Source organism: Bubalus bubalis, chromosome 5 (assembly GCF_019923935.1).
Source record: "Bubalus bubalis isolate 160015118507 breed Murrah chromosome 5, NDDB_SH_1, whole genome shotgun sequence".
Taxonomy (NCBI): Eukaryota; Metazoa; Chordata; class Mammalia; order Artiodactyla; family Bovidae; genus Bubalus; species Bubalus bubalis.
Genome location: NC_059161.1, coordinates 104,805,496 through 104,876,458, shown reverse-complemented (window position 1 = coordinate 104,876,458; position 70,963 = coordinate 104,805,496). Strand labels below are relative to the sequence as shown.

The 70,963-nt window shown below is 48.2% G+C and overlaps 1 protein-coding gene across 2 annotated transcripts; it reads left to right on the top strand.

The window, feature by feature from the left end:
* The first annotated feature begins 11,519 nt into the window (after nt 1–11,519).
* On the top strand, nt 11,520–69,876 carry SLC6A5 (solute carrier family 6 member 5). 2 transcript variants are annotated; one of them, XM_045165814.1, is made up of 15 exons: nt 11,520–14,530; nt 17,100–17,238; nt 19,823–19,954; nt 20,305–20,478; nt 28,424–28,565; nt 31,007–31,139; nt 38,495–38,629; nt 40,918–41,021; nt 43,970–44,094; nt 50,050–50,162; nt 50,910–51,041; nt 52,017–52,116; nt 58,354–58,454; nt 62,596–62,763; nt 65,246–69,876. In XM_045165814.1, the coding sequence occupies exons 1-15, from the start codon at nt 14,012–14,014 to the stop codon at nt 65,399–65,401; spliced, it is 2,373 nt and encodes a 790-aa protein (XP_045021749.1). In that variant the 5' UTR covers nt 11,520–14,011; the 3' UTR covers nt 65,402–69,876. The 2 variants fall into 2 exon arrangements, with proteins under 2 accessions (XP_045021749.1, XP_045021750.1); XM_045165815.1 differs by lacking the exon at nt 17,100–17,238 and having other exon boundaries at nt 14,411–14,530.
* The last annotated feature ends 1,087 nt before the right edge of the window (nt 69,877–70,963 follow it).

Sequence of the window (70,963 nt, the reverse complement as noted above, 5' to 3'; positions counted from 1 at the left end):
CCCTGTCTGTCCACTCCTATCTTTGTTAACAAGGGTTTTTGTTTATGGATACTGCAGGTGTCAACTAGCTCTAAGGAGGAAAGCCATATAATAAAGTTTACACCAGGATGTAAATGTGTAATTAGTTGTTCATGGAGTATGTTAAAGTTTAAAAAAAAAAAAGCTTGGTTATGCTCCTAAATGAACTTTGAATTGGTAGAATTTCAGGGGAGTCAGTAGCCAAGTAAAAAATCTTTGAGTTTGGAAGGTTCTTTAGGCATAACACACTCCTTTTACCGATAAGGGTCTGTATAGTCAAAGCTATGGTTTTTTCCAGTGGTCATGTACGGATGTGAGAGTTGGACCATAGAGAAAGCTGAGCACCAAAGAATGATGCTCTCAAACTATGGTGCTGGATAAGACTTGAGAGGCTCTTGGACTGCAAGGAGGTCAAACCAGTCTATCCTAAAAGAAATCAAACCTGAATATTTATTGGAAAGACCGATGCTGAAGCTGAAGCTCTAATACTTTGGCCACCTGATGTGAAGAGTTGACTCATTGGAAAAGACCCTGATGCTGAGAAAGACTGACGGCATGAGGAGAAGAGGGTGACAGGATGAGATGGTTGGATGGCATTATCAACTCAATGGACGTGAGTCTGATCAAACGCCAGGAGATAGTGAAGGACAGGGAACCCTGGTGTACTGCAGTCCATGGGGTTGCAAAGAGTCGGACACAACTTAGCAACTGAACAACAACTCCTTTGATTGCTATGGTGCCCCAAATTTTTCCCTGGCAGGAAAGTCTGCCTTAAAGTAAGATCAAGGGATCACAGCAACGTATTATCATTAATTAAGACCCACTATGTCTCTAGCTGTCTCCTGGGCATATTATTTGAATGACCTAAGTCAAGTCTTAGAACAATGCTATCAGTAAGAAGTGATGGACCTTATATTACAGATGATAATAGTAAGAGCTGCCGTTTTGTTTAGCCTTTGAGAAGTGAAGTTGCTCAGTTGTATGTGGCTCTGTGATCCGATGGACTGTAGCCTACCAGGTTCCTCCATCCATGGAATTTTCCAGGCAAGGGTATTAGAGTGGGTTTCCACTTCCTTCTCCGGGGGATCTTCCTGACCTGGGGATCGAACCCAGATCTTCTGCACTGCAGGCAGATGCTTTACTCTCTGAGCCACCAGGGAAGCCCCAAGTTAGTAAAGTTAGGGAAGTTAATAAATGCTAAATACTTAGCCTTTACTATGTGTAAATTAAGATATGAGGTTTTGTAAGGTTAAATACATTGACCAAGGCCATATTAAAAATTAGACTTCAAACCCCAAGCCCTATAATTCCAAAATTGGTGCTTTTTTAGCAGTGCTTCCTCTGATACCCTCAGTTCACTAACACTTCTTCATCTGGGCAGAGAGGTTACTGGGGATGGGATTTCATATATTCATCCTTCAACTCCACTTTTAATCAAATAATTTAGTACAAAAATTTTTTAATATATTGACTGATATGTTTTTTATATTTCTACAATATCTTCATATAGAGAAAAATGTTCACTATATATTGAAAGGATTACATCCTATTAAGAAAAAGAGAAAGTGTACATAGATGACATGTTTCCAGTTTAGAAAGAAAAATGCATAAATAGATACAATCTAGAAGGATATTTACTAAGATATTCAATGGCTATAATCCTATAATAGAATTAAAATTTGGAAGTGAATATCTTTTATAATTATAATGATGTCCATCATCTCTCCTGCACTTATATTGATAACTGTAATTGACTGTCCTCCTTTTTTGGGTGGGAAATTTCTTCCCCCTTCATGAGGTCAGGATGGAGCTTCTGTTCGCAGCATGCTGCCTTACTGTACCCAAGAAATGGACATGTGACCAAGCCTGGGCCAATCAGTGTCTGGCGTGACTGGTCTCAGTGGGCAGCAAATTGAAGTGCTCTTGATATCCCACCCTCACTGCTCTGTCCCTTCTCGGAGCTCACCTGCAGCAGTGCTGGGCATTCCCAGGATACTGACGGCTTCCCACCTCCGACACCCATGTCTCTCTTGTTTCTCTATCTCAGACATTTTTCCAGTGCTATAGAAACCTGGCTCAACCCAAATGCAGAGTGTTCACAAGTGCTGGGGATTGACACCCTCAGAGACCATCCTCAGCCAATTAGGGGTGAGAGTCTGTGGACAAATCGCCTCCTGGCTTCCCTGTCCCTTGGTGGGAGAATTCTGACCTACATTCCAAATGGTGCCCCTGAGGGACCCACCAGGCCTGCCCAGTTGCCCACAGTGTAACTCACTCATTAACACCCTGTTGACTCTTCTCCCATCTGGTGAGCTTTCTTTGCCCCCTCATCTGTGCTCCCTTGTACCCTTTCCCAAATACTCTACCTGCACCAAAAGCCTTGTCTCAGGGTCTAATCTATTAGGGTCTGTTCCCAAAACTTCCCAAACTGAGGTACAGCTATAGCTATCTCTTTCCCCTTGGATGATAATCCATGAGCGTGAAATCTAGAATTCTGGTGGCATGACTTCTGCAATCTGAGAGTCTGAAAACATGTGACAGATGGGCCAACAGAGTCCAAGACTTAGAGAGAATCCTCATGCTGTGAGCATCCCGGGATTCAGCCCACCTTGAGGTCAGTTCCACTCTGACCTTGACCTAGACATTACATTACTTAATTATCTTGAGTTTCAACTAGTTTTGAATTGAGTTTCTGTCTCTTGCAAGCAAAAGAGTCCTGGTGGGGTGATGTTGTTTATTTTCTCCTTTTTGCTTATGTTTTTCTTTAATGCAATACACAAAAGCTTTTTATTAAAAAAAAAGAAAGTGGGCAGAATAGGGGAGCTCCTTGGTGGTCTAGTGGTTAGGAGTCGGCGCTTTCACTACCATGGTTCAGGTTCAGTCCCTGGTTGGGGAACTGATATCCTTCAAGTTGTGTGGTATGCCAAAAAAAGGCAGAATAAGGTTCTAGGGGAAAAAAAAATGGAAATGTCTTTGACAGTGTCACCTAAATAGCCCATGTGTGGGCAGAGTTCACCCTCTTCTCTTAGTATCAGCGAAACCAGGCCTTTGTGAAACAATGGACTCAGTGAACCATGAGTCTTCACAGGCAAGCACACTCCCCACATGCTCCCACAGTGCTGAATGACAGAGGGTGTTTCCTTTGTCAGCTCCACCAATTGCCCTGACTCTTAGAATGATTTGGATGTTGCTTCTCATTTGGCCCCAAAGCTGTGCCCTAGTTAATGACTTGGAAAACCATGTCATCATCTATGTAATCTGCAGAATCCAGGGAGAGCCCTGAACCAGGCATTTCCACTGCAGAGCAAGCATTCCCTGATCCTGCACGTTTTAACAATGTTTGTGTTATTTCTCACAACTATTTAGTCATTATAAATCCTGTGTAAACAGATGGGCTTATTTGTTTGGTCCTAATAGTTATATTAATAAAATCTGGATAGTGTGCATACTGATAATTACAAATATTTATATTTACCAAGTAATATTCTTTCTATTTAAAAATTCCTTGATGCTAAATAGAAAGCTGGTTTAGTCTTTACAGAAACATACTAAGGCTTTATGTTCTTATGGCTTTTTTATAGCCAGAAGCGTTCACAGATTGCTGGGTGTTGCTGGGAAGAGGGATGGAGAAAAACACAGAGCACTGTTGCCCTCTGCTCAGAGCATGGTCACAGCAGATCCATGTCTGTATCTTGAGGCAAGCATCAGTGAAACAAAACTGGCCCAAATAAGATGGTTCTGGTTCTCAAAAATGTGTAATTCCTTTAAACTGTAATTCCATATTTAGAAATCTGCGCTAAGAATCCAGATTAGAGCTGTGAGCAAAGATATATAGATAGATACATGATGCAGTAGTATTTATAATAAATACTGGAAAAAATTCAAATGTACAACAATTACTTTTTAGTTAAATTGTAGTGTATTCATATCATGAAAATCTGTGCAGTGATTAAAAATAATGTAGGTTTCATGGCAATGGGGCAGAGCTAAATCTACAATATAAGTGAAAGAAAAGGCAGTTGCTAAGTTGTGTCCTACTCTTTGCAACCCCATGGAGTACAGCACACCAGGCTTCCCTGTCCTTCATCATCTGCCAGAGTTTGTGCAAACTCATGTCTGTTGACTCAGTGATGCCACCCAGCCATCTCATCCTCTGTCTCCCCCTTCTCCTCCTGCCCTCAATCTTTCCCAGCATCTGGGTCTTTTCCAGTGAGTCAGTTCTTTGGATCAGGTGGCCAAAGTATTGCAATTTCAGCATCTGTCCTTCCAATCAGTATTCAGGGTTGATTTCCTTTGTGACTGACTGGTTTGATCTCCTTGCAGTCCAAGGCACACTCAAGAGAGTCTTCTCCAACACCACAGTTGGAAAGTACTAGTTCCTCGGCACTCAGCCTTCCTTATGGTCCAACTCTCATATCCATACATGACTACTGGAAAAAACATAGTTTTGACTATATGGACCAGCCTTAGTTGCAAAATGCTGTCTCTGCTTTTTTAATACACTCTCTGGGTTTGTCATAGCTTTTCTCCCAAGGAGTAAGCATCTTTTAATTTCATGGCTGCAGTCACCATCCACAGTGATTTTGGAGCCCCCAAAATAAAGTCTGTCACTGTTTCCATTTTTTCTCCACCTATTTGCCACGAGCAGCATGATCTCAATTTTCTGAAAACAAAAACTTTATAATATGAAAGTCTAGAAGGCCTTATACCAAAATATTAATAGGCTATATTTTGGGGTGTTGGGAATATATACTTTCATGTTCTTCTTTGGGTTTTTTCAGATTCTCTGTAATGAGCCTGTGTTATCTTTTTAATCTGAAAAACAAAATGAAAAAGCAGTAAGGTAGAATAATATGATTTAGAGACTGCAGTAAGGTGACAAAAGAAATCAAGAGCTATCCTGTGATTTTTAAGTCACTCATTCGAAAATACTAAGGGCCTACTCTGTGTCATACAAGTAGAAGTATAGAGGCTTTGAAAAAATCAAGCTCTTCTGCCTTGGAAGGCTTTACAATTTGGAACAGCACTGTCCAATAGAATGTTCCGAAATGATGGAAATGTCCAATGCAATTGGACATTAGCTATTGGGCACTAAGAATATAGATAGTGTGAATGAGGTATAGAATCTTATATTTAATTTTAATTTAAATGCATGTAGCCACATGTGGCTAGTGGCATCTATAGAAGAAAAGGCATACGTGGAAATAATTATAACACACTAGTGCTAGAGAAGCACAGAGCATGGAGATACTAATTCTGTTCATAAACAGCCTCTGAGGGGAGATACATTTTGGGCAATGAGTCTAAAGGTGTAGTTAGGATTTCACTCTGAAGGGAAGAGAATTTCAGACAAAAGATATTGCAGATGCAAAGGCATAGAGTCATGACTGTGCCTGGCATTTTTGAGAAAGACAGAAAACAAAAAGCAAATAAAAAAGGATACCAGAAAAAGCTCAGAAAACAAACAACAAAGCAAAACAGAAAAGGACACCAGAAAAAGCTCATGTCCCCTTAAGAAGGATGGGGAAAATACAATTTAGCCAAAAAATCCAGTAACATTAAGCTCTAGAGGAAGGAGTCTTTTTGTTACATCTCTTGGGGAATAGTGTCAATCAAAACCCACAATCTCAAGGTAGGAAGAGCTCAAGCTTTCATATGTTTAATCTCATTTAATTACTACATTTTACTAAAAAGGAAAGCAAGACTTGAAGGATAAGTAACTGCCCAAGAACACACAGCTAGTAAGTAGCTTAGCTTGGACTCAAACTTCTGACTCAGCTAATTCTAAAGCCCTATTTTCACTGTTGGGGAAGGAAATGGCAACCCATTCCAGTACTCTTGCCTGGAAAATCCCATGGACAGACGGAGGAGCCAGCTAGGCTACAGTCCATGGGGTCAGACACCACTGAGCATATCATGTTAACCCCACCCAGAAATAGGCTTAAATAGAACATAGAAACATTCTGTAGTGGAATGCAGACTCCATGAGTTTAGTTTTAAACTGTCATGGGTCATTTCTAAGCCCTAATGGTGACATCCCAGGGGACAACTACCGTCATGATTAATGAACTCTGAGTTGTCTATCAAAGCTGAACTCTTTGAGCTGAGCTCTTCCAGGCCATTGTTCGATATGATCTCATACCATATCAACTGCTGTAGATTACTAGAACCAATAGAACCAAATTTAGTGCCAATGTCCATGTCCCCTAGGCCTGATTTACAAGGGCACTACCAAATGAAAAAATCTAAGGTTCAGAAACCTATCTATGCTGCCTGGCAGCTCCCACTGGTGTAAAAGATCTTGAATTTTCAATGTCCCACTTTCTGGGCCACTGTCCTCACCACTGTGTCTTTCTGAACCTTGCTCAGATTTGACTCAATAGCCTTGCGTTAACTCCATCAACTGCCTGTACAGTAAAGCTTCCCAACATCTGTTCTGCTCTACTTGTGGGAATTCCTGCTAGGTTTGCATGACATTGAACTCAAATCTCACCACTCCCCCCCCATCCCCACTAATTAGGACAGCAACAGAAGGCCAGGGGAAATAGGGACATTCAGGAGAGAAAGAAAAAAGACTCTTCTTTACTAGCATTTCATAAAATGTCAGTTCTCTTGCCCCATGCATTGAAGTGAAGTGTTAGTTGCTCAGTCGTGTTTGACTCTTTGTGACCCATGGACTGTAGCCCTCCCGACTCCTCTGTCCATGGAATTCTCCAGGCAAGAATACTAGAGTGGGTTTCCATTTCCTTCTGTAGGAGATCTTCCTGACCCAGGAATTGAACCTGAGTCTCCCACATTGCAGGCAGATTCTTTACTGTCTGAGCCACCAGAGAAGCTCACTGCATGTATTAGAAAATTTCTTTTTTTAATAGTGAATATATTTGAGACCTGATCTCTTTCAAAACATGTTTCCCCAACTTTGGTTGGGAACTTAAAGCAGAATAAACACAGAAGACTTAAACTTGGATATTGATTACTAAGTAGTTATCCCAAACATGTGCAACCATTAAAGTAGGTCTTAGGGCTTCCCTGGTGGCTCAGAAGGTAAAGTATCTGCCTGCAATGTACGAGACCCAGGTTTGATCCCTGGGTCAGGAAGATCCCCTGGAGAAGGGAATGGCTACCCACTCTAGTATTCTTTCCTGGGAAATCCCATGGACAGTGGAGCCTGGTGGGCTACAGTCCATGGGATTGAACAGAGTTGGACATGACTGAACGACTAACACTTTCATGCTTTTCACAAAGCAGGTCTACCAAAAGAATGATTTAAAAAAGGAGGCGGGGTGTAGGGAGGCAGGGGAAAGAAGTGAATATGTTGTTGTTCAGAAAAATATCAATGTCACTATGGAATAAGAAATCAGAAAATTTCAGTTTAGTGTTGTTGGAGTTTAAATTATCTTATAGCTTAATGGACATTGCAAGAATGGGGGTAGGTGAGCAGAAAATCATCATATTTTCCAAAACTATGTCCCCTAAAGTTTTTGATTAGACCCTGGTTCCAGCCCAGCAGAGCTAGGAGACAAACAGCAGGACTTTAGGAAGGAGGATTAGCCAAATATCGGTAGCTGAGATCCTTAATTAACTGAATTCATTTTTCTGAGTTCTACTCCTCAGAGAAAGACAGTCAAATAGATGTAGGCTTAATACTTCCTAATGAAAGTAGCCTGGTGAATAGTCTCATTAATTAAAGCAGTAGGTTTTAGTACTGAATTTTTTCTTTTAAAACTTGTTTATGTACATTTTAACATAAATTTATACATATGATCATTACAACCATTTTTTTTCAAAGTATAGTCTTTTCCTTTTCTTCCTTTTTTTTCCCACCTCTTGCCCTCTCCTCTCTGTTCACGTCAATGCCCACACTGCCCATCAGTAATCCTAGGTACCACAGAGTGTGTGTGCTTCCACATTTTACTGGAAGACAGACAGACAGACAGACAGACACACACACACACAGGAATGATATACACATTTTAGTGTATCTGCCATTCTTATTTAATACCTCATGAGAATCTGTCCAAACCAACTGTGTGGCTCTAAACCATTCTTTTCAAGGCTACAAAATCATTTCATGCTTTAGACATACTTTTGATCTAATGTGGATTTTTTTTATCCTTTAAAAAAAAAGAGATGATGCTAGACTTTGTTTCTTAATGTGCAAGTGACCTTGAACGCTCACTTCTCCCTGGGCCTCCGTTTCCTCACTGTAAAGCAGACATCTGGGACTACAGATGACCTTGAACGTCCTCTGCATCTCGTTTTAAACTCCTCTGCCTCTGCGCCTGCGCCCACTGTCCTGCGTTTTGCTGCAGTGAACTGAGAACGACCACTCTTGCTGACTCAGGAACAAGCGTGCTGCCTGTCTGAGTCTCATTATTTTGGACCTACATTTTACACACAGACTAGTTACTTACAGACTCCTCCGAAATGCTATGGTGAGGGAGGCATGCCCTGATTAGTTGGTGTCCCCCTGATACCCAAGGTTCAAGGGAGAACTGGATGGTAAAGCTGATTACAGAGATCTGAGGCTCTGCTGAGTACCTTGAGATGTGCCTTCACCTAAGCAGGACACGCTCCTGGCAGAGCAGGCACTGTGTTTGAGAACTTTCTCAGGATGCTCTCAATTGTCTTTTAATGAGGCAAATACTTGATTGTCACGTGACCACAGCACTGACTGAGGCGGCCAAGTGTTGCACAGTGATTATCTCCCTTGTTAGGCTTTCTATTCTGTGCGTGTCTACCAACAGTGAATCTTCTGGACCAGGGAAAAGAACTGGATTTATTTGCTCAATCTAAGGGGCTTCAAACAAAGAAAGATTTATTTGTTAAATCTAAGGGGCTTCAAACGGATAATTCTTGAAGCCTGGAAAATAACCATTGCTTATGGAAAGAATACCAGGCATCCAGCCTCAGTGTAGGTACTTCACAGGCATACTTCCATTTAATCCACAAACAACCCTTTAGGGAGGTTAATACATATTCTTATTATCCTCATTTTACAGATTGAGAATTTCTTCCCAAGGTCACAGAGCCAGGAGGTGGTGTAGTGTGTCTGGCAGAGCCCTCATTCTTAACAGAGAACAACACTCCAGTAGAACCAGGCGGTAGCAGACAAGAGGGACAAAAATACTGCATGGCTTTCCTACTGTTTTGTCACTGTCACCTGAAACCCACATTGAGTCCATGCACCTGTCATCTATAGAAGTTTTAGGTCTTTGTGGCTCATAGCAAAATCATCTGAACATAGATAAAGACAATGGACCAGAGTCAGCACTGACGTGGGCTCAAATTCTGGCTCTGCGCTCTGACCTTAGGCAAGTTTCTTCGCCATTCTGTCAAACTGGCCGGGCAGCTGTTTGTCACCTGCTGCCCTGCGGACGCGAGGAAGCTGGCACCGCAAGCGCCAGGCTACCACCAGAGCCAGGGCTTGTTAAATGCCGCTTCCTCTCCCTTTTCTTTCCTCCTCTAGCGCGGTTGAAGGCAGCATCTTGAATGAGAAAGGCTGAGCCCCTAGTCCTCCCCTGCCTGGGTCCCAGTTTGCCCCCTGCGACTGCTACAAGCGCTGGCGTCAGGCCTGCCACTGAATGGCCTCTTTTTCACTAAATTCTGCCCCCTCCCCACCTCCACATCCCGCCGGGTAGACACGAGTTTTCAAAAATTGCTATTTATTTGCTTAACTGCAAGAGGAGGAGGGGGAGCAGAGCGATCTAGGGCAAAATCAATTACTATTTTTCATCTTTGACAAAGTAATTAAGGCCATAGTGACTGGCTAATTCCGACCGAATGGCTGCGCGTTGATGGATGCGGATTTACGGCCTGCTCGGCGGCGGTGCTCAGAGCCAGATTATCACTCCAAACAGGCGGCGGCAGAGGGCGGGGGATGGAGGCCCGCAATGGCAGGACCGGAGCCTTCTCTATTTTAATACTGCGGCTCCCTCCTCGGCGCTGTCCGCCTCCCACCTTCCTCCCCCGCACCGCCCCGCGCTCTCCCCAGCCCTTGCACCCCTGCCCTGCTGCTAGGCTGATGCCCGCCACTCCACACCCGAGTCGACTTCAGATCGACCCATCTAGGTCTCCCGGCTCCGCACTCCCCCTCCCCTCTCTACGCGGCCCCTCCTCTGCAGGATCTAGCCACTGGAAGGGGAGGAGGTGGGAAGCCAAAGCAGCGCCTCCGCTAACGCCCTGCAGCCTCCGCTTCAACCACCTCCAAAGGGCCTGACGCACGTCGGGCCCCACGCGGGGGAACCGAGTGCGCACTTGGCCCGGGAGGGCCTGCGGAGGAAACGTCAGACCCGGGGGTGGGGGGCTGAGCCAGGGCTCGGGGCGGCAGGACAGCAGCACGCCGCCGCCTCTGCGCACTTTGCTCTCTCCCGCCCTGGCCGGAACGTCTGTGCGCCCCGGAGCGTCGATGCGGTGGCACCTGGCACTTGGCGGGGGCGGCTCGAATGCAAATTGCGAAAACTGACTTAGAAGTCGTGACTGTCTTTTGGAAGTCAGCCCAGGGCCGGGAGGGCCAGGCCTACCCGGATCTAAGGGTGCGCATCCTGGCGCAGAAATTCGGGGCTGCCTTGCCTGCCCTTTACCTAAGTTCTCGAATCCTGCTTTGACTCTTTGCGGACTGTTTGGAAAGAAGCGCCTGGCAGAGCCCATTGGATTTCCCCGTGGCTCCGGGAGTCCAGGGTGTTTCCACGATCCCGCCAGGGTCGAAGCAAGCGCCCCATGTGGGATTCCTGGCCTCACCTGCTCTTCTCACCCTCCTGCAACGAGAGCCCACCACAGTCCCACTCCACTTGCCTTCTTCCCCTCTCTGCCACCTAGCTGGATTTCCCTCCTGGAAAGCGCTATCGGGCCCCCAGACGGCCTTGTGGGAGGGTTGGGAAGACTCTCCAGGATTCGAAGGTGACTTTCTGAGCCTCTGTCTCCCGCTTTCTAACTGGGAGTTTCCCAAAAACTGTTTTTGAAGCTAAATGGAAAAGCCCATTCATGGAAAGCCCTTGAACGGTTGTTCAATGTTGAGAGCTTAATAAATGTTCAATCAAAACTACAATGGAAAGAGGCCTGAAGCTCCCCCCACTCCCAGGAAACTTGGGGAGGAATGGCACTTCAGGGAACCTCTCCCCCTTCCATCATCCTGCAGACCGTGGGTCCCTAGCCGGCTGCTCTTGGAGGGGCAGAGCCAGTGAGCTGAGGCATCCGCGGGCACTGGCGCGGCTCGGAAGGAGGCGGGAGGGACCCGGCAGGAAGGCCCTGGGCGCCCACCGCAATCTGCCGCCGCAGCCTCGCCTGCGGGCGCCGCGGCATTGTCCTCACGCCGCGTGGGGACAGCCCAGTCGACTGCGACGCCGCCGACCCCGAGGCAGTGGGCACGGCTGCGGGCAGCAGGGTAGGGACAGAATGCTTTGCGGAGCTCCCCGTTTCCAAGGCCTGGAGCTCCCTGAACCGGCTCGGCCAGAGGGGGAGCGTTTGCTACGATCCCCCTGCCAGTCTCCAAACTATCCCTTTTGTAAAGATGTCTTTCCTGTCTTATGATTGCAGTCATTGCTTTACACTAGCAGGAAAACCCGTCTTTTTTTCTCACCGCGGCCACCCTAGCCTCAGTATGGTAGAACGTCCTCTGCTGGCACCTGGAGGGCCAGCCCTGCTGCCCAGCTGCCGCGGATGGTGATTTGGAGGGTCTATTACACCTTGTGCGTCATTCCCTGCCTGTGGTGGATTTTTATCAACAGGGACAGGAAGAAAGAATGAAGTTCCTTTGACTTTGAAAGTGACCTAAGAACCAGATCAGTGCTGGGAATAATTTTTATTTCTCTATAATATTGTCAGAGGAGCTTAAAACATGCAATGAGAATAATCCTAATTTTATTTAGGAATGACTCTTCATTGTGTTCATGGAGATAATGTAGAAATGCAAACACTAGACCTCAATTTTTTAAGCGAAGACCTATTTTTTAAGGACCCCCCCCCCAACACTAGTTGACAGGGAGGTTGGGAATCTGAAGTTAGGTACGGGCAAGGTTGGTACAGCCTTTTAAATGCAGGGGCCCTGTGCACAGCCATTGCATGTTTGTGGTGCTTTGTGCAGACCTTCGATCTCTGTAGCATAATACTGCGGAATCTTCTTCCTGCAGGTTTGGAGAGGTGGCAAGGGGATCTAGCCGAGGAGAAAGAAGGAAACACGACAGTGATTTAACTCCTTCCCCTACGCCCACCTCAGCAGCCCAATCCGATCCATTGGTGGCTGCACCTCGGCTTGGGTGCAGTGGGACGTGTCCCTTCCATGTTTCCCTTAATTAGGAGGAGGAAAACTGTCATCCCCTCCCGCCGGCTTCGGTTTAGTAATCAGACCCACATGAGTCACGCCAAACACGCAGCCCCCTCCCGCCTGAGTGACAACTGGCCAGCGTACTCTCAGCTGATGTCCCTTTAAAACTCGAATCCAAGGGGGTAATGATTTATCAAACTTGTATTATCAAGAAAATGTCAAACGAAGGGCACCTTGCTTTGCACTGACGCAAACCCGGCCTTTCCCAAGGAGATATAGAAAGCGCCTCTCTTGCTGGAGCCAAACCCAGTCTTGTCAATAGCTGGTCTCACTCGCTACTCATTGACTCTGTTGCCCGTTTCAGACATGGTGAGTGTTTGCTTTTGTTCTTTTAAGAGGAGAGGGGGCTGTGAGGGTAGGAAGGGCAGATTCGTTTTGGATATTTCTTTGTGAAATGTTCTATATATTCTGAAAGTCAAAGGGAAGACAACCATAGGTACATTATAGTTGTGAGCATCACCTGGGGGTGGGAAAGAGGTTTCTGAGGCGCTGGAGCTAAGAGGTTGGAAGTGTCTCCCAATCCCGCTATTCTGGGAACTGTCCTTGGTGCTGAAAAGCCAAGTGCCAATACTGAAGAGAGCCACGGAGTACTAGAGGCTACTGAGATAAGAATGCTGGCTGGAGCTGAGATACTTAATTTGGTGCAAATTAAAGAGTTCTGACCTGTACATTTGTGCAAGAAGGTATGGCTGAGGTGAAGGTAATATGATTATTCTTACAGTATAATAGTAATTGGTGGTACTAATATTTATGAAGCCCTGAAAGATAACATGAAGAGAGCAAGTGAATGAAAAAAATATATATTGCTGGCAGTTATTTTCATTCTCAATTGGGAGAAAGCAAGTGAAAATTAGTAGTCCTGAGTTTCAGTTCCTAAGCCAGTATAGGGGGATGGGTATTAAATTCTTGTGAATAGCTATTCTTGGGGAGTGGGGAGGACCAAAAATCTTCTCAGGTTCTTTTGCGTATCTAGGAATCTGGAAGTGAATGTAGGCTGTGTTGTGTTTTAAATCTGGCTTATTGTTGTTCTTGCGGGGTTGTTGTTACTGTTTGGTCGTTTTCCTTATCCTTGCCTTTACTACCTGGCAGGTGTGGGTAGTTTTTGGATCGCTGGGATTCACATAACAGATTTGGGCTCAGACACTTGCAGGTGCCAGGGCATCAGCTTTTGTGGCCACAGCTTGTCTATCGCTTATTAAAAAAAAAAAAAAAAAGGCAGCAAATGTGCATTGTTGAATGACAAAGGAAATGGGGCGGAAAATTAAAGAATCTTTCTACAATGGTGATGGGGACCGTGGGCACCCAAAGCCATGATGTGAAATCCAAAGAAGGCGAGGAGCTCATGGCTGTAGGGCTATTTCCACCCTCCTCTTCTCCCCCTTCCAAAAAACACTTCTGCATCTTTTTTTAGTTCACCTTCTATCAGGGAGGAGAATATTAGCTTCCTTATGTCATCTAGTTATTGGGGAGACAGATGGAGAAATACTGATTACAGTTTTTCTTGGAGAAGGAAAAAAAAAAATCCAGATTCCAATTTGTTCCCTGGATCTTCTGTCTGGATCTGAGTAGTGAACGTCTCTGTATGTGGATACAGGTATTTTTTAAGGCTGCCGTGACTTGTTTTGCACGAACTTCACGTTGTGTTCGCAGGATTGCAGTGCTCCCAAGGAAATGAATAAACAACCAGCCAACAGCCTGGAGGCGGCGGTGCCCCCGGGCCACCACGATGGCCCGTGCGCACCCAGGACGAGCCCGGAGCAGGAGCTTCCCGCGGCCATCGCCGCGGCACCGCCGCGTGTGCCCAGGTCCGCTTCCACCGGCGCACAAACTTTCCATGCCCCCGACGCGCGAGCCTGCGAGGCCGAGCGGCCTGGAGGAGCGGGGGCTTGCAAACTGAGTAGCCCGCGGGCGCCGGCGGCCTCGGCGGCTCTGCGGGACTGGAGCGAGGCGCACGGTGCGCAGACCGCCCCTCCTTCAGGGGGAGCTGGGCCCGGCAACGCTCTGCCTTGTAAGATTCCGGCCCTGCGGGGCCTGGAGGGGGATGCGAATGTGAGTGTGGGGAAGGGCACCCTGGAGCGGAACAATACCCCGGCCGTAGGCTGGGTGAATATGAGCCAGAGCACCGTGGTGCTGGGCACGGATGGAATCACGTCCGTGCTCCCGGGCAGCGTGGCCACCGCTGCCACCCAGGTAAGCAGGTCGGGCTGGAGCCGCGCCGCCTCCTGCTCCCCAGCCGCGGGAGAGGCGAGCCAGGCCCAAGCGGGTGCACGTGTGCTGATGGGGAGACCGGTTGGCAGTGCCAGGTGATGGATGCGGGAGGCAGCTTTGGGGCTTCGGAAACTCGCACTGCGCTGAGGGGTCGCTAGTTCGGGGCAGGAGGGCTGCCGCAACCCTGCCAGAGGGCTTGAGACCTCGGGAGCTGCCACTATCTGCTCCTTCCCAGCCTCAGTGGTAGCGGCCATCCAGGTGCAGACTCATCACGCAGTTGAGGCGTTTAGATTCTTACCCCTTTCTGCATACAGGACTCCCCCTCTTGCTAACCACTGGATCTTTTTTTTTTTTTTTTAAACTTAATTTAAAAAGGAGAGGAAAATGAAGAGAAAAACCTGGGCGGAGGGGAAGGGAGGAATGATGGTTTAGTCCTGTGGGCTTTGTACTGCAAGTTACAATAATCGTGATAACTCCTTTGATAAGTGGTTTATATGAGGCCGCTACTGAAGTTTAAGCCTCAGAGCCTATCTTTTCCAAAACCTGTACCAAATTTCGTGTATATATTTTTCTTAGAGTACTCCTCTCAATTGTATAAGCTCCAGGGCCTACAAACCTGGATTCACCTGTGCATTTGATCCTTTAGGTTCAACCAGAGGCATGAAAAACCCACAAAGCAAATCCCAGTCCTGAGTAGGGGAGAAGGCAGCTGTTGCTGGTGGCCCTCCTCCCATACTGGCTTTTGTCTTCTCCCACTCCCTCCAGTCTCTCCCCTCCTTCTCTGACTTCTTCCCTCCATCCTGTTTCATAGACTTCAGCTCGTCCTTTCCCACTGTGTGCCTCTCCACAGCCTCCTCTCCTCTTAGCTCAAGGGCTAAGCCTGTGTATCCAGTGGGGGAGGGGGTGGTTCTTGAACCTGCACACCTCCCTGTGTGAGATCTAGGGTTTACGTAGCCGTTCTTCGTTACTCTAGTATTTGTAGACTCACACACACACACACTTATCCACGCAGCAAGAGCTCAGCTGTTGAAATAACTAGAAATGGATGTAAGCTTAGGCTTTCCCACTTGCCCTTACTCTTGGGGTGAACCTCTGGAGGGTTTGCATTAACTGCCTGTGACAGCATGTGCCCAAGAGTGTGACCCCAGGTGGAGGCAGAAAATTTGTCTCACATGTCTTGCTTAACCTCTGCACTGCGGCAAAAGGAGCCGGAACTCCCACCCTTTCTAGCCCTGGAAGAATTGAAGGGGGAGGGAGCTGGAGATGGTATGTGTGTGGGAGGTGTGTAGCGGGGATATTAAAGATGGGCAGTGTAGATCAAACCCTGCCCTTACCTATTTTCAGCTCTGCCCATCTTTCTGATTCTTGTCTTTCTGCCACCCACCTTGCCCCTCCTCTCTCTCCCCTAGATCTTCTTCCCATCTTGCCAGCTGCTTCTTTATCCTCCATGGCCTGTGGAACAGTGTGGACAGGCCAGAATGCTAGAATAGGAGGTGGAGTGTAACGGAGGAGGGAGAAGGTGACTGCGAAGGACCAGGGCTCAGGTCCCTGGAAGCTCTGTGTCGTGTCCGGGTGTCCTGAACACTTTCTGAGTTTATTTGCAGTTTTTCCTTCTGCTTTGCAGTAAGGCATTCCAGAACTAGGGAGTGCCCAAATAGAGCATCTTAGTGTGTGCTTGGAGAGGTGAGACCCTCAAACCCATAGACTGCAGGAGCGGGAGGGTGCCTCGGAAGACTGTGATTCTGAACCCCTCAGTTTACAGATGGGGACACAGAAGCTCCAAGAGAGCCAGTGGCTTCCCTGGGGTTATCCAGCTGGGTAGGATAAAGTGTAGACCAGAACTCAAGGTTTTCGATGTCCTGTCTCTTTCCATGTCTGTTTATCCGTCCCCCTCTTGTTTCACCCCTAAAGCTCCCTCCTTCCCATCTCCCTTTCCCTAGAGCTGAAAGGTGCCCCTTTAATGAGCTGAGAGGCAGCTTCTGCCCGTAGGCTTTGGAGAGAGTGATGCAGGGGCTCTGGCTGGCTTCAGGAATTGCAGCTCTCTTTCTGGCCTTAGCATGGAGTCCAAAAAAAGAGAGAGAGAGAGAGAAAGAGAGAGAGAGAAAGGGGTGTGTTGAAGAATTTGGGGAGGTAGGGGTTATTTAGGAACCTGCTTGCTGGGGACCCTAGGCATGATATTGGGGCCTGCTTGCCAAAGGAACTCTTGGTCAGGGGTTAGGGATGGAGGGATCTGCTTGCAATCAACCTACAGGTTCAAGGTTTGGGGAAAGCTGCTTGCTGGTGTGACTTGACTGCGGGATTTGGGGAAAGAGGGGATTCAAGAGTCTCTTGAAATGGATCTTCACATCAGAATTGGGAGCCTGCCTGCTGAAAGCGTGCAGGGTTGAGGGGTCAGGGTCCTGCCTGCCGATGCATCCTCGTGTGAAAAGTGGGGGCCTGCTTGCTGGGAAGGACCCTCAGCTTTGAGCGGGGAGGGGTGGAGGGGTGGAATGGGACCTGCCTGCCGACCTACCTAGGGCTGTGATCCGACAATGTGCTTTTCCGCCCCCAGGAGGACGAGCAAGGGGATGAGAATAAGGCCCGAGGGAACTGGTCCAGCAAACTGGACTTCATCCTGTCCATGGTGGGGTACGCAGTGGGGCTGGGCAATGTCTGGAGGTTTCCCTACCTGGCCTTCCAGAACGGGGGAGGTATGGCTTTTCCGCTCTTTCCCCCAGGCGGGGCGGGCACTTGTGGGCTGGCGGGGGACACAGAGCAGGAGGTACAAAATCTGGGGACTCGGGCTGAGAGAGGAGGCTCTGGGCAGGCCCTTCACACTCCAGCTCCATCCCCTATAGGCATCTGTGGGAAGCTGGAGAGCAGGAGCTACCATACCTGGTTGGTACTAGATCCAGAAGGCTTTTATCTGGAGATGGAGCTCAGGGGAGAGATGGGTTTCCACGAGGCCCCATTGACCACTTGGGAGGCTGGGTCCTGATTCAGGTGAACACTGATGCAGGCGAGTTCATAAATCCTAATTTAGCCCACAAGTATTTCGGTACCGATGCCCTCCTCGCACGTAAATAGTTTTAGAGCCAGGAGCTGTGCCGTCCCGGACATCGAATTAAGTATGTGGTAAGATAGTAACCTGGAAATCTGAGCCTGCTGGGCACTTGGGTTGTGCAGAGGACAGGATGCAGGCCAGGAGGTGGGTGCGCAGAGCGGCGGGGGGCTGTGCTCTTGAGAATCCAGTAGACATGCTCACACAGATACGTCCTCTTGGGAGCAAGCAGGGCTTATTTTGAATTTAGCAAAAACGGTTTCCGTTGCATTTGTCCTTACTGGGTGGAAGGAAAACAGTTTCTAAAATGGGGTGGGCGCCAGTCACGCACGCATCAGCTGCCAGGCCTCTAGGATCCATTGTGCCTCTCCTGTACCCACTTAGGTGGGACCTAGCACATCCAGGGTCCCCTTTGCTTGCCCTGGCCACACTGAGGCACCACAGGGCAGGGCTAAGCCAAGCCCCCTTTACAAATAGGAATTTGCACCTCGGTTTCTCTTTCACAGCTTCTCAACTGGACCAATGAGATAAGAAATGTGCCCCTTGCCCCATCGGGTTAGGCAGCTTAAGGGTTTGGGTTTTGTTTGTTTCTTTCTTTGTTTTTTGGTCTCTGGGTGAGCTCTCCAGGTACAGGGAGGAGGGACAGATGCAGCCACGTGATGATGAAAACGGAAAAATATGTTAACACCCCTCCCCCTGATTCCAAATTAGGACACTGTTGACAAGTATTTATGAGGAGGGCAGGGTGGTTAAGATCAAGGAGGGGTGCCCTGGAAACAGAAGAACTCATGCTGGTCACACGAAGACTGCCGCCCCAGCTGTGTTTCGCTTGTTCTCTGCAGGGAGTCTCCAGACCAGGGTGCTGTGATAAAGCTTCCAGTGACAGAAAAGGGGGCGGACAGCCAGGGTGGGTGAGGGAGGGGGTTCCAGTCCAGGGAGCACGGCAGCTTTGCAGCCAGAGGCTCTGCTGGATGAGCTTTACTTGCCCTTTACCCACGATCTGAGAAAAACAAAGTGCCCGGCTACATGGGGAGTTGAGTCTGGCCACCAGGAGGGAAGGCAACCTCTTCCACAAGCACTGCGGCTCCAGCCCCTTCAAGGGGATGGAGGGGAGGGGATGGAGGGCTCGCTTGCTTCCTCCCTCCCAGGAACAAAAGAGAAGGGTTGCACAATCCACATCTTTCTCAAAAACCCATTCAGGAGAGGATAAAGCCAGAGCCCCGGTTTTACTCCCCAGCAGTCCCTGGCCTTCCTCCTCTGGAGAGACCCTGGCAGGAAAGGCCCTTCCAGCAGGAGGAACTGACAAGATAAAGATCAGCTTTCCTTCTGTGGAGCCCAGTGTTCTGGGCTCTGGTGTTATGAGTCCCCAAATTGGTTCTGACTGTGCAACAGCCCTCCCTGGTCTAGACCTTTTCAAAGATCATGGCTATTCCCCAAGCTCCTACCAAACAACCCCAAAGAATCCTTGAGGATGAAGAACCCCCAGGAACCCTCAGCCAGTCTCTGGAGACCTGCCAGCCCCCAGAGCCCTGGCCTGGGCGTTCTAGAGAACAGAGAGGAAGGATCAACATCATCAGAAGCCCACAGTCTAGATAAGACACCCACATAAATATTGTCAAGTACCTGGTGTTGGGAGGGGAGGTGCTGTGGGAGGGTAGAGAAGGGAGACTTCCTGGAGGAGGAGGCATTTGCACTGACTGACCTTGCAGGATGGAAGGGACTTCTCACATGGAGAAGGAAGTGGAGATCTGTGTGAAGGCTGAGGTGGGGGAAGGGTGTCCCTACCACCCATCTGGTTGGTAGAAGGTGTGCAGGTGACTCAAGTCGAGGGCCCCTGCAGTCTAGCTTAGCAGATGTGGAGAGCTGGGATGCCAATGAGATTTCACCAAATCGGAGTCCAGCAGTGAATCAGAAGTGTGGATTTGTTGAACATTGGAAGGAAGGGCTTAATTTGGGAATGTTGAAGTATTAGACTAAGAAAAAGAAAAGAATAAAGCACACTCAGCATGCAACCCTCAATGACCCATCCAATGGGGAATTGAAAAAAGTAGTCTGGTTGCAGGGTACCCTGGCATTGTTTAGAGGATGGTTCCTATATGTCCCTGGGTGCTTGCGGTTGAGCTGGAGTATCAAAAGCTTCCTGGAGAAGGCAGGGAGCTCGCTCCCGAGAGGGAGGATGGAGCCTGCCCCCCTGGGCCTCTCTGAGCTCTCACCTCCCACTCTCTCTTTCCAAGGTGCTTTCCTCATCCCTTACCTGATGATGCTGGCTCTGGCAGGGTTGCCCATCTTCTTCCTAGAGGTGTCCCTGGGCCAGTTTGCCAGCCAGGGGCCGGTGTCTGTGTGGAAGGCCATCCCAGCCCTGCAAGGTGAGTGCTCCCTGCTTCCCAGCTGCCTCAGCCCTTCCCTGCCCTCTCTGGCACCAAAGGGCCCCAGGGAGTGAGACCTGATTCTGTGATTGGGAGAACCCACTCCTTCCTTCTCTATTTGATCAGTTTCACCACTGGGGCCCTCGAAGAATGGCCTAAGATCATCTCTGGCATCACCCTGTTCCTGGCAGAATGTCTTGATGTCCCTGGTAGACACAGAGTCTATTCCACTATTAATGTGTCCATCTGTAAAAGGGAGCCAGCACCCACATTCCCCTCCCCTGCGCCCAACCGTTAAGGATTCCACAGGATCTGGAGGAAACGAATCCCTGAACCTTTTGCTTCCACAGGCTGTGGCATCGCAATGCTGATCATCTCCGTCCTAATAGCCATATACTACAATGTGATTATTTGCTACACTCTTTTCTACCTGTTTGCCTCCTTTGTGTCTGTGCTGCCCTGGGGCTCCTGCAACAACCCTTGGAACACGCCAGAATGCAAAGACAAAACCAAACTTTTATTAGGTAAGTTTGGATATACCTGCAGCAGGCGAATCGTTCGTTCATTCATTCATTCAGGGAGGATGAACTGAGCACCTATTATGTTTTCAGGCTCTATACTAGATGCTGGGGGTACAGAGATGAAAACCACCCTCGAATATGGTTAATTCTAATATTTAAGAGACTCATGGCCTAGGCTGGGTAGTCAAATTCTTGTTTGCTCATGAATAGCTTGGAGTCTTTGTTGAAAATGTAGAATTACAAGTCCACCAAGTAGTCTGACTTACTAGATTTGGCTAGAGTGGTGTCCCCTGGTGACTCGTGCGCGTGGTACAGTCTGTAAAGCAATGACATCTAGAGTCTAGGAGAGTGAGGCATGTGAGGCTGGGTCCACACTTCACATGATGCTGCCCAGAGCATGAGATAAACACATGAGACGCTTGACCTACAGACCTCTGATAGAAAGGAACATAGCCAAGTGCCTAGAAGAGGGAAGGCTGTCTGGGGAGCCGGGGAGTGTTCCTGGGGAGCACTCGTTCAGACCTGAAATACTCTGGGGCTCGGGGGCTTGGGGGAACCATAAGTTTGTTAGGTCAAGGGCAAACGTGTGGCAGTGAGGAGGGGCAGGGCAGAGTGGCTGGCAAGGCTTCCGGTGTGTAAGGCGTTTTGCCCCTTGTGGTATGTGCGTTTGCGTCAGGTAACTTCTCTCTGGGTCTCAGTTTTCCTCATTTGAAAAACAGAAATGCTAACAACACTCTTCATCTGCTTACCTCACGGGATTGCTGTAAGGAGAAAAGAAGTGCAGGATGTGATCCAAGTTGGAAAGCGCATAGATAGAAGGTGCCAGTACCAGATGCCTTTGAAGGTGCTGATCGTTTTCATGAACACCAGTTAGCACACAGTTTCTTCTTTCCCCAGCACGTCTGTTATTCCCTTTAAGCAGTCAGAATCCTGTGTCTCTTAGTGTCGGTCCCCCAACCCAGCTCTTTTGCCTGGACAGCCTGCACGCTGCAGAACAAGGAGTTACTTACATGCTTTGAGTGTGTAAGAGAGAAAGACGACACATCCCTAACCCCCCCGCCACTCCCCCCACAGAGAGGCACATTCCTAAAGGCGGGAACTCACACTGGAGTGCTTTTACACACCCGTGCATGGATGCACACAACACATCCAGCCTCCACCTGGCGGCCCTTTGGACAAGGTTGCAGGAGAACTGACACTGGAGAGACATGCTCATCAAATTCAAACCCAGGGCACCTGAGGCGCTCAGAATGAGGATTTGTGGATTCCCTGGAGTGGGGACATTCACGGACATGAATTTGAACAACTCGGAGAGATGGTGAAGTACAGGGAAGCCTGGCATGATGCAGTCCATGGGATCCCAAAGAGCCCAACACTACTTAGCGACTGAACAGCACCTGGTGTGGGGCCCACTAGCGGAATGACCAGGAGTGAGTGCCCCTCTAGACTCTCTGGGCTTCCGTGCCTTCATCTTTATAATCTCCATGTGAATGAACTCTAAATTGAGGAGCAGTGGTTCTCAGCCCAAGCTGTTGCACATGGGCATCACCTGGGAACTAGCAAATCAAGACATCACTTAGAGTCGAGCCCAGACCAAGTAAAGTGGACTCTCTGGGGATGAAGCCTAGTACTCTGTAAAACTGTATGTTTACAGTTCCCCAGGCGCACCCAGGAGTAGGAACCACCAGGCTGGCACTTGCCCACAGCCCTTAATTAGTCTTCCCTTAACCACGTTTGGAATGGAGTGCCCACCTTCTTGCCCTGTGCTCCCGACCAGCTCAGAGCCACCTTTGCAAAGCCGCTGAGAGAACCCCACTCAGTAAGCTAGCTGCTCGCAGATTCACCACTGACAATCTGCTGCTGGAATGGATTCCTGAACCTGGTTGCCATTTTGGCAAAGTGCATTGTCCAGGACCTGGGGTCTGGAGTGGAGAAAAGCCTCAAGTCATCCCAGTGCCCAGACTGTCCATCCAGGATTGTGTCTGGGGCAGAAGTCACTTTCTGAAGGAGTGCCTGCTCGGGGAGGGCTGTTGCCTTGATCCAGCCTCCAGGGAAGCTTCCCTGGGCACTTCCGTCAGGGCCTTCTTGGGTCATGGTGATTGGTGTCTTGCAGCTGTCCCTTGGGAGGGATGGTAGTTCAGAAACACTGTTCCCTCTGCTAACAATATCCATTAGTATTTATGCAACACAGTAAGCCTTAACAGTAATAGCAAGCATCACTTACTACTCATCAACCACCATGTTAAAACTCTTTAATAACTCATATTACCAATGTTAGGATGGACAACAAGCCAACATATGGGTTTAATTGTTATTTCCAGTTTATAGGTGAAAAATCTAGAGCTCAAGTTCATAAAGCTAGCTCTGTGGTAGACCTAGGATTGGATCCCAAGTTAGCCTGCCTCCCAAGGCTGTGGTCCTAACCACTCCTTAGCCTACTCAGCAGCTTCATAAACAATGTCTCTGCTATTCCTAATAAGAGCCCTATGAGTCCCAAGGGGCAGATGACATAGTCACTGTGTTGCAGGTGACAAAGTGGACTCTAAGCCTCAGAGGGTGGAAACATCCAGTCACATGTCTCTAGGCAGAGTCAGCACCAGGATTTGGGTCTCAGTGACCCCTGATTCTCTCTCATCCAGGGCTCCTGAAGGCTTTATTCTGTCAGCCTCAGCAGAGTGACATCTGTCTAGGTGTTTGTAGCTGAGATTCTATGGAGTTTAAAAGAAAGCTCATTTGAACAGTAGTTTTGATTTAGTAATACCACTTCTGGGGATCTACTGTTAAAGGAAAATCAAAGACACAGGTAAGGACTATTCAAGATTGTTCATTGTAGTCACATTTATAGTCGAGGAAAACATGGGAAACAGTAACAAAAATTCAATAATTCCATGGTTCAAACAAATTACAGTGCATTTTTAAAGACTAAAGAATACTTCATAGTCTTTAAAAATGAATATTCATAAAACATAGGGAAATCATCAGCACATCATGTTAAATGTAAAGGCAGGATACAGATTTATAGTATAATTATGTTTTTACTAACAATAATGTGCTGGTAGAAAACATATAGGAAAGAGACACACACATATTACCTGGTAGATTTGGAGCCATTCTTTTTTTTCTTTTTCCCTAGATTTTCTATCAGGGACATGTCTTTATTTTATGGTTGGACAATATATATGTATATGTATACATATACATTTATGTAGTGTGTGTGTGTATTTTTACAGCAACCTGAACACAATGCCTGGGCCAGGCATGTGGGTGCAGGCATTGCTGGTTTTGTGGAATTTTTTTTCTGGCTCATAATATCCCAGGGAACATGAAAGGCAGAGCAAAGACATTATACAGCAAAGCACCTTATGATACAAACCATAAAAATGATGCAAGCTCTGAGCAGAGAGAGAAATGAATATTTTTCATTCTATTCCCTGGAAGCATGTGGACAGGCTTAGAAGATCTTATCTCATTCTTAGCTGGTAGTTTAAAATTTTTTGTTTGTTTAAAGTGAAGGTCTCAATGGAACCCCTCCATCTGTTCTTTCCTGGGCTTTGTAAACTTGACCATTTTCCGTGACCAGGGTCAGGCTATCCTTTTCATAAGTATTGACCCTGTGGGATCCTAAAGTGACTTAGAAAAGGGGATGACTTGCAGAGACATAGACAACTTTGTAGCCCCATTACTCCGCTGGACAAGATGGGAGTTCAAGGACTTCTATGCTGATCCACTGGCTAAGACTCCATGCTCCTATGCAGGGGGCACGGGTTCGATCCCTGGTCAGGGAACTAAGATCCTGCATGCTGCACAGTGTCACCAAAAAAATAAAATAAAGGGAGTCCAGACGATGATGTCCCAGGCTGCCTCCCAAATGGCCATTCTGAGAGGCTGGTTTTTGTTGTTCAGTCACTAAGTCGTATCCGTTTCTTTGCAACCCCATGGGCGGCAGCATGCCAGGCTCCACTGTCCTTGTTTAGGAAGTGGAAAAACTCCCTCTCCTAGTGTAGTGTTCCACAAATAACCTTCCAAGCTCATCCACTCTCATAACCCCATAACCATCCTACCCTGTGATAGCAGGCAGCTGGTTCCGGAAAGCAGGATAGATTGCCTGGCCATTATGACCTTCACTTACAGCAGGAAGGGCTTTATGCCATGGCCCCTGAGCTCGGCCAGGGACACTGCCTGGGACGACCCCCTCCCTCATCACTAGATGCCAGGACCCTGGTACTGCCCTGGCTCAGTCCCCTGGTAGAGCTTGCCCCACATTTCTAAGGTGTAGATTGTGAAAGAGGCTGTTTTCCTTAAGGACATTCAACCCTCTGGGTATTTGTAATGTTGAAGGGCTAATCCATGCCCTGCTGAGTGAGACCAGTGACTGTTTTTTGAAATTAGGAGCTAGCTGGGTCACCTAAAATAGGAATTGCATAAATACTATTTCTATTTCTAGAACGGCTTAATTTGCATTAGAACTTTAATTCAACGATTCCTTTTCTACCTAGTCTTTCGTGTGCTCTCATTTATTCATAATTGCCCAAGTAAAGAGAATCCTTCCAACCGCTTCCAGTTCAGCGCGATTCTTATCACGGTTCTTTGTTCAGGGTTGTTGGGCCGCAGAGCTCGCTGACGGCAGGGCTCGTCGTTCCTTTGCGGGCGGACCTCAAGGCGCAGTGCGCTGGGAAGCGCGCTCCTGCCGCCCAGTGGTGAGAGGGGATATTGCAGGAGGCCGCAGTGCCGCAGGGACGCTGTGACCTTGCACTGCGGCGGTGAGTGGTAACCCAGACACTGCCCAGAGACTCTCTCTAGGGAAGCTGCCCACGTGTTCCTCTGTGGCAGATTTGGAAGCAAGGGATTTGGAGTTTGCCCGTGCATTAGCGATCTCTTCCAATCACAGAGGGCTGGACTTTGTGGCAGGAGGGCGAGAAATAGCTTCTGTGCTTACAGGAAAATGGACATGAGTAGCGCTTTAATTGCCTTCATTCTGGTCCCCGAGGGGGAAACAAATGCTTCCTCGGTAAATAGTTGATAGTTTTGAGCTCAGAATCCCCCTGAAACTGTTATTTGATCAAAGAAGACAATATTGAGTAAGAAGGTGTTTTGAGAACTCCCAAAGCGGTGCTTCTGAAACCCCAGAGATTTGGGGGGAGGCATTTTGCAATGTTCACAGACATTTTTGGTTGTCACAAGTGGGACAGGGGGAAGATAAATGTTCCTGACATGTAGTGGGAAGAGGTCAGAGATATTGCTAATACCTTGCAATACTCAGCATAGCCTCCCCACCAAAGAGAATTTTCTGATCCCAAATGTCAGTAGTACTGCTGTTTAGAAAACCTGTGCTCTGAAGAATCAATCAGAGGTAAGGGGTTCTTATTATTACAGCTTTAAATTTTATCCAGCTTTCTCAGATATTCTGGAGAGGTTGTGTGGGAGGCATTAGATGCCTTATGGCTGGCAAGCGGAATTGAGAGACGATGTTGAGGATCAGAGATGCTCACCCCATGAAAAGGTGTAACAAGGACATTTGCATTATGGCTAAATTTTACCGGGTCCAGCTCTGTGCTAGGTGTTGCATGAGATGGTTTCATTCATGATCTATCTCAATTAATTTGGTTCTTGGAACAGCCTTCAAACTAGACTCTTTATGATCAGAAAAACAGAGGCTTGGACAGATAAAAGAATTTGTCCAAGCTCTCAGAGCCAGTGGAATTCCTGAATCCACAGTTCCCACTTTGCTGTGCCATGGAGGACATGCATTCGGAATCCATGCACCATATCTAGGCTGCATGTGTTTTTTGTTCATTTGGTCCACAGTGTTTAAAGATAATTTGGCCTTATTTCCAATATTTTAAAATGGAGAGACTTCATGTAAATATCCAGGGTTTCTGCATCTTTTATCAGAACACCTGGAAAAGCATGGCAGGATTGGCTGGTGCAATCATCACTCAATATTCATGGGACTGGTTCCAGAGCCCTTTCAGATACCGAAGTCTGCAGGTGTTCCAGTACAGGATATAAAATGGTGTAGGACAACAAAAACTGTATCCAGCCAACCTCCATTGACATTTCAGTCTGCAGTTGGTTGAATCCGAGGATATTAAATCTGCAGATACACAGGGAAGATCATACTCTCTGTTTCAGTTCAGTTCAGTCGCTCTGTCGTGTCTGACTCTTTGTGACCCCATGAATCGCAGCACGCCAGGCCTCCCTGTCCATCACCAACTCCCGGAGTTCACCCAGACTCACGTCCATCGAGTCAGTGATGCCATCCAGCCCTCTCATCCTCTGTGGCCCTCTCTGTTTATCATAACTTTGTACCCTCCGTTTTATATCTTTCTCATTTGTGTCACCAGCCTGACTCTTGAAGGTGTTTGAGTTTATGTTCCCTGCTCTCTGCTTCCCAGTAGAGTGGCTAAGAGCATGGCCTCCAAAGAGAAAGTGACTGTTTGCCTCTTGATTCTGCTGTGTGACCTTGGCAAGCAAGTGCCCTTCTCTGTGCCCAGTTTCTTTATGTGCAGATGCGAGTCAAATCAGCTAAGACATTTAAGACACATAAGACATTTAAAATAGTACATGGTTAAGCGCTGTGTAAGTGTTGTTCTAACTGAACTGAACTGAGGGCTTCCCTGATAGCTCAGTTGGTAAAGAATCCGCCTGTATTGCAGGAGACCCCTGTTTGATTCCTGGGTCGGGAAGATCCCCTGGAGAAGGGAAAGGCTACCCACTCCAGTATTCTGGCCTGGAGAATTCCACGGACTGTGTAGTCCATGGGGTCGCAAAGAGTCGGACACGACTGGGCAACTTTCACTTTCATTAAGTGCTGTGAAAGTGTTAGTTGTTGTTTTTAGTGTTACTTTCGCATCTTTATACATTAAATATCCTTTGGCATTAATCCTAGTGGACTCTTTATCTAAAATATCAATCAAGGGATCATAGAGACATTGTCACATGATCAGAAAGACTTCAGTTTCTTCCTATTTAAAATGAAGATAATCATAGGCACCGCCCGGGTTTTCAGAGGCTTTTATGAGATGATAATTGGCAAAGCTTCCAGCAAGGTGCCTGACACACCAACTCATCTAGTTAGTTCCCTGACCCCACCCCAGCCTAGGTCAGGCGTTCTCAGCCTCTACACTATTGACATGGGGGGGCTGGATAATTCTCCGTTGTGGGGGTTGTCCTGTGCATTGTTGGATGATTAGCAGCATCCCTGGACTCTACCCACTAGATGCCAGGAGCACCCTGTTCCCTGAACAGGGACAACTATGTCCTCAGACATTGCCAAGTGCCCCCTGGTGGACAAATTCGTCCCCAGTTGAGAAGCTCTGTTGCAGACTCATGAGCTCATGTTAGCGTGCAGGAAGCACGTGGCATGCATATTTAGGGGACCTCTGTGTGTCGGCTGCCATGCCAGGCAGTGGGTTCAAGGTGAACTTATTAGTGAGTCTTCTGTGGCAGTAGCCCTTCAGCTTTGCTGATGTCTGATTAAAATTCATTTCCACAAGCCATTTATTCTTTGTGGAATCATAAGGATCTGGGTTTGAATCCTGCTTCTGTTTCTCGTTAGCTGTGTGATTTTGGTAGAATCACCTAATAACCTCTTTGAGCCTTTTTCCTCATCTTAAAGATGGAGGCAGTGGTACCCACAGCATAGGCTGCTGTGAGCCTCAGGGTAGATAACACATGTAAAGTGCTTAGCATGTAGAGAGCGCTCCAGAAAGAAGCGCTGTTGTTACCAGGACCAGGCACAGTTGAAGCGGGTACCAGGGGCTCCGGGATGAGTAACACACAATTTTGGGGTTCATCTGCATCCAGCTTTGCTCAGTTAATATCTTCCCAAAGTGACTGTCCAATATTTAGGAAATATTTTAGCTTTTGTCTTTAAGTTGCTGGAAAGACAAGTGTCTATTTTCTGTACAGATTTCACTGTGTTTTCATTCTGTCCTCTCCTGAACAGATTCCTGTGTGATCAATGACCATCCCAAAATACAGATCAAGAACTCGACTTTCTGCATGACCGCCTATCCCAACTTGACAATGGTTAACTTCACCAGCCAGGCCAATAAGACGTTCGTCAGTGGGAGTGAAGAGTATTTCAAGTAAGATTTTTAAAAAACACTTTCCGAGAGAAACCCAGAAAATTAGTGAATATCCAACCTGTGGACTTGAGGGATGGGCTGCCTCTCTCTGCACCCTCCTTGCCCATGGGACCAGTGTACCAGGGCTTCCATTTTACAAGAGATGCTGGAGATCAAATACGAATTCTTATGTCTCTCATTTTAAATGTTAGCAAATCAGTTAAAGTGAAACACTGATGTCAAATAAGATGCATATGTCAGTGGGCCCCTTATTTGCAGCCTCTACTTAGATAATAAGAAGTGGCCATTATATCCCCGCTGGTTTGCCCAAGTACCATGAATTCCTATTCCAAGTTTCCTCTCCTGTATGGACTCCGAGGGTACATGAGTATTCCCTGTAGAACAGAAGGGGCAGCTAGGCTGAATGAGAAAAAAAATCCCCTCTAAAGATAACCTTGATCAGTGAGGATGGGCCTCGATTCACCCTGAACATTGAAAAAGGAGCCTGACCCTGTGGTTGGCTGAAATCTGATCACATAATCCACGTGGTCAGGTGTATTGTCGATCTCCTCCAGGCGATCTTCCTGACCTAGGAATCAAACCCATTGCCAGGCGGGTTCTTTACCTCTAGCGCCGCCTGGGAAGTGATGTGTATTGTAGAAAGAAAAGAAAAGAAAGAAAGTTTAGTTGCTCAGTAGCATCCGACTCTTTGCGACCCCATGGACTGGAGCCTACCAGGCTCCTCTGTCCATGGGATTTTCTGGGCAAGAATACTGGAGTGGGTTGCCATCTGCTTTTGTTGGCTTTGCAAATCCTTTGGGACCATCTTAGTTTCCCAGAGGGACTGTTATCAAGAGCTTCTCTGGGCCCGTCCGACATCCCTTATTAAACCATGGAGTGGTTGAGAAGACCAAGGGGCTGTGGAATCATTGATTAGATGGCCTACTCATTGCAGGGTGGGGACCTGGGGGCTGGGGGACCTTTTCAGTGCTTGGGAAATACGGCCCCTGAGGTTTGGGAGCCGAGGCTGGTCCCACACTTGGTGACTTCTACTCTACCCTTGTGCCCAGGGGGCCCCAGCTAGACCAGGAAGGGTGCTGGCCCCTTGGCTTCCCCGAGCAGGTCCGGACACACGGCTGTCATGTCTGCAGCCCTCTAGAGCAGTGGTCCCCCACCTTTTTGGAACCAGAAACCAGTTTTGTGGGAGACAGTTTTTGCACAGGCTTTCAGGATGATTCAAGGGCACAACATTTGTCGTGCACTTCATTTCTATAGTTGGTACATCAGCTCCACCTCAGATCATCAGACATTAGATTCTGGAGGTTGGGAACCCCTGCTGCAGAGTCTGGATGCTGGCTGGCCCTTGGTTCAGGTCACAGAAAGACCACCCCCCCTCAACACACACAGGCTCCATGACTTGATTGTTGCAGAGTCGAGGGGATTGTCTTATCTGTCATGATGACTCATGGTCCCTGATGCAGCCTCCTGTTCCCAGGAATGACAGTGCCTGTTTGCCCTCTGGCCAGGGATTCAGGGGTTGCCAGGCCAGGACTGCTTCAGGGGCCAGCAGCCACTACAGATGAGTGCCGGCTCCCTTCCGTTTGTCGCTGGTCGTCTGTCTTTGCATATGTTCCTTGAATAAGGGCCAGCTAGCCCTGCATCTCCATTTCAGCCAACCTCAGCCCCAGGACGGGCCCATCACAACCTGAACTAAAATGCACAGCAGCATTTTCTATTCTTTCTGTACTGTTTTTTTACGTTATAAAAAATCTATTGGGCTGCATTCTCATAAAAGAGTAGAACAATATAAAAGCACATACAAAATCATCCTTGGTAGTTTAGAGTTTCTGTTAGTGGTGAGTTCTTAGATAAAAAATCAACCTCTGTAATGCCTGTTGGGGTGGGGGAGCTGCAAGGACCCCCAAGGCTGTTGGATTTGTTACACTGCTCCGGGGCAGCTGCTGATGACGTGGAGCTGATGTAGTCTTGTTCAGAGCCTGCCCAAGGCCATAATTAATTTTTTCAAATCCAAGTATAGTTGTATTACCACCTCATGTTAATTTTAGGTGTACTACACAGCGATTCAGTTACACACACACACACACACACAGATATATATTCTTTTTCAGATTCTTTTCCCTTATGGGTTATTATAAAATACTGAGTTCCCTGTGCTATACAGTAAGTCATTTAGGGCCATAATTAATTAAAAGCAGAGTAAATTCAGTTGGTCTCACTGCAGACAGCTGTGGGCGGGAGCCCTGATCAGCAGACCCCTCACAACCTGATCTGATCCGGCCCCTGGGGGGGAGGCTGGGGGATGCTGGGATTTTGTTCTGGGCTCCCTGGCTCTGCAGGAAGAGAAAGCCTGCAGACGGCCACCTCCCCCACCTCCTCCTTCCCTTCCCTGCTCCCCTTCCTACCCACCCCGCCCTCATCACTTCTCTCCTTTCAACTTGCAGGTACTTTGTGCTGAAGATTTCTGCAGGGATTGAGTATCCTGGTGAGATCAGGTGGCCACTAGCCTTCTGCCTCTTCCTGGCTTGGGTGATTGTGTATGCCTCCTTGGCAAAAGGAATCAAGACTTCAGGAAAAGTAAGAGTCTGGATTTACCCGAGAGGAAGCTTTGGGACACCCAGGGCAGGTTGTATGGTGGAGCAGCCGAAGGGCACTGGGAAGAGAGTCAGGGTCGTGGGTGTCGTTCTCCTTCTGGCCCTGAGTAGCTGTGGGGCCTTGGGCAAGTGACTTCACGCCTGTCTGTAAAATGGGATAATAGCGCCTTTCTGCCCAGGAGGTTTTAAGGGTTAAATGAAACAGATGTTCTCAGGGCTCCTAGGGGATGGCAGGGGGCTCAGTGATGGGTTTTCTTCCTTTCCTGTCGGGCTTTCCATTCAGTAGATGGGAATCCCCAATATGCTTCAGTCACTCCCCCGAAACCCTAGAATCACTGATCTGGCTTTTTGCATCTTGTTCTGGCTGCCAACTCAATCACTGCTCCTCCCAAGGAGCTGGAATAAGATCAAAATTGAAAGTGGATTCCTTCTTCTCGCTGCTGACCCCTCCGCATTTCATACCCTTTTTCCTGTCTGGAGCCTAACACTTTCTCACCCAATGTGCCCCCAGCAGTAAAGGGTGATGGTCCTGCCAGCGGGATTTTTTTTTGTCGAGCACATGCTTGGCCCCTCTTGCTAGGTAGTCACTTGGTTGGCCCTTTGGAGGTGGTGAAACCCCTACCCCAAGCTCAGTTCCAGGGCATAACACGCAGGGCCTGTGGGTGACCTCAGGACACACTGGACCTTGTAGTAGGGTCCCAATGTTTCCCCTCATCTTCCTGCTGCTTTAGGGGAAAAAAAAAAAAACATTAAATGGTTAACCAATCGCTTTGATGACAACCAGTAATATTTAATTATCTTAAGAGTCATTTGCATGTTTCAGAGTGAAACCCAAACTGTCTCAAAGGCCTAAAGGAATAGAATGTGATGGTGGACTCTGAGTCCATAGGTTGTGGAGTTTGACATGGTCCAGTTGTCTGGGTCAGGGCTTAGTGTGGTCACAATGAGAAGCAGCCACTTTGGAAGGATCAGGCCTCACAGGGCCGAGGGCCTGTGCCAGCTTTCACCTGCTGGGCATGCTTCCCAGCCCCCACCAAGCCCCCACGTGACACCCATCAGCGACACGGAGCGGTCTGTCTTCTCCCAGACATGTGGACAAGATTGTGAGGCCTCTGGTGCCCTCCGTGTAATCTGGTTCCACGTGGGCTGGTGGATTCTGGCAGCTTGGTCAGGATCACCTGAGCCGGGTGGGGCCCTTGAATGACATCAGGTGGGGAGAGAGCCGGTTGGGGTTCTAGCCCCACAGCCCTTCCCATGGTGTTTTCTATGTAGGGACATCTCCACTTGGGCCATGAAACCTGTCTGGGCTTCACATTTGCCCTTAGCTTTGATTTATCTCTTTGCCGATAAGTGGAAAGCAGATTTTCTTTATCTTAGCTATTTCAGGAGCTAACGGTTTTCTCATTTCCAAAGCGAAGGCAGTTGGACTGGGTGATGTCTAAGACTTGCTGGCTCTAATATGATTCTGTCAGAACACCTGCTGGCTGAGACGCAGGCACTTTTCCTCTCTGACCTCAGTTCCCCCTCCGTAAAATGAGAGCTGGGATCACGTGACCCCTGAGGACCCCACTGACTCTGAATGAGTATTATGAGACTGGAGCAATTGTGTTTCTAGGGCAACAAGAAAATGGGGAAAATGTTAACATGACCTTGACAGCAATGTCCCGTGAGTCCCAAGGGTTTCCAGGTCTCCTCACCTTCTGTGACTTGGAACTGAGCTTCGAGTGGGAGTAAAGGGCCAGATAGGAGGTTGCTTAGCAAGAGTGACCACACCTTTGCTCAGCCAAAATCGAACTGGCAGGACCATCATTCATAGCTGGAAATGGAGAGAGGACAACTTCAACCATAATCAAAGGCCAGACAGGTCTCTAGCAGGATAGGCTAGAAGGTATGACTGGTGGGAGAAGAGGTGATGGTGAGGGGGATAACACCGCCTTCTTGGTGACCCGAGGAAGGATGGCCTGCTGGCTGTAGATTCAGACCAGCCTGAGTTCAAATCCCATCTTCATCACTTTCTAGTCATGTAACTGTGGACGGGCTATTTAACCGTTGGAACCTCAGTTTCCTCATCTGTAAAATGGGAATAATGGTACATCCCTCAGAGAGCTGTTCTAAGATTAGGTGAAAGTTGCATACCTGGCATATAGTGAGCTCTTAATTAACATTAGCTCTTTTCGTTTTTGTGGTATTGATGGATTGAGTGGGTACTGTGCCATACTGACATCTTGAAAGCAGCGGCTCTGGTGGGAAAAGGGGAAGAGAAAGGAAACTTTGTTGCCAGGGAGTGTACTTCCCTTGTGTTAGTGCATTCAGTCTGCCCAGCCCCCTGCTAGGTCAGGACATTTCTTCCCATTTTACAGATGGAGAAGCTGAAGCACATCAAAGTAAATCACCTGAGGTCATACAGCTGCTAAGAGGCAGCTCTGGGCTTTGAACCCAGGTGTTTCCCTTTAAAGCCTAGACTCTTTCCCCTACATGAAGTCCTCTTCCAAGGAGAGTCTGTAAGGAATATGGAAGTGCAGAATTCTGGACTCATTGTTTGCCCTGGGGGGATAAAAGTCCCCCAACTATGAATCAGGACCCTTGTACTCCTGCCCTGTTCTGCCATCATCAGCTCTCATTGCCAGCTGGGCAAGTCCCAGGAGGCACTTTGTCCCTTCTTCCACATCTGCAAATTCAAGGGTTGAGGTATATTTTCTCTTAGACCGGTCTTTGTTTATCAGTCAGATTTTCAGGGGGATGGTGTCAGAATCAGTTGTTGGCATGATGTAGACGTTAATCCTTGGTGCCAGATATCATGGACTCTCCCTCTGAAATTAGGATTTTTGAGTAGCTCTCAGCAAGTGAGCATTTCTTTTAGGTCTGCTAACTTATCTTCCTGCTTCATTGAGAAAGATTTCCAACTAGGGATCAGTAATTAATTTTTTAAAACGAGGAATACCGCCAGAAATAATGTGTCCTGATTTATTTTCTTGCCCTGGGGTGTGCAGATATAAATCATGAAGCTTTGTTTGGAAACACGGCTGCAGATCCTCATTATAGCAGGCTTCTTTGTGATTGAAGTTCCACCAAGGCTGTTATTTCTAAGCAACAGAGATGTCCTTCTCTTGCAGCAAGATAAGCTCAGGTCCTCTTGTTCAGGGTCCTAGGAGATAAGAGTGGCTGGTTGCCTTCAATGAGACCTCAGTCTCCCTTTGAGCAGCTAGAATTCCAGAGTTTGGTGCGACCAGCAGGCAGCCCGAAGGTCAAATGCAGCCCTTCTGACCCCCGGAGAGGGGGGTCAGCTCTGCTGGAGAGTTATGGCAAGGACACAAAGCTTGCTTAATTAGCTGGCACAGCCTTGGGAGGGAGGTGGCCTTACCACCTGTTCAGGGATCCCATTGTGAGGACGATGCTGCCAGGTGTCAGGCCAGCATGCTCGGATCAGCCCGTCATTGTCACTCCCGCCAAGTATAATTCATTACTGTTCAAGTTTAATGCCTGTGACAGTCCATCCTGAAACAGGTGCGTTCTGAAGTCCGCACGACACAGGAAAACTAGCTGTGATAAAACCTCCACGAACACCTGACTCACACTGGAGGCATCCCCAGGATTTAGACATGAAACTGTGCACGCTTTCAAATCACGGCAGTCCCCATCAACAACCTGAGTGCATCATTCCACACACCAGGGCCAGACCTGGTGCGGTGGACAAGTGCCTAGGGTGTGACATTTAAGGCAGTGTTCACGCTCAGGTTCCTGCCCGTGCAGGGTAGGCCGGTGAGAACGAGTGCTTCCTTGAATCATGCACCCGGCTGTTCCCTTGCCTCACCCGAGTCCCCGCCTCTCACATTTCTGATCTGGTGGCTCAAGGACTGGCATTAAAAGGAAGGAAATAGGTTTTGGAGTTAGAAAATGTCAAGTCTGGATCTTGGCTCCAGCTGGAAGACCTTGAGTGAGATATTTAACTCTTTGAGAGAGCCTTAACCCAAGCCTCAGTTTTCTCCTCTGTAAAATGGGACTGCAAAGAGCTGATCCGTGGCGGGAGCTCCAGAAGCGGTTGTGTCCGAACCCCAGCAGTCAAATGGGAGCAGCGTCTCAGGCAGTTAGACCGGTGCTACTCTTAGGGTCTTCTTCCTGCTGGACCCCACTGTTTGCATCATCTCCCTCGCCCCCTCCCATCCACACCTCCCACCAGCCCCATGTGATCAGGAGGTGAGGAGGATACTCCTTAATTGTCACCCTGCCCCTGCTGTCTTGGTGGGGTGGGGAGGTCAGACTGCTCAGGGCCCCGCTGGCCCCTGTAGCGACCCTCCCCTCAGCCCCATCTGACAGGTGGGAGGACAGCCTGGGTCGTCCTGTGGGAGTGATTTTCTCTTGAGACATCAGATGCCTTTGGGTTTCCCTCTGTGTGTGGAAGGGGAAGGAGAGAAGCAAGTTTGGGGGGATAGGAGGGAGCAGGCCACCCCCTCACAGGCCCTGGTAATGCCAGTGCCTCGGGGCAAGGACGGAGGAAGGACCACTGTCACGGGGGCGGGGAAGAGGCCCCTGGTGGGTGGTGGAAGCTGTGTAGAGACAAGGAGACCAGCCCACGCCTGGTCTGCAGACAGGAAGACTTTGGCCTTGACAAGTAATTGGGTTTAGAAAGTGAAAGTGGCTCAGTCGTGTCCGACTCTTTGCGACTCTATGGACTATACTATCCATGGAATTCTCCAGGCCAGAATACTGGAGTGGATAGCCTTTCCCTTCTCCAGGGGATCTTCCCAACCCAGGGATCGAATTGGGTTTAGAGGAAGAAATACCTCCTCTTCTTTCCTTGACCTGCAGCCTGTCCCGTTCAGCCGAGGGCACCTCTGCCCATCAGCTGCTAAGGCCAGAACCTTTGGGGTCACCCTGAACTCCTCCCTGCCTGTCTCTCTCACTCCACATGAAATCGGTCAGGAAGGCCTGCTGCACAGCGTATCTGGTTTCTGACCGTTTGTCCCGGCTCCTCTGAAATGCCCTGGGTGGGACCACTGCTGCTCTCTGCCTAGATTGCAGCCACGACCTCCTAACTGCTCTCCCTGCAGTACAAACTCAATGTAGCCACCGGGTGACACTTGAGATATTAGATTGTGTCATTCCTCTGCCCAGTCCTCCCTGTCTTCACCCTCTTGCCTTCCAGGCCCTACAAGGTATGGCCTGTCCCTGCCCGCCTCCCCTCCCCCAACCTCCTCTCCCATGGTATTCCTGCCACACTGCCCCCCTGGCTGCTCCTAGAAGGTCGGCACACTGCCTTCTTAGGGTCTTTACTCCTGCGGTTCCCTCTGTCTGGAATGTTCTCCCGGATCCAGTTGGCTCACTCTCACTTCCTTCAAGTCCTGCCCAACTTCTCAAAGAGGTCTTCCCTGTCCACCCTTTAATATGGCCATCTTCCCAGCCAACCTTCCCAGCGTGTGCCTGGAATGTATTAGATGCTCAAAAATATGTGTCCAAATGTACATATGTGTGTGTATTTATTGAAGAACTAAGTAACCATGAGAGTTTTATCTTCATCTGAAACTGTCTCCCAAGCTGTCCTTCCGAAGTCCTTGGGTCTGGTCTCATCCCCTGAAATCCCAGTGGCTGCCAGGCTGGAGCCTCCTGCCAGGCCCTGGGGTCTGTGCAGCCAGTGCATGAGGAGGGGGGCTCTGTCTCCCTCCTGGGGGCAGGCCAGGGGTGCCCAGGAAGGCAGACTGTGGGTGGGCACAGAGGGGCTCTGAGCCCACAGTGCTCAGTCTGTGCCCCCTCCCAGTCATGGATGAGTGAGGCCTGGGTGGTCAGGGATGGGCGCTGAGCCTCATCCTTCCAAGTGTCGTCTGATGCGCTTTGGGATGTAACCGGCTCATGAGCTGAGGGTTGCCGGGGTCGTTAAATTCAGCATTGGTGAGTCGTGAGCAAGATGGAAGGGGCACTTCTGTTTCCAGGGCCCCCAGGCCTGTTCTACGTTGTCTGGATTGTCCCACTCTGCTCTTCTAAAGCCCCATGAGGAATATGCAGTCGTTATCACCACTTTGCCCATGTGGACACTCAGGCTCAGGGAGGTTAAGTCACTTCACCAGGCGGCCCAGCTCGTAAGTGGTGCAGCTGGGACTTGAGCTCAGGGAGTGCAGAGTCAGAGCTCTCCCAGCCCGCTCTGCTCTCGTCTACCGGGTCCTGGTCCCAAGCCCGTCCTCCACTCCAAGGTCTGACCGACAGAGAAGGAAGGTGCTTCCTCTTTGTCCCTGTTCAACCACAGCCCCCAAATTCTGTTGGTATTATTTCCCAAATGTTTCTTCGCTCTGCTTCTTCCCTTTGTTCCGAGCCCAGAAGCCTCCTTTGGCTGGGACGCAGGGCCTCCCTGACCTGGTCCTTGTGTCCAGCACCCCTTGGCTCTTAGCCCCAGCTGTGTGCTGTGCTCCCAGTGAGTTTAGGGCCTGGCCCTCACCCCTGCCTTGCCCCCTTTCTTCCCTCACCTTTCCGCTGGGCGTCACCCCTTTCACATTGCACTTGGCCTCTAAGATCCAGCCCGGGTGTCATCTCCATGCATCTTCTCAGAACTCCTGGGTGGGGCTCCGTGCCCACCCAGGACTTTATAGTGTCCTGTTTGGAACTGCTTAGCCATTATTCAGACGTTGCCTCTGGGTCTCCTAGGTTGAGTTCCTTCATCTTTATGCATCTAGGACTTGGCACAACTCCCAGTTGATAGTAGGCCCGTGATAAATGCCTGTTGAACTTAACTATATTTAATGACCATCTGTCACTAATCAAGTGCTATGCTCGAGGCCCATTTAATCCTCAGTTATTTATTTATTTTTTTTAAGAAAGGTGCTATTATCCCATTTACAGATGCAGAAATTAAGATTCAGAGAACTGAATAGCTTGTCTAAAGTCTCATAGCTACTCAGTGCCAGAAGGGCAATTTCACTTGAACTTAAATATACCAAATTCTAAGATCATGCTTCTTTCGTGTCACTGGGCTGCCTCAGTTAGTGAGTGTGCACAAATAAGGATGGAAAACTTAAGCTAAAGAAATTAATCTCTGATGGTGGGATTCGGGGCCTCAAGCTGAGGGTGAGCTAGGTGTTCAGCAGGAAGAGGGCATGTAACATTTCTCGCTCAGTTGGTTCTCAGGGAGTTAGCCACTTCTGAATCACCCTCACAGCCTTGGACGTCCCCCTCGAGACTTTATTTCTAGCTCTCACTGACTCACCTTTGGTCACAGTGTCTTTACCGTCTCCCCCATCCTGGAAGAGTTTGGGGGAAAATAGCCCATGAGGCGCCCGTGTCCAGATGGAGATTGCACTCTGCCTCTCTGCGGCGCCTCGGCTCACTGCTGCCCCCGCGTGGTGGTTTTTGCAGGTGGTATACTTCACGGCCACGTTCCCGTACGTCGTGCTCGTGATCCTTCTCATCAGAGGCGTCACCCTTCCTGGAGCCGGCGCTGGGATTTGGTACTTCATCACGCCGAAGTGGGAGAAACTCACAGACGCCACGGTGGGCCTCCGATTTCATTCATCAAGCGCCTATCAGGGGAACAGCACATGGGGTTGGGTCCCACTCTAGGACTCGGTTTAGCAGAAGGGGTCAGACCTCCTCTCCCGGGGCAGCTTACTGTTAGCCTTTACAAGCTCCTGATGATTTTGAAATGTTACGGTACTCGAGAAGTTTTTAACGAGAAGTGAGCAGCAGGGGGTTTCAGATTCCTGGAACAGTTGTCCTACATCTGGGGTTGCTGTGGAGGTTGAAAGGAAGAATGAAATTCCCTTAATAGCTTTGGGTTGCCTCATGCCCCTTATCTGTTGCTAATTATAGTGTGTTGGAAATGGGTTTTGCTGGTTGGAAAATAAAGGCACTTAGAAAAACTGCAAGCAGTTATAATTTAAAGGGCTGAGACAGATTTATAAGAGCCAGCACACACTTATACTTTCTGTTGGCATATTCAGTACAGGCATGCTGCTGCTAAGTTGCTTCAGTCGTGTCCGACTCTGTGTGACCCCAGAGACGGCAGCCCACCAGGCTCCCCCGTCTCTGGGATTCTCCAGGCAAGAACACTGGAGTGGGTTGCCATCTCCTTCTCCAATGCATGAAAGTGAAAAGTGAAAGTGAAGTTGCTCAGTCGTGTCTGACTCTTAGCGACCCCATGGACTGCATCCTACCAGGCTCCTCCATCCATGGGATTTTCCAGGCAACAGTACCGGAGTGGGGTGCTATTGCCTTCTCCCAATACAGGCATATCTTACTCTAAAATCCCCTAGAACTCCATGTGATGGGGTGATTGTTTAATAAGAAATGCATTTTCTCTCCATAAAGAAAATTCTGCTTTCCCAGAAGATTTTAAGAAAGCATAGCTAGAATTGAGTTTGCACACAAAGAAAAACCTCCAGATAATGGCAGCTTAAACAAAAGTTTATTTTACTTGGAGGTACTACAGCAGTCTAGTGGTAGATAGTCAGACACTGGTTGGGTGGCTCCATAGTGTCCCAGGCTCCTTTCTGCCCCACCATCCTCAGTGAATAGCTGCCATTTGGCTGCCAGGGCTCCAGCCATCATGTCAGCATTCCATGTAGCACAAAGTAGTGAGGGCAGGGGGAGAACACCTTCCTTCTCTCTTTAAAAGAGAGAAAGCCCAGAAGTTCCATATAACACTTGGTTTTTCTCATCATTGGCCAGAAACGAAGTCAGATGATCCTCTCTCAGGTGTGCCTCCCCTTGATTCTGGGAGATGGTCATTTGGCCGGATGTATGGCTGCCTTTCGGATAATGCAATGGCACCCCACTCCAGTACTCTTGCCTGGAAAATCCCATGGATGGAGGAGCCTGGTAGGCTGCAGTCCATGGGGTCACTAAGAGTCAGATACGACTGAGCGACTTCACTTTCACTTTTCACTTTCATGCATTGGAGAAGGAGATGGCAACCCACTCCAGTGTTCTTGCCTGGAGAATCCCAGAGATGAGGGAGCCTGGTGGGCTACCGTCTATGGTGTGGCACAGAGTCGGACACGGCTGAAGCAAGTTAGCAGCAGTAGCAGCATGGCTGTCTTTAAATAAAACCACAGCTTTGTTACCAAGGAGCGTGAGAGATGTTGGGGTAGGCACAGACTTTTTGCCAGCACATACCTTGCATATGTTAAGCACAACTTAAAAGCCAGATTTAATTTATAAAAATGATAGGAAGTCATTATCAAATCATATAAATCTCTAGCTCAAACTCTTGAGTTGCCTTCTGGAGTTTTATGAGGACGATTAAATGCCAAGACAAACAAGAGGTGCTGTCAGGCAGGTTCAGGGAGGTGCTTGTGAAATCCACTGTGTGGTGGCAATGCAGCGTGCTTTACTTCGATGGGGTGGGCTACAGAATTTCACATTTTTATTAAACTGTAATCTGTGAGAATGTCAGCTGTAAACAGTTTTGCTTTTGTATCCATGAATATTTTTGCTTTTGCAAATTGTTTTTTATTTTGAGACATTTTCTAGCTGAAGAAAGGGCTTTTCCCTTCTGTATGGTTTTATATGGTGGGGCTTGCCAGCATGAAATGTGCACATCGCTTACTGAGTTCCTCTCCTCTGATTAGAATGGAGTTAGGGTCTCCCAGGTCAGTCACTGCCTCTTCGGTTTCCAATGCAAACGACTGCGTGTGTTTCCCATTTATGTTGGTGCCAACGTCATCCTGGCCTGATTGCCTCCCGCCTCCCAAGCCTCAGACCAGGTGGCATTGGAGCCTCCCCTCCCCCAGACCAGCCTCCTTCAGTGACCTTGAATCTTCCCCTTTTTTGCCTCCCAGGTGTGGAAAGACGCTGCCACTCAGATTTTCTTCTCTTTATCTGCTGCATGGGGAGGCCTGATCACTCTCTCTTCTTACAACAAATTCCACAACAACTGCTACAGGTATGTGGAGGCACTTCAAGCCCCAGAGGTGGCTGGTGAGTGGGACTAGTGCCTGGGGACAGAACCTTGGGCTGAGTTATCACGTGCCTGAGGCCATAGCCTCACATTTCACCTGAGATAGGACCAGACAGTTGTCTCTGGAGTGGAGGAAACCCCCTGCTACGGCTGAGCTGCTGGCCCCCAGGCCTGGCTTGGCCCCCAACTTGCACCCTGATTCTGACCCTTGGGATGGAACTGAATTTCTCTGGAGGTGCTGTCCCCATAGTCATTTGTGAGCTCTAGTCCACGGAGACAGCTGTATGGCAGTTGTTGATGAAGTATGGTCATACGTCCACTTGATAGACATTTTTCTAGTGAGCCCTATGAGAAACGCAGTGGGGTACAGTCGAAGAAGTACCACGGTGGTGGCTGTGTTAATTAACTCGATAGTGGGAGCCCTGTTTCATGCATATGTTTATCAAATTATCACATTACATACTTTAAATATGTTAAAATATATTACAATTTTATTTGTCAGTTAAACCCAAAGTCATGCAAACTTTGAGTCCCCTCCCAGGTTTAAGAAACAGAACCAGGAGGTGTTGGGCATTGGGAAGCTACATTTCCAGACAGGATCCTCAGGTGGTCCTGGTGTAGGGTGGCACTTTGATGGGGTGATATTAGGGGGCTCTGGAACCCTGAAGACATGAGAGAGTCCGTACAGCCCCTGGAGGAGGTGACATCTGAAAGTTAAATCTGCCTGTGACAAGCAGTAGGAAGATAAGGTTTGTTCTCTTGAAGGGCTGATTAAAAAAAAAGGAAAGACACTTGGAGTCAGACAGACTTGCATTTATATTATGACTTCACCATTTATTAAGACTCCAAGACATGGATAAGAAACTTCACTTCCGTGAATCTCCATTTTCTAACCTGTAAAATGAAGATTATAATATTTTGTTGAGGGTAAGAGATAATGTATATAAAAGTCTCATGGCGATATTTTACACACAGTAGGAGCTCAGTAAACAGCGGTAGCCATCATTCTTATTTTTAATCATGCATGAGCTCTTTCATGAGCCAAGAGGAAGAGATTACATGTAAGTTGTAGCCTAGGTTGGCTGGGATGGCCTCACACAAGTGCCATCTCTGTGGGCCAGATTTCAACAGGTGCAGGGGAGCAGGGCATGTCTGCAGGCGGGGCTGAGTGGGGCTGGGGGTGACGGAGATATGGGGGGAGCAGGCTGACGGCACTGCAGCAGGGTGGGCTCATGGGGACGGGAAGGAACTGGGGCCTGAGAATCAGCTGAGGAGAGAGCCTTTGTGTTAGTCTCTGGGGGGCTGTTGTAACAAACAGAGCAGAGTGAGTGACCTAAACAATAGAAATTGACTTCCCCACCACCTGGAGGCCATAAGTCCAAGATCCAGACGTCACCAGGATGACGTCTTCTGAGGCCTCCGTGCTTGGCTTGCAGCCGGCCGTCTTCTCCCTGAGTCCCCATCTGGTCTTCTGCTCACTGCGCACCCTTATCTCCTCGCTTATTGGGCCTCAGTCATATTGGATTACCCACTCCAGTGTTCTTACCTGGAGAATCCCAAGGATGGGGGATCCTGGTGGGCTGCAGTCTGTGGGGTCGCACAAAGTCGGACACGACTGAAGTGACTTAGCAGTAGCATATTGGATTAGTGCCCACTCTCACAACTTCCTCTTATCCTAAGTACCTGTTTAAAGACCCTGTTTTCAAATACAGTCACATGCTGAGGAACTGGGGATAGTGACTTCCACATACACATTTGGGGGCCCGCAGTTCAGCCCACAACAGCTGGTATGCCAGACTAAGGAGTTTGAGTTTCTTTGATCATAGCTGCTTACTGACTTAGGACCCACAAAAATCAACCTGAGCACCCTCAAAGGGGGAAGCGTGGCTCTGTGTTGTGTTAGAAATGAGGCTGTGTGGTGTGGCTAAGGGGCAGGAAGACTGGGTTCAAACTGGAACTTACTGTTGATGAGCCCATTACCTTCCCCTGGGTCTCAGTTTCTCCATTGGTAAAAGACCATGATGCTGGGAAAGATTGAAGGCGGGAGGAAAAGGGGATGACAGAGGATGAGATGGTTGGATGGCATCACCAGCTGGATGGACATGAGTTTGAGCAAGCTCCGGGAGTTGGTGATGGACAGGGAAGCCTGGCGTGCTGCAGTCCACGGGGTCACAAAGAGTCAGACACAACTAAGGGACTGAACTGAAACCAAAGGGCTGGACGAGGCAGATGGTGTCCTGAGCCCTTGCTCCCTGCCGGGCTTTGCGCGGCCCAGGCCTCATCTGGTTCTGTCCTCACAAGCTGTGAGCGAGTGGTGTCATTGCCGCCATTTAAAATAGGAGTGGAAAGAAAGTGACCTTGTCAAGGTCATGCCTCTAACATGAAGAGAACCAGGACAGGAATTTGTCCCCATGGCTCCATCTAGCTGTGACCCTTCTTTTGGGTCTAGGATGGACAGGGCAGCCCGGGAATTGCAGCTGCATGGCCAGCAGAGGGCGCTGCCTCTGAGCTGCTGGCCTCTCTCCTCCCCTCCAGGCTTGCCCATCTAAGCCTGTGTGCAGGAACCCCAGGCTGTTCTAAGGTTTGGGGGCATTGGGTGGTCTCGCTGCCTTCTCTCATACGTGGTTCCTGTCCCAGGCTCTGCATAAGGCCCCCATCCCTTCAATTTCTGCTCTGATGGACAGACTTACTCTGCTACTGCCAGGAGGGGAGACCTGCTTCGATAGCAGAGCTTTGTTCTGGTGCTTATACACTCAGCCCAAGGGAGCCTGTGGTCAGGCTGTTTCCTTGTGAATAAGAGAGAACAAGACCAGCCTACAGCGAGCACCTGTTTAGAAATGGGCGTAGGCACAGGTGTCCACCAACACATTCGTGTGTCCCTCCCCGCCCCTTCCTCTGTACCAAGCACAGCTGACGCCCTGTCCCCCCCCCAGGGACACGCTAATTGTCACCTGCACCAACAGCGCCACGAGCATCTTTGCCGGCTTCGTCATCTTCTCAGTCATCGGCTTCATGGCCAACGAACGCAAGGTGAACATCGAGAATGTGGCCGACCAAGGTACCGTGCGGCCGTCGCCCTGCTGTCGTGGGCCAGGTTCCACTTCACATCCTGAGCTTCTCACCTGTGCTGCTGTGCTAGGAAGCTGTCCTTCTGGGGCGGGCTGGAGAGGGGGCAGCCTCGGTCCCCCTTTGTGGAGGGGCCCGGAACAACTGAAGCGCCCGCAGAGTTAGAGCTGGTCGGTCCTTACCTAGAGGGGTGGCTATAAAAGCCCTTTCCTGCTTCCCTCTCCTTTCTCTTTTTTTTTAAAATATTTATTTATTTGTCTGTGTCGGGTCTCAGTTGTGATATGCGGGGTCTTCATTATTCCATGCAGACTTAGTTGACCCATGGCGTGTGGGATCTTAGTTCCCCAACCAGGGATTGAACCCATGTCCCCTTCATTGCCAGGCTGATTCGTAACCTCTAGGCCACCAGGAAAGTCCCTGGTCCCTCTCCTGTTTTAGCTAAGCTCCAGCCTATGTAAGGTGTCTACCTGTTAGGCATATGTAGACGATTCTCCAAGCCATCCAGCGCTCCTGCAGCTGATGTGGCCACAGCCTGCCGCAGGGTGGCATCCCTTGCCAAGGGCTCTGCAGGCACTGAGCTAATGCTTATTAATAAGAGCGGCCTTCTGCTGACAAAGCACAGGTCGTAAGGTCTGCCATGCTCTCAGGGCCTTCTGCTTAGTTAGCAATGCAGACCTGCGGTGTTTTCCCCGGCGGGTGGAAAGGTTGGACGGTGGTGGAGAGGGGGATGTGGGATAAATGTTTACTCTCTGCCCAGGTGATCCATCTGTTAATGGCTAACACTTGTGTGGTCTCTTTGGAGTGTACAGAGGGCTATCATTCTTTAATCTCATTTAATCCATATTTCTAGCACAGTATTTTGTAGAGAGCATGTAATACTTTTACTGAACTTTGTACTTCCACCCAGCCTCATTCTGTGCAGGATTTGGGTGTTGAGCAGGTTTTGGTGATGAAGGGATTTCATGGTGGCATCGTCTGTCACTAGGGTCCCCCTCTAATCAGGCGTTTAGGGGATGCCTCGGGGTCGGGACCGTGGCTGGGGCCGTGGCCGGGACGGAGGGGACGGGACTGTTTGGGGGCTCTAGACCACCCAGACTGTGGGCCTGTCTTGTGGCTTCTCTGTGCAGCTGTCTTTCTTCAAGGAGCTCACTGCAGACCTCAGATAATGGCTCAGACGGCAGAGCGGGGAGAACTAAGCCTCCGCTCACCTCCTTGGTGGGCTGCTGTCTCCCTGCGGATAGGTAGTCACCACTTCAGCGGTGCCGATAGCACGCTGCGGGCCTCCAAGAGTTAAAGAACCAGTTTGTTCCTGGCGGGTGGGGGGTAGTTATCTCTCCCTGGAGAGAGTGTTGAACCCCCAGGGATTTTGGTCCTGCAGCGGTGCGCTAAATTAAAGGTCCCAGAGCTGAGCCAATGCCCTTCCCTGGTTGAAGAGTTTAAAACTCCTGGGGAGGAGGGAGGTGGCAGGGGTGGTGGACGGGGGTGGGGAGAGAAGCGAAGGCTTTGTCTCCAGGGTGCCTGTGACACCCAGCTGTCCGTATTTCCTGCCAGCAGGGTGCCTGGAGCAGCTGGGTCCTACCCCACTTTCTGGCAGGTCTGAGGTGTTTCGTTATTCTTGAGACATTACTGAACTGTGAACCGGTGAACCAGTTGAACCACTGGCTGAGTGGTCAGAGATAGTGATTCCTGAGACATGGCCGTGTTAATTTATTCTTCCAAGTGCTTTCCTACCCCAGGAAAGGGATGTGGGGCACAAGTTGCTAAAACTCAAATTAAAATTTGATTTTCCTTTACATACAAAGCATCAAACAAATGGTTTGGGTTTCCCTCTAGAATTTGCCCTTTCTAGATTTTTCTCATTTCCTCTGATTCTAACAGGGAGAGGAGCTCTTCTCATGGATTCTAACATGTTGTGTTCATACAGTGGACCGGTGAACAATGCAGATCTCAGATACGGGGGGTTAGGGGTGCCAAACCTCTGAGCAGTCAGAAATCCAAGTTATAATTTATTAGTCAGCCCTTTGTAGGTACAGCTCCTCTGAATCTGAGATTGCTTTGCATCCATGGATTCACCGAACTGTGGACTGTCTTGTATTGTATTTACTACTAAGAAAAATCCACGTGTGAATGGAGCCTCGCAGTTCAAACCTGTGTTGCTCAAGGGGCAGGTACTTGGTAGTTTCTCATCGTCACCAGCAGACCCATCAGAAGCGGGTGTCATCCCCCACTGGGGAGAGGCAGGGGCCCTTGGAGTCTTCTCCCAGACCCACGGTCAGCTAACCCTGCTCATTTGAACTCACATACTTTATCGTATGTGATTTGCAGGCTTGTCTGATTCCCCTGGTATAATGGGGGCCCTGCAGAATACAGGACAGAGGTTTGGGGTCAGGCCTGCATTAGGTGCCAGCCCCCTGCCCTCCTCGCTGGGTGACATTGGCACGTGAACGTTCAGTTCATTTGTGCTGATCCAACATTAGTAACTGTGCTTTGATATTCAGTCCAAAGCTGGTTCTCTTTAATGACCTAACAGTGGTGCATTTTATTTAGAGCTCTTAAGAGAGGCTCAAAGTCACCCGGAGACGGCGATGGTGCCCCACTCCAGTGCTCTTGCCTGGAAAATCCCATGGATGGAGGAGCCTGGTGGGCTGCAGTCCACGGGGTCACTGAGGGTCAGACACGACTGAGCGACTTCACTTTCACTTTTCACTTTCCTGCATTGGAGAAGGAAATGGCAACCCGCTCCAGTGTTCTTGCCTGGAGAATCCCAGGGACAGAGGAGCCTGGTGGGCTGCCGTCTATGGGGTCACACAGCGTCGGACACGACTGACACGCCTTAGCAGCAGCAGCAGCAAAGTCACTACCTCAAATCTTGGCTGTATCAGACTGAGGGTGACTGAGGGTGGATTGGAATGAGACCAGGCCGTCTTCTGCTCTTACGATGGGCACGGGGAAGGGGGCATGGTCTTCTCAGGCATCGACTTCAAAAAAGCAGCTTCCTGGGAAGTCAGCCTGTTAGAGGCATCTCCCAGCCATCTTCACCTGGGGAGTGTCAGAATCCTACCCAGAGCCCTACCAAGATGCTGACCCCCCCTGCAGCAGGACTGGGTTAGATGCAGCAGGGGAACACATGGTGCATGTAGATTTCCGGGGCCTGTGTGGTAACTCCCACGTACCCAGGCCACTGGGAAGTGCCGCCCTGGCTCCCTCGCCCCCTCATAGTACAGAGACCCTGCTGATCGAGATGAAGGGACCGTCCCACCATCTGTCTTTCACCTGGAAGCCGGTGCTTCCAAAGGCGCAGGGTTCAGCGCTGCCTCCTCTGAGAACGCATGCGTGTGTGGTAGGAAACCAGCAGAGTGAGCACTCCCTGTGGGCTGCAGGCCACGCTGGCTCCAGAGCCCCTGGTTCTGTCTGCGGCGGATCTCTAGGACCAAGGAGGCTGTCACTGTATGTCTCTGGGGTCCTGCCCGAGTCGCTGGCCTGCCGAGCCCCTTTGGGCCCCTTTCACGGGAAGAGCCCTGAGTGGAGGGCTCAGAATAGTGTCTGGCTGTGGAGAGAACTCAGTAAGCACAGACCATTATTCTGAGCCCTTCACTAGTATCAGTACACTTAACGTTACAGAGATTCCCTGAGGGTGAGTGAAGTGAAAGTCGCTCAGTCGCGTCCGACTCTGTGACCCCCATGGACCATACAGTCCATGGAATTCTCCAGGCCAGAATACTGGAGTGGGTAACCGTTCCCTTCTCCCAGGGATCTTCCCAACCCAGGGATCGAACCCAGGTCTCCCGCATTGCAGGTGGATTCTTTACCAGCTGAGCCACAAGGGAAGCCCTATCCCTGAGGGTAGGCACTATTATTATCCCCATTGTATAGATAAGGAAACTGAGGCGTGTCCAGAGTCTTACCCAAGTCTTATCTAAAGTCCTGCAGCTAGAAAGAGGCAGAGTGAGTCTCCTGGTCCCCTGAGCAGGGGAGCCTGCCCTCCAGCTCCTGGGCTTTGCTGAAAGTGGCAGGATTCAGCCTCTGTCAGACACATCGGCCTCACCCAGGGAAAACTCCGCCGTGGCTCAGGCAGTCCCTCTTCCCGGACTCTGCAAAATATTATAAACATATATTTAAAAAATCCGCTTGCTAGCCATCTTGGATAAACAGAGTTTTCTGAACATGATGCCTTTACCCTGTGTACTGTGGGGAGGCCACCGAAATAGAAACAGGCCAGATATTTGGAAATCCTTCTCCACCCTGAAAAAGCAGTAATGTCCAAATGGCCGGAATCCCGTTAAAGCAATCAGCCGGGGTCCTCCGGCAGTGGCCATTTTAAGACCTTCTTGTCCACTTTATGAGCCTAAACTGAACTGGCTTCCTCGGTGTTCAGGGCACTGAACCGGCTTCCTCGGTGTGCTGCGTTTGAGACCAATTTTGAACTGTAGTTTAATACTGAGTTTTCTTTTATGGTTCACTCAGGGAGTCTTCAGAGGCTGTTTCTACCGTCTGTTCAATAAATGCATCCGGTGAGGGTATCTTAGGCATTCCAGGCTTTATATTTTAAATACCCAAAGCCCTAGGCAACATTAGGAGCTAACAACCTGATAAATTCCAGTTTTAAAAAAGGGCTGTTATGATTGAGTTATAAAAACTCCAGGTGCTGCGATTTCTGGCTTCTAGACGTGCCCTGGCTGTGGATTACCCCAACATTCCCTGGTCTCTGCCCATTATCATGTAGGTTTCTACTTACAGGGAAATTCACAACTGCCGCGTCTTTAACCATCTTCCCATTGAGGCCACGAGGCAGGTAGGAACGGCTGGCAGGGTTTTATGTTAGCAGAGAAAAACGCAGCTCAGACATCCTCTATCAAGACCACACACGATATTCTTGGGAAGACCCAGATCAGAGCTGCTAATTTCCATGTTCCTTGTCTGCTCCTAAAAGAGCTAATATTCTGAGTGTTGATGACGTGTGAGGCACTGGCCTCAGTGCTTTCCCTGCACTTCCTCATTTGTTCGTCATGACTGTCCTAGTATGAAGAACTATTGTTATCCCCATTTTACAGATAGGCAAGATTGAGGCTTATAGCAATAAATTAACTTCTCTAGGGCTTCACAGTTAGCAAGTCATGGAGTCTGAATTTGGGCCCTGAACTGTCTAGGCATTAGAGACCAAACTCTCTCAACTCTTGTGTTTCCCTCATCCCCACCTAATTACCTGTGGACTGATACAGCCCCCTGTTTTACCAAGCCTTTGTAGGGCAAGATCCTAAAAGCATTAGACTGATTCACCTTTTGAGTAAATGGCTTTGCCTGGAGGAGTGACTAAGAAGAAGGGTAGCAAAAGGGGGAAATGATGTCATTCTGGGAAGGTTTAACCCTGATAGCAGGGTTTCTGGATCTCATCACGCTTGACCTTTGGGTTGGATAAATCTTTGCTGTGGGGGCTGTGCATTGAAGGATGTTTAGCAGCATCTGGCCTCTCTACACACTAGACCCCAGTAATCATCCTCCAAGACACCCTGGTTATGAGAATCAAAAATCCTGGTTATGAGAATAAAAATGTTTCCATATATGCTCTGGGGAGCAAAATCTCCACTGTTCTAGAGGGTAATATTACATCCTTCCTCAACCCATTAATATAGACATGGAGGTTTTTGTGTTTATTTGCATGGGGCACAGCCTGGCCGTAGCGTTGGGGTGGCCCTGAGTCTCTGCTTTGCCACTGTTTTTGAGCCTCTCCTATGAGTTTCCTGAGATGTGGACCTAATTCCTCCGGTTCTTCCCTTCAATTAGTTTGAGGTCTAATTGGGGAAATGGATGAAGAGGAGTAAAAATATAGGACACAGAAGGAGCAGCTTCTCTTGTAAATGACTCAGGACTGCCATGGACCCTGTGGGCTTCCGGGAAGAGGGGTCTTGGAGCTGGACCTGCCTGCGGTCATCTGTCTTGTTCTTTCCAGGGCCAGGTATTGCATTCGTGGTTTACCCAGAGGCCTTAACCAGGTTGCCCCTGTCTCCCTTCTGGGCCATCATCTTCTTCCTGATGCTCCTCACTCTTGGACTTGACACTATGGTGAGTGTCCCCTTTTGACCTCTGCTCCAGTCCTCCTTCTGAAGACCCCTCTCCTGGGGCTCTCTAATCCAGCCCGGGGCAGGGTTTGGGTGTAATATTATCTCAGTGTTTCCTGAAGTGATGTGTAGGGATGGTGAGATACCTGGCCAAAGCTCAGGATAACCTTGCATTTGTGGGCGACTCAGGTGATGGTGCAAAGGAACTGTTCTCTCTCCCTCTTTCCTTTTTTTCCATGCAAGTTTTACCTATGTTCTTCCTGCTTTGGTGTCCTTTTGCCAAAGCAAGTTCTGTGGGGCCGGATAAGGGAGAATAATGTGAAGTCAATTTTAGGGAAATTGCTGCGGGGCTGAGACTACTACAAATCATGCCGGCAGGTGCTCAGAGTTTAGTAGTTGGGTGCAAGGAGGGCTTTTTCCTCAAGTGGAAGATCAAATGCGCTGTAAACGGGAGGAGAGGAATTTACATCTCATGAATACAAAGTGATGCTTAAAGTGTCCTAGTGGATGGATGTGAGTGCAGTCTCTGGGGGCTGGAGACATAGCTCTAAGGTTCACATCCTGCTTAGATTCCCCTTCTGACCTTGTGGGTTGGACCCCAGCAAGATCCTTTAGACTCATCAAGGGAAAGCAACCCCAAAGACCAATCCTCATACAAATACCACTTGGCCTGGTGGGGGACACGGAGGACTCTCTTGAGCCTGTGGGGTTGGGCAGTGTCGCAGGTGTCCCTTCTCTGGCATCATTCCAGTTTGCCACCATCGAGACCATAGTGACCTCCATCTCGGACGAGTTCCCCAAGTACCTGCGCACTCACAAACCGGTCTTCACATTGGGCTGCTGTGTTTGTTTCTTCATCATGGGCTTCCCAATGATCACTCAGGTAAGACGCCTGCTGGGCGCAGGCTTCGGATGGGGGCAGGTTGCGGGTGGGGCTATGGCTTTTCCATCTCTTTACTCTTAACTCCCAGACCTTAGAATAACAGCCAAAGCACTGCCATTTCCAAGTAGATGGTACCAGTCCATTAGAGATTCTGACCGCAGAGGGAAATATGTCACCTTGGCTACTAAGGATACTTCTAGCATCTTCATAATTGAGACATAGCCTTCTTGAGCCAACGAGACAGGTGTGTCCTACTTGAAGAAAATGAAACACATGGAAATCCAACTTGACTGACCAGAGACATTTCCACTTGATTACTTGTAATATACAATATCTATAGTCACTGGAGTTTCTTCTGGTCCTGAGTGTCTGGTAAAATGAGTATTTGCTCACCTGATGTGTGTGTATATTGCTTTTGCTGTCTCTCTGACCTTGAGCAAGTCACCACTTTGGGTATTAGTTTCTTCATTTGTAAAATGATGGATTGAAAGGAGATGGTCTCTAAACCTCATGTAAGAGTGAGGTAAAGATGCAGGGGGATGTATGAAGACTGCCCATTGACAGATGTGTGAGGACTGCCCATTGACACCTGAAGGTCTTATGGAGATCAGTCACATGCGGGTGTATGGGTAGAAATGGCCATCTGTTGCTTAAAGCAAAAATGATGCAGTCTGGCTACTTTCACATTTACATCTTCGAATGTTTGATCTCTGCCTTTTAAGAGTCAGATGTTAAATCACTTTTCTGGGCTTGTGCTGTTGATGAGCTTGGGAGTCTCTCAAGGGACTGCTTTGCTAACATGGCAAGGCCTCTGGCTTACTTGACCAGAGTTAAGTTGCTCCTCTCCAGGGGAGAGGGGATCCTTCAACTCCTGTTGGCACATGACCCTGCTCAGGCTGGAAGGACTGGCTGCTAGAAGTGGGACACAGCCTGGATCCAGGCCCACTGACGTTGCTTGTCTCTCTTACCTGCCAGGGTGGAATTTACATGTTTCAGCTTGTGGACACGTACGCTGCCTCCTATGCCCTCGTCATCATCGCCATCTTTGAGCTCGTGGGGATCTCCTATGTGTATGGTAAGGGAACCACTGAGACGGATGCTGAGGCCAAACTGAGTGTCGCTGAGGCGTCCGTGGCTGGCAGGTTTCTCATATTTAAGAAGACAAGGCAAAGGCTTCATTGCAGCTGTTTAGGAAACAGAGCTGCACCTTTATTTCCAAACTTGCCTCAATCACTTGGATCTAAAAGATGACTGATGGTGAAACTTTGTTACCAGAAACTGCTAGGACTGGGACATGCGCTTGACAAGTGAACATTTACTGCCTGTGGATGGTGGCCAGACTAGGCGGGAAGAGGGAGACTGCTTTGCTCCTGTGAAAGTATTTCAGGGTCTTGGTAGCTGTAGTCTTCACGCAGCTTGAGGTGAGGAGTAGCTTCACTGGTGGTCTCCTGATACTATAGTGAGAAAAGAGAACCTCACAGAGCCTTGTGTGTGTGTGTGTGTGTGTTAGTTGCTCAGTTGTGTCTGACTCTTTGCAATCCCATGGACTGTAGCCCATCAGGCTCCTCTCTCCATGGAATTTTCCTGGTAAGAATACTAGAGTGGATTGCCATTTCCTTCTCCAGGGGATCTTCCTGACCCAGGGACTGAACCCGGGTCTCCTGAGTTCCAGGCAGATTCTTTACCATCTGAACCACCAGGAAAGCCCCATATCATAGATCCTTAGGAGACTTTATTAGCATCATGGGAGCCTATGATGCAAGATCTCAACCCCAGATTTTCCCAGGAAGAAACTTCCAATTCCCTTATAAATTAACCCTTCCTATCAATGGCACCCCACTCCAGTACTCTTGTCTGGAAAATCCCATGGACAGAGGAGCCTGGTAGGCTGCAGTCCATGAGGTCTCTAAGAGTCGGACACAACTGAGCGACTTCACTTTCACGCCTTGGAGAAGGAAATGGCAACCCACTCCAGTGCTCTAGCCTGGAGAATCCCAGGGACAGCAGAGCCTGGTGGGCTGACGTCTATGGGGTCACACAGAGTTGGACATGACTGAAGCGACTTAGCAGCAGCAGCAGCAGCAGCATCACCATAGCAACAAGCATCCTATAATCAGTGGGGCCATTCTCAAGAAGAATAGGAAAAATCAGCAGATGCCATCTTTGCCCTTCCTGGAGAGGTGTTTGTGCTTGGCTGGGGGGGGTGGGGTTGAGTCTCACGGAGTGACCTCTTGAGCCCCTCCTGTGTACCACCAGTCAGCACAAGCCAGTCCTATGGGGTTCAAGGCGGTGCTGACGTCCTTGTGCCTCACAGGGAGATCCCTAATACAGATAAGGCCTCTATAGTAAATACCAGGAGGTATTTACTATAGAGGAAAAATGCCAAGTCAGAAGACCCATCTGTATTTCAAAACCAAAACGAGATGGTGAAAGGAAAGGCAGGGTATCACTTGGATGCAGGGTTGTGCTTAAGAGCCTTTTGCCTTTAATGCAATGGTTAACCTCTTGCCCATCAGGGCTTCAGCAGCTTCTTGCTTTACTGAAAAATACATTAAAATGGAGGGTGATGGGCAGTCAAGATATAAAAAGGAAACCTCTCAAGTAAAACCTGGGTGCCCCAGAAACAGGAAAATACTGCAGTCATTGTTGGGCATTGGCAGAAGAAGAATTTATCTCAGCTGGAGCTTACATCCCCACTGCAGAGAGAGTTTAGCTTCTGGCCAGAGAAGCAGGCAGGCATGCCAGGTGTCCTGATGGCATCAGAGGCCAAACTGCCAGCACTTTGGGCTAATGAGACAGCCTCAGGCCTGCAGTGATGCTGTGATTGAAGACTTGCATTTAGGCTAAGGCTTCAAAGAGCTTCCTACCTGAGCAGAGAGTGGCTGAAACCCGGCCAGTCTGCCACAGTGAATCCTAACTTTTTGCCCAGATACCAAAGGCGTTACTGTGGAGAGGCCTCTGAGGCTCTCTTTTGGAAACTCGAGCCCTTGTGGGTCCACACATAAGCTGAAGTCGCCAGATGGTCTGTTGGCAAAGTCAGGAGGGCACTTCATTGCGGCACTGGCCCACGTGTAGGTAGCCATCTCATTGACCTCCTCCGCTGTCTGTAGCCTCCCTGATATTGCCCACAAAAGGCACATTTGCATGATTGTTTCCAATAAAACAGGGTTGTTCAGTGTGGTTTACAAGCATCCGTTAAAACAGAAACCTTTGAATATTTCTGTTTTTAGGACTTAAATATCTCTCTCCCAGCCCTCATATAAATCTGCCAGTAGATTTTTTGGTTCTGAAGGAAAAAGTAAATCCCGAGTGCTTTTTTCCCTAGGGGGATCATCCAGACAATTACCTGGGCTCTAGAAGGCTGGTGCTGAGCCAGCTCCCAGGACTAGGTGGACTCTGTGCTAAGCTCAGGTTGAACTTGACTCCTATATTGTCACATGTGGGTGTGATCCTCTGATTTGGACCTGGAGGGAATTCTAAGAAGGGAATCTTAGAAGAAATATTTGAAGCTAGCATCATTGTTATAAGTGAAAGGAAAAGCTTGCACAAACATATAATGTATGCTCCAGATGACAGTGGATTCTTGATTGAGATGATGAGCCCCCAAACAAATGCAGGTTAGTGTGAAGAAGTTCAACATGAACCTATGAAGAAAGGAAATGAATCTAACTGATTTGGTCCCCTTCCATCCTGGCTGCTGAATCTGAAAAAGAAGCAGACAAATTGCAGAGATTTGTATTTTCTTCTCGGTTCTAATGATCTCTAGAGTCTCGATTCTAGAGGTTTCCATTCAAACATTTAAAATACATTGGGTACAACTTTCAAGTTTTATCTTTAGAACAAAAGAGCTGATTCAGGCTCTCAAAGCAATGCTCTTCAAAGGCCAATATCCGGATTTGTGGTAGCTAGAAAAGTGCAACTCCCCGAGTTTGGTGTAGGAACAATCTCTTTAACAGACTTTTACCTAATAGAGTCGCTTTGTAAAAGTGATTTGTACTTTGCTGAGAGCCAATACAGGGAGTTCCTTGATGGGAAACCATGGCATTAACCTGCTGCCACAGAGCCCTCGTGCCTGGTAATCTGCTTGGCTCTCCACTGTGCATTTCCCGCAAATCACAATGTGCTCCGTCGTCTTGATCTGTTTCCTTCCACATCGGTCAGTGACTTGTTTTACATCCCACGTGCACTCTGTCTTTCTGTCCGTGCTTGTGAGGGATGTTAGTTCCAGCAGGCAATAACTCTTACCTGGCTGGGAGCCCTAAGGCTGCCCAGAGATAAAGGAGGGCCAGACTAACCAGAAGAGGACTTGAGAAGATGTCATTTCAGAAGTAAAAGGACGTAAACGAAAACAAGGACTGAGGCTTAATATTGAGCTTATTGCTAACCAAGGCAGGGAAAATCTAAGCCCACACAAAGGATTTTGGCTCCAAAGGATGCAGCCGAAACATCACATTAACTGTAAGAGAATAATTGGAGGTACATACAGGGCCGGAGACCTAATTTGTGAGACCGAGGGCAAAATGAAAATCTGGAACCCCATGTTAAAAATTGTTCAAGATGGCAACAGGAGACCGTTAATCCAGGGGTGTCAGAGCGTTAACCCAGGGGTGTCACCCTTCTCAGCACCAGGCCACACCACAGGGACAGGAGTCCCTGGAAGACCATACTCAGACCAAAGGCAAGGGTGTGGTTCATGAAGACAAAGGCCACAAAGCTGCACGGGCAAAAGTGATTGGTTGGTGAGGCGGGTCCCTGACTAACAGTTCAGGATTGGTTGGTTATATGGAGCTTGTGGTAGCCCCTTTCTGGGCACCAGGTCTGCGTGTCTGAGTCTAAAACAGTAGCTATGAGTTCACCGCTGTTTTTATTTCCTGCTGTTTTTCTGCTAGCTCAGGGAGAAGCTGTTGCTCTGATCCCTTTGCAGCTCTCTTACCCCTTCAGGTTCAAGGTCATGCGGCAGGCAGATCTCTATGCACAAGCTCCTGGCTCCAAGATCAATTCCTCTAGCGTTAGCCTTGATGAGGGACTTGGACAAGTGGGAAGGATAGAGCAGGCAGAGGAAGCCATAGGAACAAAGGCCTAGCCACTGACTCAGTAAGGGACTTTGGTGGGGGCTTGGGCGTGAGTCAGGGTGCGGGTGGGCTGTGCTGGGTGGGGGCCAGAACGGATAGGGGATGGAGGGATTGGAGAGCCTGACTCAGGGATGAGCAAGAGGCAGGAGGCTTGCCTGGCAGCTCCCACTGGTGCCCTTGGGCAGCATCTGCCGGGCCATGCTGGCAGATCAGGCTGATCCATCACAGGACCTGAAGTGGAGCCTGTTGGAGCAGGCATCCAAAGCCCTCACAGGAAGGGAGGAAGCTGACTTTCCAGGGCTTGTGCTAACTCTGGAACCAAGTCATCTCTCTCAGTTCCGGGGCTGCTCCTGGGCATCGAACTGCCTCCTGCTGAAACTGGGCACCCACTGTGCACCCCCTCTTGCAGTCTGGACCCAGCTCTCCGTCCCCTCTGGGGGAACCTGAGCACGTCTCCTCCCACCCCTAGGAGGCTGTCTCTGTGCGTCTTCCTCAGTCTAACCTTGAACCTTGTCACATCAGTTTCCCTAGGCAAGCTGCACACCACCATCTCCTTGGAGAATGGTTTAATGGAGAAGAAGGGTCTGGTAACAGGGTTGATACCGAAAACAGAAGATTTTAGAGTCTTTTCTGTTTTGAAGAACTGAGTCCCACTTTTAGGATTTCACGTGGGTTTCTGAGGTCCTCATCTTTTTTTTTTTAATTATTTTTAATTGGAGGATAATTGCTGTACAATGTTACATTGGTTTCTGCCATACAGCAACGTGAGTCAGCCATAGGGATACATGTGTCCCCACCCTCCCACCCCTTCCCCACCCACCCCTCCAGGCTGTCACAGGGCAGCAGGCTGAGCTCGCTGGCCACACAGTGAACCCCGACTGTTTCACATGTGGCGATGCATGCGTTTCACCGCTACGCTCTCCATTCGTCCCACCCCTTCTTTCCACATCTGTTCTCTATGTCTGCGTCTCTATTCTGCCCTGCAAATAGGGTCACCTGAGGTCCTCATCTTTAACTCTCATCTCTTTTTTGGTTCTAAACCTCACTTACGTCCAGAGGGTCTAGCGTCCAGAGGCCAGTCATTGAAGGAGTTTGATGACGGGAAACGAGACACAAGCAAACCCGAAGATGGTCAGATAGCTGCTCCAAGTGTGCAGTTCTTGCCTGCGGTGGCCCATTATTTGGGGCTACCAGTCGGAACTGCCGACTGTGAAGGGGCTCAAACTCAGGGCCCTTTCACGTCTCTTCAGCATGGCAACCCCCCAGTTCTGAGACAGCCTCACTTCTGGTGAGCTCAGGAAACAATACAAGAAACTGCTTCCTCCTCAAAAATTCTCTGTGGCTTTTCTTTTCAAAGAGTGGATGCTGGTTGTCTGGGGCCCTGAGAAAAACTCTCGTCTTTTTATTTTACATAGTTATGTTGATCAGTGACCAAGAAGACCACAATCCTTTGAGTTTCAACAAAGTGGGTGATAGCCATGTGGAAGTCACATTGGTTCTTGCCTGCCCTTATCATCTTCCATGGAGCAGAGATAAATTGACTCATGGAAGAGTATCCTTGGGAGTGAGTGCAAGTCCCTCAGTTGTGTCTGACTCTTTGTGACCCCATGGACTATACAGTCCATGGAATTTTCCAGGCCAGAATACTGGAGTGGGTAGCCATTCCATTATACAGGGGATCTTCCCAACCCAGGGATTAAACCCAGGTCTCCCGCATTGTGGGTGGATTCTTTACCAGCTGAGCCACCAGGGAAGCCCATCCTTGGGAGGGTGGGGGATAAAAAGCAACATACAGTGAGTCTCCCTTGAAATCCCGAGGCTTTCATAAGACACTGTGCTTATTGATCATGATTGTAGTTGGGTTTGCCAGACTTGGTTGCTGAACCCATGAACCCACCTGCGAAAACAGCCACACAGGTGACTGTGTCAGACTGTGGCAGCGTGGAGATGCCTGGGTTAGGCTGGGATGGAGCTTCCTAGCTGGCACCGTGGGATGACATCTCACGTTGAACTTCACTGCTGAGACTGTTTACTATCTAGTTAAGCATTCCATTTGCCTTCATCTTCCCAGCAGTGAGTCACCTGTCTGATGGTTTCCTACATAATAGGGGTCATGTTGACAGCAAGAGGGGGCCATCCCAGCCAATGACACGTGAGTGAGGGGCGCTCCTGCAGTCCCCTGCCCCATCTCACCCCCTGCCACTGCACCTCATGTTACATCTCCGTTTGTCTCTTTGCAGGCTTGCAAAGGTTCTGTGAAGATATCGAGATGATGATTGGATTCCAGCCAAACATTTTCTGGAAAGTCTGCTGGGCCTTCGTGACTCCTACCATTTTAACTGTAAGGGCTGCATGCTTTCTCGTGCCAGCAGCACCTTGCATGCATATGCGATGCTTTATGTTGAACAAGACGTGTGCCTACAGACAGATGAGCCTGGGGCGCTGGGAGGATGGATAATATTCCTGTCTTTCAGCTGAGGGAACTGAAACTCGAAGAGGTGAAGCACTCTGCCCAGAGGTGTAAGGCCAGTGGAGGGGTGGAGGGCAGAGCTGGGACTCATGCTTGGTTCGGAGCGTCCCTCGGGAACATTTCCCACTGTATCAGTCTGCCTCGTGTGATCACAGTCTCCACATGCTAACCACGGTCCACCCTTTGTGCACAGTGCTTTTTATGTACCATCACATCTCCCCTACAGGAGTTCTGTGGGGTTAGTATTATAATTATCTCCATTTTACAGAAGAGGAAGCTGTTACCCAGAGCTTATGCGACTTGCCTAGGATTGTAGAATTGTTAATTGTAATAACAGCCTGGGTTTCAACCCAGGCAGTCTGTCTCTAGAACTTTTAAACACTGTTCAACACAGCCACTATACAACTAATATGTGTAGCAGAAGTTAGACTTTTATTGTTCATTTTTATTGCTTTTGAGGACTATCTTATCATCCTCAAGTGTGATGATGACATTTTAAGATCATCTGACATTCATCTTCTTAAAGATCAGAGCCCTTCCTGTACCAGTAAATCTGCATAGGCACTCACATGCACGTCCTGTCACCTGCTCCTTTATTGTGGCTTAGCTTCTGGCTTTGCCTCCATCCACTCTCTAAACACAGTAATTGACAAGAGACCTTACCCTTCTTCCTCTCTGGCTTGTGGTCAAAGGCTGCAGGAAGCTGGCTGTAGTTCCTGCTGAGCCCAGCAGGTGGCACTAGAAACCAGATTAAGACCCTTGTTTCGCTGCACCGTAACAGCTTCTTTAAAGGAACATGACGGTAAAATAGTAAAAAACAGATATTTTCCTTAAAACAAAACCAAAAAACCAAAAAACACCCCCAAAACTGGCACAAAGTGAGTTTTAATCAAAACAGCTCAATTTCTTTCGGAAAAAGAAGTTTAGACAGAAAAAACATTCAGTATTTCCCTCCCTCGGCATTGACAGGAGACATTATATAGAAGCCACATCTGTGTGCACGTCTGTATCTGATATCACCTATCAGAGGCTGAAATTTGTCTGAAAAGTCCCACCAGACTGGGGACATGAGAGTTGGAAAGGATTACGATAGATTTTTCAGTTTCTTGAATTCAGGACCGACGCTTTAGCCGTCTACCGAGAGGAAAATAGGAGAGGCCCCGCCCCCGCCCGCGTCTGCCTCCGCTGTTTTCCCTATCTCGGCTGAGCTTCGCCAGATCCTCCTGTTATTACTACACACGTTTTATTCTTGGGTGAAATCAAAGTTAGAATCTGTCCCAGATTCTTTCGACCTTTGCCTCCTGTCTTAGAACAGATTAAGCTTCAAAGAACCTTACTCTATTCTGCAGAAACGTATCACATAGTGATAATCAACAGGAGGACTTGTGGGGCTCTAGCATCAGGCAGCCTCTTTAGGAACATTGTGTTTTAAGCTCCCGACCACCCTGCTTGCTGGGTGATTCTTTCCTCACTTTACAGACGCCTGTGCTGAGGCTTGGAGAGGCTGAGGAGCTTGCCTGAGGCCACAGAGCTTGCAGGGGCAGAATAAGAATCGAATCCAAGGCTATCTAGGCTTCAAGATAATACCTAACACACTTCTAATATATTTCTGAAAGCCTAGTTGGTTTCATCTCCAAGTGGAGTTTGGCCAATTCTGGATTACAATCATCCCAATCTTCTTTAGGAGCATAATTTCAGAGAAAAGGGATAATGGGGACTGGCTGTGTTTTTTGAGAAAGTGCCTCAACTATGCTGTGCTTTACTCAGTTTCCATTATAAAACTCTCCACAGAGACCTGTGGCAAGGTCCCAGAAGATATTTTCTGCCAAATCCTCCTTCTGTGTTTAGGAGCTAGAGACAAGAAGAAGTGGTCAGTTCCATCATCAGCATCACCTTCTGTTGCCATCAGCTGAATGTCAGGTGGACCTGGCTCCATGGCTAAATTATCCTTTCTCATGGACAGGTTCATCTGAGAGCAGGGTTTTATCAAAGCTGATTTGGCAGGGTGAAATCGATGGCAAGAACAAGTTTACACAGATAAATTTGATACGATACCTGTATAACAGGAAGTGGTATCAGAGGACCAAGCCTAACGCTTCCTCTTTGGTCATTTGCCCTTCTGTAACACGGTTATCTTGTAGGAGACTAGACTGAGCTGAGATTATGGGTTTCAGTGACTTCAAAACCCCTGAAATAAAATTGATCATTTTTATATGTGCCTTCATGAATTTATAGAGCTATAAATATTCTGCATGCAATTATTGTATACATAGGCAGAACATGTTACTGACTTATGCACACATAAGCAGAGGTATTGCTATTTATATAGTAAATGAAATGGAGCAACTTACCATAATTACATTAAGCCCTATTTCCAACAGACTTGTTAATAAAGCTTATAACTCTAGGGGCAAATGTTCTAAAGGGGGCCTAGAGTAGATATATCTCTTATAGGAGCAGTATTTTCAACCATTGTCTTCAGGCTCTTGCTGCTTGGAATCCATATATTGAATTACTGTTGCATTGGAATAATCACTTGCCCCGGCAGCCCAGGCTTTGCTGCAATCATAAAGATGCCTTACATTTGTATAATGCTTCCCACTTTTCCAGAACACTTCCCTGTATTATCTTTCCTGACATAATCCCCCCCCCCCAATCATTTTCAGGCAATTCTTTTACTGCTTAAGATAGAACAAGAGAGGTGAGGAGGAGGGAGGAAGTAGGCGGGTGCATTGTTCTAGGCGGAGGCTGCCAGGCTGCCGTAGGTGGGTTGAAAACAGGGGAGCACTCCATTTCCTGAGGGCCGTGCCCCCTCCCCCAACAGAGCCATGAGGACCCCTCTTCTGTCTTTCCTGGTGCCTCCTTTTCCCAACATATCTGTTACTTTGTTCCTTTGCAGCTGCTCTAACCAAGTTTTGAGAGGTTTCTCATCACTGTTGTGTGCCAAAGTGCGTGGTGAGGGGGCATCAAGTGCTGAAAATGCATCATGACCTCTCTTAAAAGTGAAGGGGGCAGTGCTTCCCTGGTGGTCCAGTGGCTAAGACTCCATGCTCCCAGTGAAGGGGGCCGGGGTTTGATCCCTGGCCCGGGAACTAGATCCCATATGCTGCAACTCAGAGTTCACTTGCTGCAACTAAAGATCTCACGAGACACAGCTAGGACCCAGCTCAGCCAAAGAAACAAACATTTTTTGAAAAAACCAACAACAAAAAAGGGAGAGGGGGTCCCCTGAGTAAATAGCAGACGGTTGTTTCCAGAAAACCGCTGCGTTGTCCACCCGGTGTAAAATGGATCTGTTTTATAGCAGAGAAGTCTGAGACACAGGGGTCCCTCGGCTAGTTAGCGGTAGAGCTGAGATTAGCCCATCCCCGGCTCGCCGTTTGGTGGCAAGGCCCATCCACCTTATGTCATTTGAGGGGGGCGGAGCCACCCCTCTCTTTGTCACACCTGTGATTATAGAACCAAACTTCCTGCTCAGCCACTGCTCGAGGACCACTTAGCCAGCTTTAGAGGCAGCTCCTGGAGATGGCCCTTTCCCCATTCAAGGGGAAAGCAAAGTAGATTCAATTAGTTTTTCACATTAACCTAGTGGATTTCCCCCTTATAACTCAGGCTTGATTATCAGTTATAGAAAGCAGAGACAGCCTCTTAAAAACACCCACCATCCCCTCTCCCACCTCCACCCCTCAGTCACCCTGGTGTACATCCTTTAAATTCGTCCTCTCAGCCCCTCTGAGTGTATAGACACCCACATGCATCGCTGAATTTTTAATTTTTGTACTTGTGATGGCAAGTACAGCTTCAGCACCTCAGTGCGTGTCAGTTCATCTCTGAAATCCAGTTCTTTCGTTTGGAAAATGTGGTAATAATACTTCCTATACAGGATCATCACGGGGGGAAAATGAGATAATAGGTATGAAAGCAGTCAGCTCACGGCCAGGGTCTGACACGTGACTGTTGAGGGCATACTCACATCCCCACCGTAACATGTGCGTTTCTCTTTGCTTCTCAGTTTATCCTTTGCTTCAGCTTCTACCAGTGGGAGCCCATGACCTATGGCTCTTATCGCTACCCTAACTGGTCCATGGTGCTCGGATGGCTCATGCTTGCCTGCTCCGTTATCTGGATCCCGATTATGTTTGTGATAAAAATGCATCTGGCTCCTGGCAGATTTATTGAGGTAATTGTATCACCTCCTACGCCTGCCGTTCCCTCCCAGGGGAGAAGCTCTGAGAGCTCTGTGCTTAAAAAAAAAAAAAAAACAAAAAAAAAAACAGAAGATTTGGTAAACTTACTCTAGCGGGAGACTGGGTGATTAAGTGGTTACAGTTGCTATCGTTTCTATTAAACCTGTTTTTATTATGTGTTATTCCTCGAATGGAGGGGCTCCGCCAATCTGCAGGCCGAGCTGTTACTGTGTTCTTCCGCAGAGCAGTGACGGCTCCGAAGAATAAGTGATCAGGATGTCTCCTCCCTCCGTGAGCTCCCTCCTCCTTTCCCCTCACCCAGAGTTTAAATCCCAGTGTTTGGTTGTTAACCACACAGCAGATCGCCCCTTTCCTGATGTTTCTGTCTGTCGGAGGCACCTCCCCCTCCAAACACCTATTACCAGTTTACATTTAAAATCACTAGGCTTAGGAGGGATCCAAGCTAATTAACGTGTCCCGCAGAATGTAACATCCCCGTAGAATGTCATGAAAGGTCCAGGGCACGGCTGGTATGAGGTGATGCCTATCTTACTTAGTCCCTTGCTGGACCCATTTCCCATTCCTCAGCAAAAAACTCCCTACCTCACTCCAGAGAGGATGGTAAGGGGACAGCCACTTGCTGAGCCACCAGTGAAGTGTGGTCAGGCTTTTGTTATTCCTAAGACATCAAGTGCTCAGACGTGCTAGGAAGCGATCAGTGCTGCCTTGTCTTGGAGGTCCAGCGGGCTGCTGTTTTGGACCAGATCAGTGGTCCAGGGACCAGCACCACCTGGGGGCTTGAAAGTAAAAGTGCAAGTGTTAGTCCCTCAGTCACGTCTGACTCTTTGCGACCCCATGGACTGTATATAGGCTCCTCTGTCCGTGGAATTCTCCATGCAAGATTACTGGAGTGGGTTGCCATTCCCTTCGTCAGCGGATCTTCCCGTCCCAGGGATTGAACTCAGGTCTCCTATGTTGCAGGCAGATTCTTTACCATCTGAGCTACCAGGGAAGCCTGGGAGCTTCCTGGAAATGCAAATAATCAGGCTCCAACTCTGCTCTATTGAACCAGAATCTTGGGGATGTGGGAGTCTGGTGGCCATAGTTTAACAAGCCCCTAGGTGATTCTGATGTGAATTCAAGCCTGAGAGGCACTGGATGAGAACAAGGTGAAAAAACACATGTGTAGATGCGGGTAGTGAGGAACAGCTGCGTGGGGTTCGCTCTCCGTCAGCCAGATTGAGGAAGAGAGAGCCCTGGAGCATCTCACGCGGGTTTGGGAGGGGAACAGCAGATAGGAAGAGAGCACGTAAGTGAATGGGCTACATGAATGGGCACGCGATGAGGAGGTAGCCTTTGTTTTTCTTGGACTAAAGATGGAGGCAGAGTTGGCAGAGGGAGATGCAGGAGTCTTCTTACTGAAGCAGTGGTCCAGGTTCCATCCTCAGGAAATTCTGCCTGTTGTTTCCTTAAGGCGCATTGACACAGTCCCCTCCCCGCCAAGGATGGCTTGCTCTAGCCTCAGGTGGACGCCCACTCCCTGACGCAGTAACCTCCTTCCTTCTGAACAGAAGCTGCGTTAGCCTCTGCTACTCTTGTCTTAGGCTGAAATCCTCTAAACTGATGAGTCGGCAATATAAATTTATTATGGTTAATTTGGGACACAAAGGCTGCAAACTGATGATTAAGGGGAAGATTAAACTAACAGCTATAAAAAGCAGCTTCTTTTTAATAGGTAATAAACACATCATTGTTCCCTCTAATGTAGTCAGAAATCTGCCTTCTTTTTCCTTATTCTAGAAAATGTTCCGGTCAAATTATGTTTTCCCTGAAACGTCAGTTGAAGGATAAGAGACATTCCCATTGTTTTTAGCTCGCCTGCAAGAACCCACACTTTTGAACCAAGTCAGAAGTATATATTTTTGTCAACAGATAATTAAAATCTTTGCTCACTCTTGGCAGTGTATCTTTGGGGTTGAGGTTTTTTTTTTTCCTGGCCATTTATATACTTTTGGGAAATATGCTAAACAAAATCCAATTATTTTGATGTAACAACTCACTATTGAGACTAGAACAAAGTAATTGAGTACATGTCCTTTGCAGACTGTGTTTGGCAGTAGAGAGAGCAGCTTGTGGATCCTCTCCATTTGGAGGGAAAAAATGTATAATTAGAATCTGGGTCCTTTATCTTCTATTAATCTTGTGCACAGCAAACCCTGAGCAACTGTAATATTGCTTGCAGGGTGATGTAAATAATTTCAGGTGAACTAAACTAAGTTTCCTCTGTAACACATTCCTTCCCTCGTTCATTAATGGGGCTGGTCTTCCTAACTGCTTCTCCTGGTTGAGGACCTCTTGGTTCCAGGAGGTGTTCTGGCAAATGTGGTCGCATGCAGTTTGCGGATGGGTGAGTGGTGTCTGGGGGAAAAGGGTGCTTTGCTTCTGTGACCCTGTGTGTCTTTGGCTTCTTTGCAGAGGCTGAAGTTGGTGTGCTCACCGCAGCCGGACTGGGGTCCCTTCTTAGCTCAGCACCGTGGGGAGCGTTACAAGAACATGATCGACCCCTTGGGGACCTCTTCGCTGGGACTCAAACTGCCAGTGAAGGATTTGGAACTAGGCACCCAGTGCTAGTCTGATGGCATGGGATGGCCCAGACTTGATTCTCTTTCTCCTCTCTGCCTTTCCCGGATGCTTTCCCCAGCTGTTTTCCCATTTTTCGTCTTCCTTCTCCCCACGTCTCGGTTCATACCCATGCATGAGAGCGATGACTTAGAAAAGTAGGACATAGTGTTGCATGCTGCAGCCAAGAGCTGGACGGAGCTTGGTTTGCCCGTGTCCACGCTGTCAGCTTCCAGTGGGGTTTACCTTACAGGCTCGAATCCACGAGGGGAGCGCCTCCCAGTGAAGTCACGTGTAGATGTTCATGAGTTGGTCAGTAGAGAAGCATCCCCTGTGATTGTCACCAGTGGGGCCAGTCAGGCTGATGCAGGATAACCATACGGTTGGTTTGGACTCATCTGAGCCATGTCCTGGTTTCGTTCAGACCCACAAAGTTCAGGACAGGGTATCTTTGGAGGGTTGGCAATGGTCAGAAAATGTTTGCAAGTAAGATGAGGCTGATGGATTCAGACACCCCCAAGGTGATGAAGTTCCCATTTCCATTCATGACTGGGGCTCTGTTTCCATCATTTGGACCAACTATCTCAAGTATGCCAAGGACTCACATGCTTTCTCTCTGCAAGCTGAGAACCTCCATGAAGAGTCGGCTCTATTCCCTCAGTTGGTTTTCTTTTTAATGACCATAGTTGTGAATTCTTTGGGCCCTTTCCTCTACCTCTGCTTCATATTATTTGTGCCCGATATCATACATTCATACCAGAGTGCCCTTCTGGTTTCTCCATATGCCGAGCACAGTGGTCCAGTGTCACATCCCATATGTCTTCTCTTCCAGATGTCTTTCTACGAGCTGTAGTTACCTTGTCTCTCAGCCTCTGGGAAACTGAGACTTGCCCTGGTTCTGTCTATGTGTTATATATATCAGACACAAACTCTCTAAAGACAGATAATATCTCAGTTTTTACTCTTTACTTTTTCATGCACAGTCAATACCAATTGTAGCCATTGAATCAAATAAGTAGAGAGTTGAAGAGAAAGCAACCATAATACTCACTGCACTTTTTAGGTCACTGCAGGTACAGAAGTTTCTGATACATGCAGGTTAGGTAAGTAGCAAGTGAGCCAATTAGAGCTATTGATTTTAAGACTACACTTAGCTGATACCATTTGAGGAGTTCCCAATTCACAGTACTCATAATCACACTCTAATGAGAGCGGATCATATGTCTACAGAGATTGGCGAAGCTGTAGCCTCTATTATCTTCTTGTATCCTGAACATGCATATATGACATTTTTAAAATGTGATAAGTGTTCACGTAGTGTGTACTTGTAATGGTGTTTTCTGTCCTTATAAATATCTCATGAATCACTGTAGAGATGGTGAGTATAGTGTAGTATAGTCTTTTTTTTCCCCCCTTCTAGTAATAATGTCTAAACTTTAAATTGTTTCCTTAGGGGAGACTATTGCAATCATTTTCTTATTTGTTTGTCTTCATATTACAGGGTCTCAGGCAAAGTTTTCAGTTCAAATCTTGTATATTGATGTGACATTTTCATCCTTTTCAACAGTAACGAAACCCAACAACAGACCTTAAAGTAATACTTTAAAAAAAAATAACTTCATTTCTTAAAGAAAAAAAAAAAAACTCAGCTCATCTTACTGAGCTCTTTCTTTTCTGGGGCAGATATCATTGTCATTTGCCATATGAACTTCAGGTTTTGAAGAGTAGTCTGTGGAAACTTTCAAAAAAGGAAATGGGGATGGGTTTCGAACTCTAGGTTTTTCATCGCTTCTGTTTTCAAGGCGTGTTTGTTCTTCCTCCTCCTGTTCCCTTTTTCTGCTTACTTACCTCCCAAAGCTAGAACTTTTTGGACTCCATCACAGAGACTAAACCTTAAGCTTCCCTTAGACTTAGCTTTAGGAAACTGAGCCGTGACCTTCCCGTCTCAGTGTTTCCATAGTGACCTGTCCAGCGTTAACATTGGTTTCCTTGAGAAAGCCATATTGAAAAGGAGTCCCAAGGGCTCTAGCAGATCCTGCACGGTGGTACCGAAAATTAGCCCCTCCCCTTGGTATCCGACGGGGTGGGAGAGGAAGAGAGGACTAGCTTTGGTTTGGAAAGGATCTGCAGCCTTTCCAATTTGAACATTGAAGAAAATCACTGAAATCAATTAGCATCCTCCTGTGGGAACGATGGGTTTGCGTCAGGATGCGTGGTTTCTGGCTTTCCTCTCTTGCCTCTTGGCTAAAGTTTGAGTCGGATGCTGGATGCCAACCCAATTTCTGTTAATTATTGCTGTTGTGATTAAAGAGGGGGTGAGGTAAACTCATGGATGCTGCCAGATTTGTTTTGTACACACCACAAGTTCGATTCATTGTGAGAATGGGCACAGCCTCATTAACTAGTGCGTTTTGCACTTGGGGCAGGACAAATTCATTACAATTTGTCCAGTAAAGACCCAGGGGCTGTTCCCTGAGCAACTGGGTTTTTGTGTGTGTGTCTATCTGTGTTTTTAACTTTTTTCCTACCGTGTCCAAGTTCATGTACAGTGTCCTTGAAGGTGGAAGGTTCTAAGCTTACCTGGGAATGGTTACCTTGTGATTTTAGTTTTGTCTCTTTCTACAGTCGTGTTTAACTTTCGAGGCTTTCCTTGCCAGAGCCGTGTTCGGTATCTGAGTTGTCTCCACTCATGGCCAGTCTGCTCCTGCGGTACCTCCCCTGGACTTGGCTGGGACGCTGAGATGCATATGATCAGGTGGATGTTTCCATGCTACTGAAATGCACAGTAGGAAGGAAGAAAATGAATAAAAATGAAATGAACAGCATTGTCATAAAGCGCCACTTGAGAGTTCCCCTTCAAATGGAGGCAAAAACTGAGTTGCTGAGGAGAGGCTTGTGTTGGCTCACTGTGCAGAATGGTGGGGTGTTTTCTACTTGTGAAATTGTTTCCTAATACCAACAAATGCCAGAAACCCATTCGGAGAAAAAAAAAGCCATATGTTAAAAACAGTAACCCTGTAATATCCTTAAAGGAGAAAAATATGTGTATGTCTTTAACAATTGGTGTTGTGACTTCTTATGCATTTATTTGTCTTGTGTATTAGTAACTTTTAATCTCCTTAAGGCTGTGTGTTTGTCATGTACAAATGTGTCTAGTCTGGTCTTTTTTCTCTTTCTCTCTTATATTTATTTATTGCATGAAATCTGTGGTCAATGCAAAATCTCGATGACCTCAACGTCTTTGAAATTTCCACTGTGTCTTTAATAGGTCAGAAATGGAGTCAACTTGTATTTCAGTGAGCGGCACTTTAAAAGGACATTGAACACAATGACCCGGAAGTGGATAAGACTTGGGTTGTCTTTGCTAAGGTTGCACTGGAGTTGAGTTTTCCTTTAAGTTCTAATTCTGTTATCTCTATGTGCCTCGTGCTTCTGATAAACTTGACCTGTCAGCATGGTTTTCCCATGCCTAAAACTAAGGTTTTTTTCTTTTCTCTTTGTTCCCTTTACCGTTGGTCATCGTTCTTTTCACCAGAGACTTGCACAATAATTATTGCTTCATGTAAATGTGATGGCAAGATCCTGCTGCTGCTACCTGGATCTGGGTCTGTGACACACTTCTGCAGGCTGGGTGGTAGGTCCTCTTGCAGAGAGAACAGGCCAAGGCCAGCGAATGCGTGTCACCTCTGTTTCCTCCTGGGTATTGTGTAGGAAACCTCCAGGCTGGGAGCACAGGTTTGGATGATCAAATCTTAATGGTGATTTCTCTGCAAAGTGGTCTGAGGATTTGCAAAAGTAAAGCTATCGTTCCTGGATTTTGCTTCAACTGTACAGAAAGGCCAAGTGATTTTGCATTGTGGTCTCTGCTTTGGTCACCGCTGAGCAGCCTGCAGCCAAAGAGAAAGTGTTCTCAGATTGGGTATTCATCACCCTCAAGAGGGAGCAGTGGCTTGATTTGCTTGCCAGGGCTTAAATACATCTTCAGGTAACCATTTGCCTTATAGGTGTATTTTATTGTTAGGATGATACTTAGTAACTGACTAAGAACTGTTTTGTGTCTCATTTTTTGGGTCTTTTTTTTGCACTTTATATGGACCTATCATGGGGTAGGTTTATTCTTTAACTGCGTACTTGGCTATTGTCCTTAATGCAGGCATCTTATGTGGTCCTGTCACCTATGAATAAAGATATGTTCCCTAATCAGGTCCTTATATTTTTTCATTAACTGTACATGAAGAAAATATATTACATTATAAATGATGCATCATATATATATATATCTTATAGAGTACATATTATATACTGTGCATTATTCATTTAAGAAGTCATTATTCTTGAGGCCCTACCTCAAATTTTGTATTTATGTGTACAAATGCAATTTATGGTATTATATATTTGCCTATTATATACTGATATAAATTAGAATTTATCCTAATAATGTATGAGTTGACAAACCCCTAAATAAATGTCAGTGTTTAAAAACCTGATTGCTACAGAACTGTGTCTTTTTCAAACCCGCTACCCACATTCTTTCTTTCGTAACAAATGGCCTTCAGGTATTCCCAGGATTGATCTGTTTTGTTGGGAGAAACCTGGAACAGAAATGGAAAACTGCCCTCCTGGGAAAATGAGATATTACACTGCTGCAGAAACAAATATCAATTAAATTGTTATATTCGGAGCCATCAGAATACACTATTGTTTGCTGAATTATTAATCACCCCTCCTGGGGAAGGAGAGAGAGGGAGGGAGAGAGGATCTGAGTGAATCTGAACAGAAGGACTGGGCAAGTTAAATCCTTGGGTATATTTTAATGACCACTTTGTCAGTCTTCAATTCAACTTTATTTCAATTCCGCAAACATTTACGTCGCTTCTCCACTGAGTTAGACCCCAGGCTACGCTGAATAAAAAATGAAACAGTCCCGGGGCTCATGGAACACAGAGCTAAGTAAAAAGACTACACGTATTAAACCAGCACACACGCAGATCAATACATGTCATTCCTCTCCTTTAAGTGTGTGGAGCCCCCATGTTCCCGGCCCCCCCCACCCTGCCCTCCCCGGGCAAAGAGGGGCCCTGAGCTCTGGGGTCGTGTGTAGAGACTGGCAGCTGTGCATTCCTGTCGGATCCTGTTAACCCAGAAGCTTGACCCTGTCTTCCTCAATGAACCTAAACACACTCTACCTCTGACTTCAGCTGCCATTTCGGGCTGGCTATGGGGGTAAGCCACACCACTCTTAGTGGGAAAAGAGATGCTCTCGGAAGCTGATGCTGCAAACTGCAAGCCAAGAGCATCGGGGTCCATCCTGTGGTAATGAGACTGCCACACAGCCACTCAGGCTTGTCTGTAATCCTGCACTTCAGCACGCAGACCGAGCAGCAAATAACAAACTCGATGAAGACCTCATCTTGAAAGAAGAACTCTCCATGGCATCAGAATTTGGCGCCGGCTCATCATCCTTGGTTTCCTTCCTGAGATCCCTTTGCTCAGCTGTGTTTTAGTTTTGGGGGGAAAATTCTCAAGCCTCTATAAAAGCAGTGAGTGTAGAATATTGTCTCTCATGTCCACATC

Coding starts and splice junctions, on each gene's coding strand:
- SLC6A5 (XM_045165814.1), top strand. CDS start 14,012: ATGAATAAACAACCAGCCAACAGCCTGGAGGCGGCGGTGCCCCCGGGC. Junction 20,479..28,423: donor CAAAACCAAACTTTTATTAG/GTAAGTTTGGAT, acceptor TCTCCTGAACAG/ATTCCTGTGTGATCAATGAC. Junction 28,566..31,006: donor GGGAGTGAAGAGTATTTCAA/GTAAGATTTTTA, acceptor TTCAACTTGCAG/GTACTTTGTGCTGAAGATTT.